At 37.8% G+C, this 72,089-nt stretch overlaps 1 protein-coding gene across 1 annotated transcript; it reads right to left on the bottom strand.

The window, feature by feature from the left end:
- Positions 1–30,633: 30,633 nt before the first annotated feature.
- On the bottom strand, positions 30,634–47,663 carry LOC132342842 (occludin/ELL domain-containing protein 1-like). Its single transcript, XM_059877502.1, has 2 exons — positions 47,603–47,663; positions 30,634–31,285 (listed from the first exon to the last, which is right to left on the bottom strand). Exons 1-2 carry the CDS (start codon positions 47,661–47,663, stop codon positions 30,933–30,935), a joined length of 414 nt encoding a protein of 137 aa, XP_059733485.1. The 3' UTR covers positions 30,634–30,932.
- Positions 47,664–72,089: the final 24,426 nt, after the last annotated feature.

The raw sequence follows: 72,089 nt of genomic DNA, 5'->3' as shown, positions 1-72,089 counted from the left end.
TCTATTAAACTTTCTTTGCTCCTAGCTTTCTCTTTTTCCCCTCTTATTTGTCCCCATCCATTTACGGGATGCCTTTCATTAGTGATTTAATGGAATTCTTTCTGAGATTTCTCCCTAAACATATAATATTTTCTAAATTTACAAGAAGTTAAGAGCATCCCTTAATTAAGTGTATATCAATTAAGAAATTCTTTGCATACACCAAAATTGCTCTACACCCAAAGATCATTTGTAACTGTGGCCCTGAAAGTGTTCTAAATATTTAATTTATAGTATCCCAATAAGATCACCAAGTTAGGGTATTGCTTTCTATTTTATTCACAAAGAGACTAAAATTAAAAATGCTTATATTATTTAAATTTAATATTGACTCACAATTATGGTATTATTCTTATATGTCTGATTAACTAGAGCTGACCTGAATTGTGAGATTAAAATCCAAAGGGAAGAAAAAGGAATAGTTTTCCTTTTCCTTTTTCTTTCCTAGATCTTGGAAGTTTCTATCAAATGTTTAAATTATATACTGGTACATTATCTGAGGGTCTGGTGTTAAGGTGTGTGGCACAGAAGCAAAAAGTCTGGAGAAAACCAGGCATCCAGTTTAGTGAGGCTCAAATAAATAATGTGGTTTTCAAGCTAAACTAAAATGTAATTTCTTCTTAAAGAAGTAACATGTAGAATAATTTTATCATGTTTTTAAAAACTTGTTTAGGAAATCCCCTGGCAGTCCAGTTTGCTGTATAGCAGAAACTAAAACAATGTTATAAAACAACTGTACTCCAATAAAAAATAACAAATAAATAAATGTTGAAAGCATTGTTATTAGTCTGTAAGACTTTTATTTTCTAATGAAAATCATGTCATTGACTTGTAATAATATGCAACAGGTATTCTAAAGTATGTAAATATATACATACAAAATAGGCTCTATGCAATAAATAGATAATAACAATAGCTATTGAGATAATCATTTGAAAATTTTTCACATGCTTTTATTGTCCCCAGTTAAATTATCTGTCATTTACTATTACCTCAGGAAGCAGAGAAAGAATATATTTACATCTTGGCATTATTTACCTCATGTGCTAGTCAGGGTTCTGTGGAGAAACAGAACCAATATGATATACATGTAAGAAGAAATCTATTGTAAGAAAAAGACTTATACAATTATGGAAACTGAGAAGCCCCATAATCTCCACTCTGTAAACTGGAGCCCCAGGAAAGCTGATTGGTGTACAATAGAGTCTGAAGGCCTGAGAACCATAGGAGGTGATGGTGTAGATTACAGTCTGAATCAGAAATCCTGAGAACCAGGAACTTGGAGAACAGTCAAAGATTAAAGTCCCTACTCAGGCAATCAGACAGGAAGAGTCAAATTCTTCCTTCCTTTGTCTCTTTGTTCCTTTTCAGGCCCTTTGTGAATTGGACTGTGTCCATTCACATTGGGGAGGGTAAACTGCTCTACTGAATTTGTGGATTAAAATGTGAATTTCATCTGAAAACATCCTCACAGACACTCTCAGAAACAATGTTTTGTCAAATATCTGGACACCCTGAGAGCCAATCAAATTGACCCCTAAAATTAACCATCCCACCTCACTTTACCAAAGTTCTCTTGGCAAGAATTCAAAGAGTGAGGGCAGATGTATTGTACAATTATTCATCTGTCGACATGCTTTTCAGTTCTATGCCTGTCTGACTTCCAGAAGATTGTTTCTCAGATTGCATAATACTTTTTTCAAAATAATTAATATCATGACAACACAAAAATAGGGTACAGGTAGTATTGTATTTCCTTATTCCCCCTGTGATATAAAATTATTTACATTATGATAGATGTGAATTATTTATGTAAAAATTTTGTAAAGTAACTTTAAAGTCATGTTTATCTCCATAATTTAGTGAATGTATGATTCTATTACTTAATGAAAAATACAATCAAATATACCCATTTTCAGGATGTTTAAATGACATATATTTCCTGATCTAAATAATTTTACAGTCCAGAGTGGTGACAGGATTATTGAAATAATCACTAATATACTTAGTTGCTGGACAAAGTACAAAATATTTTTTTCTTAATATTTATCAGTAGATACACTCTTATTCAATAAAATTGTATAAAAAGACATATTAAGTATAGAAAGAAAACTCTCACATATAACTCATAAATTAAAATGTGTGGATACATAATTATAAAAAGATTAAAATGAATATCAATAGTAAACCATGAAACATAATGAGTTTCATGCATTATTCTTGGACTACCACAAGCTCCTACTTTAGAAAGCCCTAGACAATAGTGGAAGTATGACTTTCCCATCAGAAGTGAAAACGATTACATTTGATGTGATGCATACTTTAGCAGGGATTCAAAATGATGTTTACCAAGATGTCTTTATATCCTTAAGTACTTTCATCCTTCTATGCTGTTCATTAAAAATGTATTTTGTATGACCAGAAACAATATTAAATAACCTCATAAGACTAAGTTTGTGTGGTTCAGTGGAATAATTTTAATTGCCTTAATTCAGAGATAAGTCCTATTTCCCAGGAGGGTACTTGTTTCTATTACTTGATAAAAATGATAAATCTATCAATTTGTATCATTGCAAACAGCAGTTTTATCAGATAGTGTATCAACATATTATATGTGGTGCAACAAAATCCTGGAGGCAAAACAAAGTGAAAACATTTATTTAGTAGATTTTGTTCTTGCCCTGACTTTTACATTAACATGCAACCTAAATAATCTTTTTCATCATCAAAACCCTTTGGCAAAACAGTAACTAATACTAGATACCTTCACAAAGATGGTTTTATCCATCATTTTAAAGAAAACAAGAATGAAGTCAGAGTAATATATTTGAAATATGGAACACTTGGCAGTGAAAGGAGATGCTTAGGAATGTAAGACTCTGGTATTGTTAAAAGCTATATTTGAAATCAGAGAGCATTGGGAAGATACATCTAAATATTCTATTTGAATCTTGTCTTTATAATTAAAATGTAAGTTCACATAAAAAGGAAAGAATGTAAATAAACCTAGAAAAATTTATACTTGGTCTAAGAAGAAAAAAAAACTGGAATATGGAAAAATTCAAATATAAAAGTATTCTATTATCTTTTTAAACCCTGGGTGACATCTTATGACTTTCTGAAGTGAAAGCTACACCTTGAATACCAAGAAACCAGAGAAAGGGTTGATGAATGAATCCAGTCAGACATAAGATGGAACTTGGCAGCTGACTCAGAATCAGCACAACAAGGATTCGTGGGGAAAATAAAAAACTGGAAAAACACCCCCTCCCTTACTAAATGATAGGCATTCTTACATTGTAAAAATCTATGCCTGGGTTTTTTCCTACAAGGCAGTCAACAACAGGTAAAAAATTGCAATTCCTTGCAAACATCAGTAAGCAATACACTATTATCTGTGGTCCTGATAGGGCATCACTTCAGTTCAGTTCAGTTCAGTCACTCAGTTGTGTCCAACTCTTTGTGACCCCATGAATCGCAGCACGCCACGCCTCCCTGTCCATCACCAACTCCCAGAGTTCACTCAAACTCATGTCCATCAAATCGGTGATGCCATCCAGCCATCTCATCCTCTGTCGTCCCCTTCTCCTCCTGCCCCCAGCCCTCACAGCATCAGGGTCTTTTCCAATGAGTCAACTCTTCGAATGAGGTGGCCAAAGTATTGGAGTTTCAGCTTCAGCATCAATGCTTCCAATGAACACCCAGGACTGATCTTCTTTAGGATGGACTGGTTGGATCTCCTTGTAGTCCAAGAGACTCTCAAAGAGTCTTCTCCAACACCACAGTTCAAAAGCACCAATCCTTCGGGGCTCAGCATTCTTCACAGTCCAACTCTCACATGCACACATGATCAGCAAATTGCCAACATCCGCTGGATCATCAAAAAAGCAAGAAAGTTCCAGAAAAATATCTATTTCTGCTTTATTGACTATGCCAAAGCCTTTGACTGTGTGGATCACAAGAAACCGTGGAAAATTCTGAAAGAGATGGGAATACCAGACCACCTGACATGTCTCTTGAGAAACCTATATGCAGATCAGGAAGCAACAGTTAGAAATGGACATGGAACAACAGACTGATTCCAAACAGGAAAAGGAGTAAGTCAAGGCTGTATATTGTCACCCTGCTTATTTAACTTCTATGCAGAGTACATCCTGAGAAACACTGGGCTGGAAGAAGCACATGCTGGAATCAAGATTGCCAGGAGAAATATCAATAACCTCAGATATGCAGATGACATCACACTAATGGCAGAAAGTGAAGAGGAACTAAAAAGCCTCCTGATGAAGGTGAAACAGGACAGTGAAAAAGTTGGCGTAAAGCTCAACATTCAGAAAACGAAGATCATGGCATCTGGTCCCATCACTTCATGGGAAATAGATGGGGAAACAGTGGAAACAGTGTCAGACTTTATTTTTCGGGGCTCCAAAATCACTGCAGATGGTGACTGCAGCCATGAAATTAAAAGACGCTTACTCTTTGGAAGAAAAGTTATGACCAACCTAGATAGCATATTGAAAAGCAGAGACATTACTTTGCCAACAAAGGTCCATCTAGTCAAGGCTATGGTTTTTCCTGTGGTCATGTATGGATGTGAGAGTTGGACTGTGAAGAAGGCTGAACGCCGAAGAATTGATGCTTTTGAACTGTGGTGTTGGAGAAGACTCTTGAGAGTCCCTTGGACTGCAAGGAGATCCAACCAGTCCATTCTGAAGGAGATCAGCCCTGGGATTTCTTTGGAAAGGAAGATGCTAGAGCTGAAACTTCAGTACTTGGCCACCTCATGTGAAGAGTTGACTCATTGGAAAAGACTCTGATGCTGGGAGGGATTGGGGGCAGGAGGAGAAGGGGACAACAGAGCATGAGATGGCTGGATGGCATCACGGACTCGATGGACGTGAGTCTGAGTGAACTCTGGGAGTTGGTGATGGAGAGGGAGGCATGGCTGGCTGCGATTCATGGGGTCACAAAGAGTCGGACAAGACTGAGCGACTGAACTGACTGACTGACTGACTAGACGAACCTTTGTTGACAAAGTAATGTCTCTGTTTTCAATATGCTGTCTAAGTTGGTCGAAACTTTCCTTCCAAGGAGTAAGCGTCTTTTAATTTCATGGCTGAAATCACCATCTGCCATGGTTCTGGAGCCCCCAAAAATAAAGTCAGCCACTGTTTCCACTCTTTCCCCATCTATTTGCCATGAAATGATGGGACAAATTGCCATGATCTTTGTTTTCTGAATGTTGAGCTTTAAGCCAACTTTTTCACTCTCTTTCACTTTCATCTAGAGGCTCTGTAGTTCTTCACTTTCTGCCATTAGCGTGATGTCATCTGCATATCTGAGGTTATTGATATTTCTCCTGGCAATCTTGTTTCCAGCTTGTACTTCTTCCCGTCCAGCATTTCTCAGGATGTACTCTGCATATAAGTTAAATAAGCAGGGTGACAATATACACGCATAATTGTGCTTAAAACAAGAAACTAGGCACAAGCTGATGATGCTTTTAGTTTCTTGGAATTAATACTCTAGAAAAGCTTGTCTGTGAACAACAATATACAATTTCCTAAACAAGAGGGCATTTTGTTTTTTTTTGTCTATGAAACTCATATATATTTGTATTCCCACTCTCTTATTATTCAGGGGTTTGCTGTATGTAAAGCCCATATTCAACTGAACATATTTGCACAAAGGGTAAGTGTGTGTTGTAGATGATATTCACTGAAACTGAAACTCCATCTCAGAAGAGATCTTTTTTTGTAAAGCTTTAGTTCCTGTGTCCTGACAGAGTTACAAAGTCTTCTTACAGACACTCTGTAATGACACCTCAGTGTTGCTTCTTAATGAAAATAAAATTGATATTTATAGTGGATCCTTAATAGCACTGACTAATGAGATTGCACTACTGTATTTAACAGGATTTGAAGAAACACTTTTTAACATTTGTGTTACCCTTACCAGGGGATAGAAAGCTCCTGCCAGCATGTTATGTTTTGTTCATGCTTTATTCTATCAGTGACTACCCAGAACAGTGGCTGCAAGGTTGTGGTGTTCAGATGCGTGCAGAATGAACAGAGGAATGAACTCAAGGGAAGGAATAAGTCAGCAGAGTACAGGGTATACCAATGCTCAATATTTTTAAATCATTTCAGATACCCCTGTCCTTTATCAGACTACCAGGTGTTATAGCCTGATGCTGTTTAGAGATTCTGCAGGAAGATACCATGATACAGCACAAAATGCTCTGAATGTAGTTCGGGTTTTGTCTGTCATAACAGTTCACATTTCCCTTGAAGAGGCACTTTGGTTTGTTCTTTTTTGTTGTTTTTTGTTTGTTTTGTTTTGTCATCAGCCAGGGAAACTCAGAAATTGAGTTATAGTTGGAAGGCCCATAATAGGAAGATAACTACATGAGTAAGGAACTATATGCCCATAGGTGAGACAGACTGAAACTCCCTAACTCCCTAACTCTCCTCTAGGTTCTAGGTCATGGCCACCTGAGTATTTGGGGGAAACAAAAGAAAAAAATTAAACAGGAGTGACAACAATAAAAATAAGACAAAAAATATATAAGAAGCTAACAATATATTGCAAACATGAATATTATATGTCAACTAAAAGCTCCATACCATTTTCAAGCATATTTAGTGGGAAAAATTATGTTTGTCATTAGTTACAAAAGTGATATTTGGAGATAAACCTATCTTTGACATAAATTAGGAAAGAAGAATTACAGAGGAACAATTTTCTACCAAAGACTAGTTAAACAATTTCAACCAAACCTTTGCTCCTGTGATTTTTATACCAACAGATCTGTCCTTGGAAAGGCCCGAATGTGCATTCATGCTCTCTCACTTCAGTCATGTTTGACTCTTTGCACCCCTGTGAACTGGAGCTCTCTAGGCTCCTCTGGTCCATGCGATTCTCCAGGGAATAATACTGGAGAGGGTTGGCATGCTCTACTCCAGGGGATCTTCCCTACCCATGGATTGAACCTGCCTCTCCTGCATTGCAGGTGGATTCTTTACTGCTGAGCCCCTGGGGAAGTCCCTGGAAGGCCCTAGTCCCACTAATTTCACTCATTTAACTAATAACTCTAAATGTTAGAATGGTGGTTTAAAGAACTTTGTTTACCCAATTATCAAAATCCTTTCCTTTAAATTGGGGCTTTATTCTTACAAAAGTTCTCATAAATTGGGATGATTTTTTAGTATTTTTGTAAGTTTTTTTCCTTTTCAGTAACTTCCATTCTAGACCTCCTTTCCTCAAGCCTTACAAGGCTATAGACTCATTGTTAGTTCCTAATTATAACTGCCACAATTTATTCTCATGTATTGAGAAACCTGGAACAAGATGACATTTTGCTGTATTTATGGACCTGTCACCAGACTGTGAGTCAATTGGAAAGAACTGCATGTAGAAAAGTGCTTCTGATGATACCTCCATATCCTTGTCACAATATCATGTAATAGCTGCATGGTGTGAATGGAATCACAACAGAGAAAACTGTATCTTTATATGTCCTAAAGTAGGATAAAAGCTTTTTTTTAACTTAAAAATCAATAACTCTACAGAGATTTATGGTAAATACAACAGAGGCAAGTCCTACATTCTTTCTGGCACCCTCTATGAATAGTAACAAAACCAGTTATCAAGTGAATTGTAGGTATCTGGAGATACCTAGGTATCAGGACCTAGAATAACATAGTTATTCTAATTTTTAAAATCACCAAAACTCCAGCTTTTTCCTTTCAAGCATTATCCTGAAGAAGCTAGGCACCTCAGTAAAATGAACTTCCACTTTAACTTTCACTTTCAAGACCAAACCATAATGGCTTCATTTTGAATTATTTGCCTTCTAGTTTCTATCCAAAGAAATAATGACAAATTAACAGTTAGAGAAAATTTTGTTTATTAATCACTCAATAGGTTTTCCAACACCCACCCTTAACCTGTTAACCTTGAATTGAAAAGAGATCATCTGAAAGCTACGTAGATTATATACCAGTCCATTACACTTAGAACTCTCTTCATGAAATAAAATGTGTACTTTGTCTTTGTCTTTTATGAAGGGGTACCTTAAAAATAGCCATGTAAATTTTACCCCTGATCTTTTCTAAATGAACAGTTGAAGTTACCTTCTGATAAATTGTTTAATACCCCATATATAAAGATTCATCAAAGAAATGTCTTATGACTTGTTTTGGAAAACATTGCATTTCCCTGATCTACTTTCACAAATTAATAATGAGGTGACACAGCCTATCACAGTCCCTCATGTGCTTTAGGTTTAATTTATATTCAGACCAGTAGCTAATCTTGTTCTATTTTCTAATTCATTACCTGGCTCTTGCTCTTTTTTCTTGTTTCAATGATATGTAATGCATTTGTGACTCTTGGCATAACCTACTTTCAATTGTTAGGGGAAGAAAGCAACTGATAACTCTAATGTGCCCTAAAATGCACATGATTTCAAGATAAATATGAACACTGTACATGGGTGTGCCAATAGAAGGTAAAACTACATTCCAAAATATTTTAAGACTGAGTTTTCTTGAGTTATTCAGAATTTAAATGTAGTTAAATTCATCAGTCATTTACTGAATATTTATTTTGTGGAAATTACCATGTAAGACAGCTTCATAGGAGTCCAGAAATAGAAGTCAGGAAAAGTAGCTTCTGTTTTGGCCGGATCAGACTTTCTGGCTTTGGTGGAACAAATCCTCTGAGCTTTGGGTTAATTGGCTATAGAAGGCAGAGCCCTAAGCTCCCTGTCAGTTCAAAAAATTTACTGTTGACTTGGAAACATACTTTTCATTTCTGTAAGCTTATGATCTGATTGAGACACATGTGCTAATCACTTTTACATGAAGCAAAATATAAGTTTTAATTCTGACAATAAAAATTTCAAGTAAAAGTGATTTTAGCAGACAAAACACCTGACCTATTAATTTTGACTCAGGAGTACATGGAGTAAGGGGCTTATCTACATTTTCAAAGATGTCCATGGGGTCGCAAAGAGTGAAACACAGCTGAGCTATGGAACTGAACTGAATTCAAAGACGTTTAGAATCTCAATGAAAGAATACGAAGTGGAGGGCCTTAAACGAAGAATAAACAATATGAAAATCACAAGGGAGCAAAAGCCACTTGATAGATTTGCAGGACTCAAAAAGGAAATTCACTTTTTTTAGCATTGAACACATTAAATTTCATCCCACTTCTATTAAAAATAAAATATTAAGATTAAAAAATCTAAATATATCCAGAAAGTTTTGATATTACACCTGATGTTTCTTTTCAAGTATATAATTATAATCTTCTTATAATAGCATATAAACAAATGCTTAGTTTGAATATTTGATAATTCAGAACTGCATATTTGTGACATAATAATCAGCAGTGCGTGAACCATGAACTTCCAGATGTTCAAGCTGGTTTTAGAAAAGACAGAGGAACCAGAGATAAAATTGCCAACATCCGCTGGATCATGGAAAAAGCAAGAGAGTTCCAGAAAAACATCTATTTTTTATTTATTGACTATGCCAAAGCCTTTGACTGTGTGGATCATAAGAAACTGTGGAAAATTCTTCATGAAATGGGAATACCAGACCACCTGACCTGCCTCTTGAGAAACCTATATGCAGGTCAGGAAGCAACAGTTAGAACTGGACACAGAACAACAGACTAGTTCCAAATAGGAAAAGGAGTACGTCAAGGCTGTATATTTTCACCCTGCTTATTTAACTTATATGCAGAGTACATCCTGAGAAACGCTGGGCTGGAAGAAGCACAAGCTGGAATCCAGATTGCCGGGAGAAATATCAATAACCTCAGATAAGCAGATGACACCACCCTTATGGCAGAAAGTGAAGAGGAACTCAAAAGCCTCTTGATGAAAGTGAAAGAGGAAAGTGAAAAAGTTGGCTTAAAGCTCAACATTCAGAAAATGAAGATCATGGCATCTGGTCCCATCACTTCATGGGAAATAGATGGGGAAACAGTGTCAGACTTTAATTTTATGGGCTCCAAAATCACTGCAGATGGTGATTGCAGCCATGAAATTAAAAGACGCTTACTCTTTGGAAGGAAAGTTATGACCAACCTAGATAGCATATTGAAAAGCAAAGACATTATTTTGCCAACAAAAGTCTGTCTAGTCAAGGCTATGGTTTTTCCCATAGTCATGTATGGTGTTGTACTGTGAAGAAAGCTGAGTGCCGAAGAATTGATGCTTTTGAAAAGTGGTGTTGGAGAAGACTCTTGAGAGTCCCTTGGACTGCAAGGAGATCCAACCAGTCCATTCTAAAGGAGATCAATCCTGGGATTTCTTTGGAAGGAATGATGGTAAAGCTGAAACTCCAATACTTTGGCCACCTCATGCAAAGAGTTGACACATTGGAAAAGACTCTAATGCTGGGAGGGATTGGGGACAGGAGGAGAAGGGGACGACAGAGGATGAGATGGCTGGATGGCTTCACTGACTCGATGGATGTGAGTTTGAGTGAACTCCGGGAGTTGGTGATGGACAGGGAGGCCTGGCGTGCTGTGATTCATGGGGTCGCAGATTCGGACACGACTGAGCGACTAAACTGAACTGAATCATATATGTGAAGTTTCTGGATAAGGATTATAAATACATATTATGGATTTTCTGTAGATAAGATTGTGTTTATTATTTCATGAATGTGGAGCAAAAGCTTCAGGGAAAGAAATGGATAAACAGAGTTAGCAACTGATGTTCAAAGCATCTATTACATCAGATGCATTCAACTAGCAGAAGCTATTAATTTATTTTTCAAAGTTCTGGTGGTTTAAAAGTGTCACTGTCTCTGAATTCACCCATTAAACCATTTCACATTTGAGTGTGTAAATGTACAATCTGAGTGAAAGGGAAAACTGGAAGAAATATGTACATTTAATTCAATAACTCATCCTTAATTTAATTTTATAACCAATCATTCTTTTATTAAAATGGTACTAATGTAAGACCCTAATAATGGCAAATGCATTATGTCACTAAAACAGAAATCCTGACTAAAAAGCTTCTGTCCAGCAGAAAAAAAACATCAACAAAATGAATAGGCAACCTGCATAATGGGAGAAAATATTTGTAAATCATATATCTGATAAGGGGTTGATATCCAAAATACATAAAGAACTCATACAATTCAAAAGCAAAAAGCAAACAAACAATCCAATTTAAGAAATGAGCAGAGTATTTGAATATACTTTTTTCCATGGGAGGTGTACAGATGGCCACAGGTACAAGAAAACATGCTCAACATCACTTATCATCAGGGACATGCAAATCAAAACTGCTATGAAAATTATCTCACACTGTTAGAACGGTTATTATTAAAAAAGCAGAAATAGAAAATGTTGGCAAGTATGTGGAGAAAAGGGAACCCTTGTGCACTGTTGGTGGGACAGAATGGAAGTTCTTCAAAAAAAAAACTATCATGTGATCCAGCAATTCTACTTCTGGGTATTTTATCTGAAGAAAATAAAAAAACTAACTCAAAAAGATATATGCACCCATTGCAGCATTATTTACAATAGGCAAGATATGGAAACAATGTAAGTATACATGGATGAAGAAAATATGACATATACATATGAAATATTGTATATTCAGGTGTAAAAAATGAAATCTTGTCATTTGCAATTACATAGATAGACCTTAAGGGCATTATGCCAAGTGAAATGAGACAGAGAAAGATGAGTAATATATAATCTCACTTATGTATGAAATATAAAAAACAAGTAAAATCAAGCTGAAGATATAGAGAATAGATAGTTGCCAGAGACAAGGGCTGGGAGTGGGAAAAACGGGTGAAGGGTATAAAAAGGAACAATTTTCCAGTTATAAAATAAATAAATCATGGAGATTCATTTATCTATAGCAATGTAACTGTAGTTATTAATACTGTGTTGCATATTTCAAAGTTGTTAACAAAGATCTAAAAATTTCTCATAACTGGAAAAAGCATTCTGTAACCATAAATGATGACAGATGTTAACAAGACTTATTCTGGTGATCATGTCATACTATCAAATCATTATGCTGCACACCAGAAATTAATATAATGTTGTATGTCAATGTAATTCATGTTTAGCTACAGTTGATTATTAATGCTACTGCAGCTGGCTTACACACTTAAGGGCTACCATCCTTCAATTCAATAAGAATTTCCTTGCTCCCTTTGAAAACAATAATGGCTCAAGAACTTCCTATTTTCCAGAAGTCCTCATGTGGTACCTTATTTCAAAGATAGATTCATGATGGGAATTAAAACATAGGATGACTCCCAAAAAAACCCACAATGCTTTATTACATTGAAAGCTGCATTTATTTGTTGACAGTTTTGATGAGCACTTCTTCAATGTTAATACCATTTACTTGAGCTATAAGATGAAAAAGGCAGAAACTGTGTCCACTCAAAGTTGATGATCAGTTGAGACAAAAGTGAAATTTTCATAAGATTTCATTCAGTATTTATTTAATATATCTCTGCTATTAGTACATAGTACTATGAGATTCAGTTAAAATTTGTTGAGTGAATACATAAATGACTGAATAATAATTTTTTGAGTAGATATTATGACCATGACATTGTGCTAAGCTTTGATGATATAAATGTGATTTAGCTGAGCCCTTCCTTTGAGATGTTTGCAGACTATTGAAGAGGGCAGAATCATAAGCAACAATTTGATGAATATTATAAAAAAGTTAATATAGAGGCCCTGGGCCCTCCTAGCTCAGCTTAGAAGATTGAGCAGGGAGGACATATTGGAAAAGCAGAAAAATACCATTAAGTTGAATCTTGAAAAGTAACTGGAATAATAGAGAAGTAAAGGAAACGTGATCCTAAGAGAGGAAAAGGCAGGAACAAACTCAGGTAAGCAATTCACATTATTGGAAAGCACCAGCCATCTTAGTAATATGGGAGCTTAAGGAAGGTGGCTTTCATCTCACACGCTAGTAAAGTGATGCTTAAACTTCTCCAAGCCAGGCTTCAGCAATACGTGAACTGTGAACTTCCAGATGTTCAAGCTGGATTTAGAAAAGGCAGAGGAACCAAATATTGGGATCAAATTGCCAATATCCTCTGGACTATCAAAAAGCAAGAGAGTTCCAGAAAAGCATCTATTTCTGCTTTATTGACTATGACAAAACCTTTGACTGTGTGGATCACAAGAAACTGGAAAATTCTGAAAGAGATGGGAATATCAGAACACCTGACCTGCCTCTTGAGAAATCTGTATGCAAGTCAGGAAACAACAGTTAGAACTGGACATGGAACAACAGACTGGTTCCAAACAGGAAAAGGAGTAAGTCAAGGCTGTATATTGTCACCCTGCTTATTTAACTTCTATGCAGAGTACATCGTGAGAAACGCTGGGCTGGAGGAAACACAAGCTGGAATCAAGAATGCCAGGAGAAATATCAATAACCTCAGATATTGAGATGACACCACCCTTATGGCAGAAAGTGAAGAACTAAAGAGCTTCTTGTTGAAAGTGAAAGTGGAGAGTCAAAAAGTTGGCTTAAAGCTCAACATTCAGAAAATGAAGATCGTGGCATCTAGTCCCATCTCTTCATGTCAAATTGATGGATAAACAGTGGAAACAGTGGCTGACTTTATTTTTCTGGGCTCCAAAATCACTGCAGATGGTGATTGCAGCCATGAAATTAAAAGACACTTACTCCTTGGAAGGAAAGTTATGACCAACCTAGATAGCATATTGAAAAGCAGAGACATTACTTTGTCAACAAAGGTCCATCTAGTCAAGGCTATGGTTTTTCCAGTGGTCATGTATGTATGTGAGAGTTGGACTTTAAAGAAAGCTGAGCATCGAAGAACTGATGTTTTTGTACTGTGGTGTTGGAGAAGACTCTTGAGAGTCTCTTGGACTGCAAGGAGATCCACCCAGTCCATCCTAATGGAGATCAGTGCTGGGTGTTCATTGGAAGGACTGATGCTGAAGCTGAAACTCCAATACTTTGGCCACCTGATGTGAAGAGCTGACTCGTTTGAAAAGACCCTGATGCTGGGAAAGATTGATGGAGGGAGGGGAAGAGGATGACAGAGGATGAGATGATTGGATGGCATCGCCGACTCAATGGACATGGTTTTGGGTGGACTCCTGTAGTTGGTGATGGACAGGGAGGCCTGACATGCTGTAGTTGATGGGATCGCAAAGAGTTGGACATGACTGAGCGACTGAACTGAACTGAAGGAAGGTGGATAAACTTTGGGGAGAATATAATGAGTCAGGTTTACCCAACTCTCCTGACTACAGTAAGGGACACCTTCTATTTTTGGTGATTTTAAGGAACTTATAAAATATTAGGAACATAGATAAAGCTGTTTTTAATTCCATAATCATAACGTGATAAAATAATATTTATTTAATTTTAGCATATTCAGTGCCTTATAATGTACATCTCTGTATTATATGAATGTATGTATAAAAGTACAGATGCCTATTTTTAACCTATTTTGAAACATACTGTACATAATTTGGTGGCTTCCCTGGTAGCTCAGAGGTTAAAGCATCTGCCTGCAATGCAGGAGATCTGGGTTTAATTCCTGGGCCGAGAAGATTCCTAGAGAAGGAAGTGGCAACCCACTCCAGTACTCTTGCCTGGATAACCCCATGGACAGAGGAGCCTGGTGGGCTACAGTCCTTGGGGTCACAAAGAGTCAGACATGACTGAGCCACCTCACTCACTTCTATGTAATTTGGGCATCCCTGGTGGCTCAGATGGTAAAGAATGTACCTGCAATGGAGGAGACCTGGGCTTGATCCCTGGGTAAGGAAGATCCCCTGGAGGAGGAAATGGCAGTCCACTCCAGTATACTTGCCTGGAGAATCTCATGGATAGAAGAACCTGGCAGGCTATAGTCCACAGGGTCGCAAAGAGTCAGACACAACTGATCAACTAAGCACAGCATAGCATACATTATTTAATAGCTTCTTAGCTTACAACATGAAATCTCATTTCATTTTATTAAATATTATTAAAAATAAAGTTTTAATAGCTTTCTATTATATGTGAATATACAGATTTTGATAAATTTATTTTTAAAAAATAAAATTGTTTTATAGTTCAAAATATTGAAATAATAATATCTTACAGCAGTATGTGAACAGTCAACATTAAAACTTTCTGACTTTTTATCTAGAGTCTTCTTTAAGGTCTTCAGCATGAACCATCGAGCATAAAGTTAAGGTCACAGGGCTGTTATCATAATGATCCAGTGTGAGGTAAGGGAAGCCTGTGCTCCCACCTTTAATGGCACCATTTATTTCAGAGAATATTGAGCATTCTCCAGAGCCAGAAATTGATTAAAAAAATTATACTTTGGCTTCTGGATCTGCTGAAATGATCTCACCTGTTATTTCTAAGCCTTCTGGTATGATCCGGAGATTTAATTTTTAAAATGTGTATCCTTGTCCATGAAAGATTATACTAAGGCATCAGGGAAGAATGCTGTGTGTATCAGAGAGCAGAATTTAATATTAGTTTTGTTTTGTATATGTTGGTTCTCCTAGCTATTGGTTGTCATAGCTATTGGCTGAAATATTTTAAAGTTGTATGGTAAGAAGAAATGTTTTCTAAAACCCAGTTTATTTGTTGACTAATTTCTTACTATCATTCTCCAGTTTAATATATAAATAAGGAGATATCCCATTCTATTTAATTTTACTGAAGTCTGAAGTAAGTATAAGATATGTGGAATATTTTTTTCTGCTAGCTTTTTGAGAATGGAAGAATCGGATTCTTACTATTAATATAATTTCTAACTGTGAAAACCTTACTTTAATATTGTGACCAGTTAAGCAAAACCACTTCAAAGAAAAGGAAGATGGTAGGCCCCATCCACTCTCTCTAAACTTTTGTCAGTTAACATTTGTTGTTTTAAAAATTACTCCAAAAACATAATGATTTAAATGACCAACTGCATCACTAGCTCCTGATGCTATGCGTCAACTGGGCAGTTCTTTTCTGGTACAGTTTTACTTACTCTTGAATGTGCTGTTACTCTGAAGGAGGGAAAAGATTTGATGATCTTGGCTGAGCTCTATCTCATCTCTGGAGCCTCCACCAGGCAAATGTGATGACTCTACTTTCAACATAGTTTCTCAACCGACAACAATCTAACATGGGCTGAGAATAGACGATTCACAAGCCCAGACAAACTTTGAGGGATAGGAAATAGACTCTGCCTCTTCATGGGAGGAACTGCAAAGTAACATTGGAATAAGTATTGATAACTGGGTATCATTTTTGCTTTCTGCCAGTAGCAATGAATCATGTTTATATTTTATCTTAGTATCCTAATTAATTCTTATACCATTCCTGGGTGTTTAGTGGTGTCCGACTCTTTACCACTCTTTGGACTTTAGCCCCCCAGGCTCCTCAGCCCATGGGGTTTTCCAGCCAAGAATAATAGGGCAGGTTCCCGTTTCCTTTCCAGGGGATCTTCCCAACCCAGGGATTGAACCAATGTCTCCTGTGTCTCCTATGCTGTAGGTGGATTCTTTATCCCCTGAGCCATAGGGGAAGGATAAAAATTTTTTTTAACATTTCTCTTTTTTCCAATTACCATGATCAGTGGATATGCATACAGTGGGCATTCTTCTTAATGAAAACAATTTGATAAATTTTTACAGTTAATATATTTCCCTTTTTAAAAGATATTTTCGTAAACCATTTTTAGAGTCTTTATTGAATTTGTTACAACATTGTTTCTGTTTTATGTTTTTGGCCACAAGGCAAGTGTAATCTAAGCCCCCCGAAAAGAAATTGAACCTGCACCTCCTGTACTGCGAGGCAAAGTCTTAACAACTGGACTGCCATCAAGTAACCTCTGCCATCTTCCTTTTTTAAATGATTTTTTAAATGCAGATAATTTTTAAAGTCTTTATTGAGTTTGTTACAATATTTATTTCCCTTTCAAAAGAAAGAGTGGCAACCATTTGGACCATTATTTCCTAACCAGCAGCATATATTGTATATCTTCTTTATGTAATGTACTAGGGATGATGACACATGTAACTGACCCATTGTTTCTACCTCTCAGGATAGAGACAATGACAGAGACATTATCCATAAGGAAGATAAGCAAGTTCCATACAACTAGAGGCCAGACTTGCACTCATTAAGCTTCTACCAATGATAATACTTTTACAAATGTGTCTGAAGATATTTTATTAATAGCTTTCCCCATTTCCTCTGTTCTAATTCTTGCTGTAGGTAAATCTATTTTTTCTCTGTAATATCATTTTATATCTTTTTTTTTTTTTTAATGCTATCTTTCCTATAGGGTTTCCCTGGTGGCTCAGATGGTAAAGAATCTGTCTGCAATACAGGAGACCCAGATTCAATCCCTGAGTCAGGAAGATCCCTTGGAGAAGAGAATGACAACCCACTCCAGTATTCTTTCCAGGAGAATTCCATGGACAGAGGAGCCTGGTGAGCTACAGTCCATGGAGTCACAAAGAGTCAGACACAATTGAGCAACTAACTCTTCCTATATTCCCTTAATTTATTTCCTTTATTTTTACTTATTTTTTGTATTGTCATGGCTAATTATTTTTCAAATAAAAAATAAAACATGTTTAAGAAGTAAAACAAAGAGTTATGTCTGGAAATTAAACCATGCACACTGAAAACAAGTGACATAAACTCTAAAGCTTTTGAAATATCTGTATTCAGAAGCTCCAGAAAGTATCCAGTTAACTCTCCGTTCTCAAGGATGAAGCCTGCTTTCTTCACAAAGAAAATCATTTGAACTGAATTAACATTTACTCTTCAATTTATCTTAAATGCCTACAAGTGTTGTAGCATATTTTCCCATTTTTCATAGAAATAAATATAAATTTTTGGAAATATTGGAAATATTCATAATATTCTTTCTAAAAGATTGTGTTCACATTTCCAATAATGATATCTACAGCTGAACATTTAATCCACAATTGGGTTTTTCATTCAGTGGCTTATGATAGCAAATACATCTATCGTTCTAAGTATTATTACGTTTTCCTTGGTATCACAGTATATTTCATTCAAAGGTTAAATAATCACTGGCAAAAGGACATTGGACAAATGAGATGGTGAAAATCATTTTCCTTGACATTTAGACGTAACAAGCAAAATTCAGTTTCAGTAATCATGATCCATTTAATACCATATTTAGAAGACTGATACGTAATGATTTGTCAACTGGCATTTACGAGCAGAATAAAAGTTTTCTTTCCCTTTTTTAAGGTTCAGGTTGAAGAAATAAAATTTAATTGAGATTAAAAAATAATGCAAAACAGAAAAATAATTTACTGATAATTGAGAAAAATATGTTTCCAAGGGATAATTTGGATTTTTTCCTAGGCAGCTAAGTTTTATAATAAATAAATCAACTGAACTTATTACTGTTCTTAGATACAACATATAAGTTGTTATAATTATACAGAAATTCTTGAAATTTTTACAAACAAATATTATGGTAGTTTGCTTGGAATAGAATTTATTGTTGCTTTTGTTGTGATTCAATTCTACTGAACAGAACAAGATAATAGAAGAATAGTGACAATTAAGTACTATTTCTAACTGACATTAAATAGCCATGATTTTAGAGAAATTCTTATCACATCAAAATGTTCCAAGTTATGTGTGAAAATATCTATTACATATGATGAATTGTCAAAATATGTTGGAAATGATTTTAGGTTAGGTTCACAGTGTTCATCATCAATTACTTTTTCCCTTTCATTGAGTTTAGGGCAACTTTTTAAGTCTGGTCAATTGTCTCACATATGTGTCATTGGAGATTACAGGGAAAACACAAGAAATGATAGATTTATAGAAGACTGTCAATACCACAGGAGAAATACAAAGGGAGAAATATGAAAGGATTTGTGGTTGACAAACTGATACTACAGTTACTACATTAAAAAAATTTTCCCATATAATGCTTATATTTACAATCACAAATTCCAGCAGTATATCACTCCTGGATTTATATAATTAAATCCTTCTGCTCACATATGCATTTTTAGACAACTTCCACATTTTAAGGCAATATTATCATGGACATTATTATCTCTTAGTCATAGTTTTTTTCTGTAAAATTTCTACAAAATGATCAGAATACCACAGTATTACTGCTATTACTTACCAGTATTTCATTGTTTTTTACTATTTCTTTACTTGTGTAATTCTTACTCTGACAAAGACTTACGGGATCATCAACTAATACAAAGAAATTAAAATTCTCAGAAGCAAAATTTTGATTTTTGGTGGAATTTAACTGGAGATGTAGATTTGAAAAGACAAATGTATTATTAATTTTTAGGCATTGATTTGGAAACTTGAAAGTACACAATAATTTTGCTGCTACTCTAAAAACCTCCCATCACTTTAAGGAAGCCTGATTCAAGAGCAGTGATAAGAAAGTAAGAAAAAAAATGAAAGTCACATTTGAATTGGATATATGGATAGTGTTATTCCAGACAGAAAGTCGTGTAAACAAAGGCACAGAGGCGTGAGCTTCTATGACATATCCAGAGAACAGGAATCATCAGGATGACTATAGTGCTGCAGATAATTGACAGAAGAAAAACTATTCTAAATAGGTGTTTGGAATATAAGGTAGTATTTTAAAAGTGTACTTAAACATCAAAGTTTGGAGTTTGAGCTTATTTTATATTTAATGGAAAGCACAAAAATCTTGTAAACATGGGATTCAGTTCAGTTAAGTAGCTCAGTCATGTCTGACTCTTTCCGACCCCATGGACTACAGCATGCCAGGCTTCCCTGTCCATCACCAACTTCCAGAGCTTACTCAAACTCATGTCCATCCAGTTGGTGATGACATCCAACCATCTCATCCTCAGTGGGGTTAGACAAACATAATTCAGTTTAGAAAAAAATTTTAAGGGTTACCCTTATACAATACAGAAAAAATAAATTTTAAAGAGATGTAAGAGGTAAGAATGTCATTCAGGCGTTTGAAATAGTCAAAATGGAATATTATTAGAATAGAGTCATCAATAGGTCTAATCCAGAACAATGGTACTTAAATCAGTGTGCTCATCAAATATCCTAAAAAGCTTTTTAAAATATGTCTAGTTCCTACTACAAACAGACTAAGTCAATGATAAGACTCCACAGTCTGCAGTGGTAAAAGCTGCCCTTATGGTTCTAATGCAACCAACCAGACACCAGTCTTTATCCCAGCAACTGAGAACCAGTCAACTAGTAACAAAGTAATCAAACAGCAATTTTGGTCTAGGCTGATAAATTGAGAAAGATTGTGAGGCTAAATCTGGGCTTTGTTGGATAAAGAGAGTCAATCAGTGTCACCAGCTGTAAACTCAAGACCATGCACTCTCCTTCTTTTGACCTAGATTAGAACAGCAACTGTGGGAATGGAGAGAGGTTGAATCTGAGAATTTTGAGATAAAATCAGCAAGTCTTAATCAGTAATCAGAAATGGAACCTCTGAAAAAGAGAAGTCAAGGGTGACTGACTCCTTGTTTCTTGTTTACTGGCTTAGACAACTAGTTGGATGATGATAACTAAAAAACAGAATGCATGGGGCATGTCTTGAGAATATCTGCAAGCAAAAACAGAGAGTGGTGTATAAATTAAGTTTGTAGATAGAAGAAGGTGGAGGTAGGCTGCTGTGAGAAAGGATTGATGGAGGAAAGTATTGGAGGAGCTGGAAAGAAATGGGATTAAGAGACCAGTGGAAGGGTTAGCCTTGAAAAGCACACAAATATGTCATCTGACACCAAAAGGAGTTTCAGATACAAAACAATATTATGTATATACATCCAGAGATAAACAGAAAGGAAACTGGGAGATTTCTTCAGAGATTTTGGTACTGAGGTAAACAATCGCTTTACTTAGGGAGATGGTTCTCAAACTTGAGTGTGCTCCAGAATCTCTAGGAGGACTTTTAAAACACATATACCGCCCGACCCCACCCACAGAAATTTTGTTTCAGTATGTCTGGAGCAAAGTGTGGGAATGTTCATTTCTAAAATGTTCCTAGGTGAGCCTATTCTCTGCCACACTTGGAACCACTGGATTAGACTATGGGTCAATCAAAGCTTATGCTACTCCCCTCATATCTTTAGATCTTTCAAGTAGGACAAACATTTCAAAATTCACCCAAAAGATGTTCACAGACCTCCACTCTGAAGATACTGATTGCTAAAAATAATTGTTATGATAGTGATTTTGAGGAACACTAAAACAAAGGAGGATGCTAATTTTTTTTTCTCTAAAAGGCAGATAGCAAATATTTTTGACTTTATGGTCTGTGTTGCAACACTCACTTTGCCCTCAGGGAAAGTCTTAGAACGAAAGCTAACCAAGTAGGCATGGTTAGATCCATTAAATGTTTATTTACAAAACCAAGAAAGAAGCTAGTTTGACTTGTGGGATGTTGTTTTATATCCTTATGCTAGGGAATAAAAGGTTAAAAGATCTTTTAGATTCAGTTCAGTTCAGTCGCTCAGTCCTGTCCGACTTTTTGTGACCCCATGGACTGCAGCACGCCAGGCTTCCCTGTCCATCACCAACTCCCGGAGTTTACTCAAACTCATGTTCATTGAGTTGGTGATGCTATCCAACCATCTCATCCTCTGTCATCCCCTTCTCCTGCCTTCAATCTTTCCCAGAATCAGAGTCTTTTCAAATGAGTCAGTTCTTTGCATCAGGTTCCCAAAGTATTGGAGTTTCAGCTTCAGCATCAGTCCTTCCAATAAATATTCAGGACTGATCTCCTTTAGGATGGACTGGTTGGATCTCCTTGCAGTCCAAGGGACTTTCAAGAGTCTTCTCCAACATCACAGTTCAAAAGCATCCATTCTTCAGTGCTCAGCTTTCTTTATAGTCCAACTCTCACATCCACACATGACCAATGGAAAAACCATACCCTTCACTAGATGGATCTTTGTTGACAAGGTAATATCTCTGCTTTTTAATATGCTATCTAGGTTGGTCATAACTTTTCTTCCAAGGAGCAAGTATCTTTTAATTTCATGGATGCAGTCACCATCTGTAGTGATTTTGGAGCCCCCAAAAATAAAGTCTGACACTGTTTCCCCATCTATTTCCCATGAAGTGATGGGACCAGATGCCATGATCTTCGTTTTCTGAATGTTGAGCTTTAAGCCAACTTTTTCACTCTCCTCTTTCACTTTCATCAAGAGGCCTTTAGTTCTTCTTCACTTTCTGCCATAAGGGTGGTGTCATCTGCATATCTGAGGTTATTGATATTTCTCCTGGCAATCTTGATTCCAGCTTGTGCTTCATCTACCCCAGCGTTTCTCAGGATGTACTCTGCATATAAGTTAAATAAGCAGGGTGACAATATACAGCCTTGACGTACTCCTTTCCCTATTTGGAATCATTCTGTTGTTTCACGTCCAGTTCTAACTATTGCTTCCTGACCTGCATACAGTTTTCTCAAGAGGCAGGTCAGGTGATCTGGTATTCCCAACTCTTTAAGAATTTTCCAGAGTTCGTTGTGGTCCACACAGTCAAAGGTTTTGGCATAATCAATAAAGTAGAAGTAGGTGTTTTTCTTGAACCCTCTTGCTTTTTCAATGATACAGCAGATGTTGGCAATTTGATTTCTGGTTCCTTTGCCTTTTTTAAATCCATCTTGAACATCTGGAATTTCATGGACTATTGAAGCCTGCCTATTCTCCAGGCCAGAATACTGAAGTGGGTAGCCTTTCTGTTCTTCAGGGGATCTTCCCAACTCAGGGATCAAACCCAGGTCTCCCATATTGCAGGCAGATTCTTTACCAGCTGAGACACAAGGGAAGCTTTTTTGGTTAGTATGTTAGGTAAATTCTCAGTATGACATTCAAGTGGACATACTACTCTAACTTATGGAAGGTGGAGATCAGATGCTAAAGTAAGCCATGAGTACAGGTTAATACAAAATGAGAATGGAAATATAATCACAATTATATTTATCTGTTTCAACAGAAAAGAAACTTAAAAGTAACAAAGTAGAACCAAAAGAATGCCAATTCTGGCAAAACATTACCCAGGAGTAGATGAGGTGTAAAAGAAAATGTGTTATTTTAGGCAAGTTTTTGAGAATCAAGGTAAGAATATTTAGGAATCATTCTCCTTATGTAATTCATTGTGAGTTCTCATAACATAAGGAATGAGTTTAGAATGGAGATTAGCAAACATGGACAAAGGACCAGTGAGAAACAAATGTGCCTTGGATTGAAATGAGAAAGATGAGAGAGTGAAAAGCATAGCTGAAAACAAGGCTGCTTCTTTGATGAGAGATTAATAATTCTGGAGTTTGTGGAATAGAGATTGAGAAACAGGCAGGATAGAGGATATTGAGAAACAACTTCGAATAGAACTCTATGAATAGAATTTGAGACACAAGCCTCAAATAATATGTTCATTGTTAGCTCTCTTTAAGGAATTTATTAACATTAGATATACTTAATTTTGTGAGCATTGGGTAACTAATCTGAGCAAGATTATGGAAAGTGTAATCTACTACATTTTGGTAGAGAAAGTATAGCATCTCTAAATGAGAGACTAATCCAGGCAGAGAAAATCCAAACTTAATTTAGAAATTGAATATATCTAAAGTAGTTCAATTAAAGGGGCATTAATATTTTTGAGGAGCTGACACTGAGCATCTTTAATTTACTAACAAGATGTGACTATAGGATACCAACTAATAAGCATCTAGATGCTTATTAAGGGAGTATGCCTAAAATAAAATGGTTTATTATACATTTAAAAATTTTATTTTGACTATAATAGCATTTACTCCACATTATATAGTTTTGTAATTATGAACATGCCAGTTTTATTGTATAAGCATAACTTAAAAAATTATTATTTTAGAGATTTTGCTTCCCAGACTAGACAATTCATTGGCTGCTAATTGACTACAATGTCAGGAAGATTCCCTGGAGAAGGAAATGGCTACCTTCTCCAATATTCTTGCCTGAAGAATTCCATGGACAGAGAAGCCTGGTGGGCTACAGTCCATTGGGTCACAAAGAGCTGGATACTACTGAGTGACCTAACACTTTCACTTCTCTTTTCCTTTCTTTTTCCAGTCACCTGAAAAATAGCAAAACGAAATAATAAAGTTATTAGTCTTTTCTGAGAGAATTTAATTATCAAGTTAAGAACTACCTTAAACCTTCAAGTTGTGATAGATAACAAAACTCTATTATACCAGCTAACTTTTCTGCATACTTTACTGTCAGAATATCTATTGCTATAGAACAAATGTTATACCTAAAAGACTTTTTATCCATGTATTGTTATTTTGTTTGAATAATAAAGTACACTTGAGTTGGCTGGTTAATTATTACAATTGAGATGTATCTAAGGATAATAAATATAATAATATCAAATAAATTGCATTCAGGGTTATGTGTGAGATTATGTTTATATATACTCATAATTTGTTAGTTTGATTTTATTCATTTTAACCAAAAAGAAATCAATAGAGCTGTTGTTTTATTTTTGCCTTAGTTTTATGGACCAGTAATGATCAATTACATTTAATACATTCTTTGTAATACAGATTACATTGTTTGAAATGAACAAAAATCACTCAATTCCATAATATCCTATTGGCAATCTATTACAGATAAGTTTAGGAATGAAAATAATACTATGAAAGACATATCTTTGCTTACCTGTCACCATCTGGTTTCCTTCATTTTGTCTGTTTTTATTCCTCTCTTCTTTCATTGTGCCATTTTTCTTGATTTTCTTCCTTATTTTTGGTATGCTTCTGCTACTGCTAAGTCGCTTCAGTTGTGTCTGACTCTGTGTGACCCCACAGACAGCAGCCCACCAGGCTCCCCCATTCCTGGGATTCTCCAGGCAAGAACACTGGTTTGGATTATAATAATCAGTAATAAAACCCTGAAGTGGTGTGGCATTGTTATAATATTTTTATGGAAATCAATTATGAACTCAGACACACAGAAGTAACACAGAAAGTAAGTTTGACTGCTCTTTTGTTTGTCAGGGTAGCTGAGTTAAGTTAAAGCAACCTTAGCTTGTTTGCTAAAAATTATCATTGCTCTCAGTGGAGCTAGAAATACAATTAATTTAAGATATGGAAAGCTGTGTTTCCAGAGACTATATAAGCTCTCCTAATACCCTGAATATTGAAAACATACACATTCATCCATATCAGAAGATTTCTCCCTCTCTGTTTATTAGTATACTAATAAGATACTATGATATTGAGAATTTTACAGTAGCTTTGCAAAGGTCATGTATGTACAATGAGTATACCTCAAGTTGCTATCATATCCTTTAGTCATCTAAGCAGACAGATACAATTTCTGTTCATTTTTCTAATCTTTCTTTTAACTATTCAAAATTTACTTTTGCATTAGCATTCTGGCACTTGAGGGAAGGAGAAGAGAATACAAATAATGGTTCACTAGCATTTCACAGAGAAGCCTAAATATTTAGAGACAAAAAAACATTTCTTCAAGAGTAATTCATGATTTTATAAGAAAAAGATGCAGCTCCATTGTCAACGTTTTTATCTTCTTTTTAGAACAGTAATAAATATTTAAGCAATATATTTAAATATTTTATGTTGTGTTATTGGTATATTGTGTCAAGTATTATATAACCAACAGCATATACAGCCAAGACTCCTGAATGGCATAAGAAAGGAACCTACCAATTGTTTCACTGCCTGGTTGAAATAACATAGAACAAGAGGCATGCACAAAGCAGAGGTGTGTGTGGGGGGTGGATCTTGACAATATAAAATGAGGAATAATATATTTGCTCCATGCTTTCCTCACGACTTCTCTCCTCCTTCCTTGTGGTCCTTCTTCTTCCCTCTAAATGATTAAGTCCATGTCTTTGGTGATGGAAATAGAGGGCACAGTTAAGTATATCAGGTTAAGCTGAGTTGGAAAACATCCAAGACAGCCAGAGATAACAGATCAGGAGCATAAATCCTAGACAGTCAGAAGACACAGCATAGTGAGGTATGACAGAACCGGCATCAGTAACAATGCTCCATGCCAGTTGAAGCTTAAGGAAGTCTTCTAGCTTTTTCCAATAACTCCCTTTCATCCTCAGTCTTCCCAGACCAGAGATTGACTCAGGTGAAATTTGACCATCCCCTGAGGACTCTTCTTCCTGAGGTTCCTTTGTGGCTCAGATGGTAAAGAGTCTGCCCACAATGGAGGAAACCTGGTTTCCATCCCTGGGTTGGGAAGATCACCTGGAGAAGGAAATGGCAACCCACTCCAATACACTTGCCTGGAAAATCCCATGGATGGAGAAGCCTGGCTGGCTACAGTCCATGGGGTTACAAAAAGTCAGACACGACTGAGCGATTTCATTTTCACTCTGAGGACACTAGGATTCTGGTTCAGTCTTTTCCAAGAGAAAGATTCTCAAATACTCATGATGTATCAAGATTGGGCAGTAAGTTGATAATAGTCCCTGTACACTAATCAATGTAACTTACATTCCAAAATTACACCTCTCTTATTTTTATACATAAGATGAAAAACTAATTTTATTTTGAGGCTTATGGAGTCTGACTCCATTACCCTCTCCTATTCCATTTCTATTGATCTATTCTTGATGATTACCAAACTTTTAGACAGATCCCTCATATATTAATAACTTTAGAAAATAGATTTTGTTTTTCCACTCCTGTGAATCTATTGTGTCATTCACATTATGCCTACCATCCCCACACACGATCCATCCCTCTCCATGAGTGAGAAGTTGCTTCAGCTTATTTTCAATTACTTTTCTTAAATGTGCTACTCTAGAGCCAAACCTAGAATTTGTTACTAGTGAAAACTATACCACCTATGAAATTATAGTTTTAAAACCCACCTGACTATGACTAACTTTTCTAGTTCATTGACTCAGTTAGTTCCACTGATGAATTTCTTCTCCCATTCATGTCCCTGACCTTACCACTTTTATATACCACCCATTAGTCTCTCCTTGGATTTACTTTCCTCTTAAAATAGCCTTGATTTTGCGTTATATCATACCTACTTTTGCAAATTCTTTTAATTCCTTGACTCTCTCTCCTTCCATTTTAACTGTACTAAACATATATCATTGTATACTTCTATACTCACATAAACATAATTGAACTTCCCTGAAGAAAATTATAGAATAACTATGTCTAATTTTATTTTTCTAAGTCACATTTGCTGAGCTGACTTAGATTTATATAAAATATGTAATTACATAAAGTAAAATTCAGGAGTATTATTCTATGATTTTAACAAGCACATATGTATGTGGGCAACTACCCCAGAATCGAGATATGGAAAATTCCCTGTTGTTCCTTTGTTGTCAATCATCTTCTTTCACCACCATCTCTTGGCAAGCAACTGAGAGAGAGAGTATACCAACTGGCAATAGTCTGTGTGTGTATATATATATATACACACACACACACACACATATATATCTGACCCATGAACTGCAGAAAACAGCCCAGGAAGCCAGACCCTTGTGGCTGCAAGTCCAGAACAGCCAAGACTCATCAATAATTACTAGACTCCCCAATTTTTGCCTTTTCATTCAATTTAGGGCTGAGCAGAGAAAGTCACACTTGTTCCTGTAATGAATCACATAGAATTCCAACTAGTAGTTAGCCTTCCTCTGGCTCCTGAATGCCAAAACCTCCAATCAAGGCATACCTGAATCCACCTCTTCCCACTGCACATATGTCCAACTTCTCCTCCTGTAATGCGGGAGACCGGAGTTCCATCCCTGGATTGGGAAGATCCCCTGGAGGAGGAAATGGCAACCAACTCCAGCATTCTTCCCTAGAGAATTCCATGGACAGAGGAGCCTGGCGGGCTATGGTCCATGGGACCATAGAGTTGGACACGATTGAGTAGCTAACACGCACATGCATATGTCCTCAGTTTGTCTGACTTTTTGTGACCCCATGGACTGTAGCCCACCAGGGTACTTACCCTAGAGAAATAGAAAATTAGTTCCCATAAAATTTTGAACACATATGTTCATGTCAGTTTAATTCACAGTGGCTGAAAAAGGAAAACAAGCTAAATGTCGTTTATCTGTGATAACTCTGTATGATGTATTCAGCTCAGTTCAGTTACTCAGTCATGTCCGACTCTTTGCCACCCCATGAATCACAGCACGCCAACCTCCCTGTCCATCACCAACACCCGGAGTTCACTCAAACTCATGTCCATCAAGTCGGTGATGCCATCCAGCCATCTCATCCTCTGTCTTCCCCTTCTCCTCCTGCCCCCAATCCCTCCCAGCATCAGAGTCTTTTCCAATGAGTCAACTCTTCACATGAGGTGGCCAAAGTATTGGAGTTTCAGCTTCAGCATCAGTCCTTCCAATGAACACCCAGGACTGATCTCCTTTAGGATGGACTTGTTGGATCTCCCTGCAGTCCAACTTATGATGTATTACTACTCAGCAATAAAAGAAACAACAATTAGTACAGCTATTGATGTGATATCTTGTATAAATCTCAAAGACATCATATTGGATTAAGGGGAATGAGAGGAGAGGCCAATCTTGATGAGTTACATACAATATGGTTCCACTTTGTAATAATTCAAAGGTATCTGCTGTGAAAGATTAGTAGTAAACTAGTGATATCTGAGTAAGTCAGTATATCATAGTATTGTACTACTGTCAATCTCCTGGTTTTGATTATAAGTGATGATTTTGTATATTTTCATTAATGGAGGCTAGATGGTTAGAATTTTCCGTACTTTCTATGTCTTCAACTCATTACTTATGTCTTCAATTATATAAAAATCAAAAGTTTTTTAAAAATATTATTGTATTGTTTAGATATTTATCATTCTCAATTTGTCCCCTATTTATAGTGTCAGGCAGTTCAGTCACTCAGTCGTGTCTGACTCTTTGGGACCCCATGGATGCAGCATGCCAGGCCTCCCTGTCCATCACTAACTCTCGGAGTTTATTCAAATTCATGTCCATTGAGTTGGTGATGCCATCCAACCATCTCATCCTCTTCCATCACCTTCTCCTCCCACCTTCAATCATTTCTAGCATCAGCATTTTTAAAATGAGTCAGCTTTTCACATCAGGTGGCCAGAGTACTAGAGTTTCAGGTTCAGCATCAGTCCTTCCAATGAATATTCAAAGCTGATTTCCTTTAAGATGGACTGGTTGGATATCCTTGCAGTCCAAGGGACTCTCAAGAGTCTTCTCCACCACCACAGTTCAAAAGCATCCATTCTTTGGCGCTCAGCTTTCTTTATAGTCCAACTTGCACATCCATAAATGACCACTGGAAAAACCATAGCCTTGATGACATGGACCTTTGTTGGCAAAGTAATCTCTCTGCTTTTTAATGTGCTGTCTAGGTTGGTCATGACTTTTCTTCCAAGAAGAAAGCGTCTTTTGGTTTCATGGATGCAGTCACCATCTGCAGTGATTTTGGATACCCAAAAAATAAAGTCTCTCACTGTTTCCACTGTTTCCCTATCTATTTTCCATGAAGTGGTGAGACCAGTGCCACAATTTTAGTTTTCTGCAATTTGAGCTTTAAGCCAACTTTTTCACACTCCTCTTTCACTTTCATCAAGAGGCCTTTAGTTCTTCTTCACTTTCTGCCATAAGGGTGGTGTCATCTGCATATCTGAGGTTATTCATATTTCTCTCATCAATCTTGATTCCAGCTTGTGATTCATCCATCCCAGTGTTTCTCTTTATGTACTCTGCATATAAGTTAAATAAGCAGGGTGACAATATACAGCCTTGACATAATCCTTTCCCTATTTGGAATCAATCTGTTGTCCCATGTCCAGTTCTAACTATTGCTTCCTGACATGCATACAAATTCTGAAGAAGCAGGTTAGGTGGTCTGATATTCCCATCTCTTTCATAATTTTCCACAGTTTGTTGTGATCCACACAGTCAAATAATTTGAAAAAGTCAATAAAGCAAAAATAGATGTTTCTCTGGAACTCTCTTGCTTTTTTGATAATCCAGCAGATGTTGGCAATTTTACTCTGGTTCCTCTGCCTTTTCTGAATCCAGTTTAAACATCTGGAAGTTTGTGATTCATGTATTGTTGAAGGCTGGCTTGGAGAATTTTGAGCATTACTTTACTAGCATGTGAGATGGGTGCAATTGTGTGGTAGTTTGAGCATTCTTTGGCATTGCCTTTCTTTTGGATTGGAATGCAAATTGACCTTTTCCAGTCCTGTGGCCACTGCTGAGTTTTCCAAATTTGCTGGCATATTGAGAGCAGCACTTTCACAGCACCACCTTTTAGGATTTGAAATAACTCAACTGGAATTCCATCACCTCCACTAGCTTTGTTCGCAGTGATGCTTCCTAAGGCCCACTTGACTTCACATTCCAGGATGTCTGGCTCTAGGTAAGTGATCACACCATCGTGATTATCCGGGTTGTGAAGATGTTTTTCGTACAGTTCTTCTGTGAGGTCTTGCCACCTCTTCTTAATATCTTCTGCTTCTGTTAAGTCCATACCATTTCTGTCCTTTATTGAGCCCATCTTTGTTTGTTTTTTTGTGTTTTTTTTTTTTTTTTTTTACTTAATAAATGTTTATTCCACTGGAATGGAGAGCAGGACCCACTTCCAGGGGATGGACTGGGATGTAGGGTCTCCATGGAAGTCCTGCAGGAGGTTCTGGGAAGCCTTGCTGGAAGAGGGGCCATCAGATCTAGGCCTCAAAGGCAAAGGCATTTAAAATCAGGCATGGCTACCCCAGGCTGGGCAACAGTAACAGCAAAGATCAGGAGGGAAGAAGAGAAGGAAGGGCAGCGTAGGGCCCCCCACTTCGTTGGTTCCCTCTATTCGCCAGGACACTCAGAAGTACACAGAGCCCTCGCTCTCTCCTTGGTCGTCAAATTTCTGGATCTGTGTCTTGAGGTGCCTTAGTTTGCCCTTCAGGTAATGGCAGCGAGCCTGCTTGTCCAAGAAGCTGGGGTCCATCTGCTTCTTCTCAAATTCCCTCCAGACACGGGCAGCAACATGGGCCTCCTTCTGGCTTCGGGGTCTGGGCAGTGAGTTCAGCAGGGCCTCCAGCTGCTGGAGCTTTGCCTGTGCAGAGCCCACCTCCTGCTGGAGCTCCAAGAACTCTGGGTACTGGTCCTGAAACACCGCAGCATAGCGGCTCCGATCCTTTGCAGTGCTCACTGGTGGGTACTTAAGCTCATAGTCTTTGCATGAAAGATTCCCTTGGTATCTTTAATTTCCTTGAAGAGATCACTAGTCTTTCCCATTCTATTGCCTTTCTCTATTTTTTGCACTAATCATTGAGGAAGGCTTTCTTATCTCTCCTTGCTATCCTTTGGAACTCTGCATTCAAATGGGTATATTTTTCTTTTTCTCCTTTGCCTCTTGCTTCTTTTCTTTTCTCAGCTATTTGTAAGGCCTCCCCAGACAGCCATTTTGCTTTTTTGCATTTCTTTTTCTTCAGGATGATCTTGATCCCTGTCTCCTGTACATGTCATGAACCTCTGTCCATAGTTCATCAGGCACATTGTCTATCAGATCTAGTCCCTTAAATCTGTTTCTCACTTCCACTGTATAATCAGAAAGGATTTGATTTATGTCATACCTGAATGGACTTAGTGCGGGCGGCTGCAACTGGTGCACTTAGAGTGACCGAGAGGAGCTACCCCCCGTCCGAGGTCAGGGGCAGAAGCCAGGAGGACCCCATGCCTGAGGGGTGGTGGCCAAGAGGAGTTAACCCACGTCCGAGTTCAGGGGCAGCAGCTGAGAGTGCCAGGCTGTGACAGCACAGGAACGGCAGAGAGGAGCTACCCCAGTCCGAGGTCAGGGGCGGTGGCCGGAAGGAGCTACCCCACGTCCAAGGTCAGGGGCGGCAGCCGAGAGGATCTACCCCGCGTCCAAGGTCAGGGGTGGAGAAAGGGAGGAGCTACCCCATGCCCAAGGCCAGGGGCGGCGACCGGAAGGAGCTACACCACGCCCGAGGCCATGGGTGGAGGCCAGGAGGAACTATCCCAGGGCCGAGGCCAGGAGCAGCCGCAGAGAGGAGCAACCTCAAGTCCTAGGAGTGGGGGCTGTACGGGCACCGGAGGGCCTAGAGGAGCTATTCCACATTCAAGGTCAGGAGGGGCGGTGGTGAGGAGATATCCCTCGTCCAAAGTAAGGAGTAGTAGCTGTGCTTTGCTGGAGCAGCTGTGAAGAGATACCCCATGTGCAAGGTAAGAGAAACCCAAATAAGAAGGTGGGTGTTGCAAGAGGGCATCACAGGGCAGACACACTGAAACCATACTCACAGAAAACTAGTCAAGCTAATCACACTAGGACCACAGGCTTGTCTAACTCAATGAAACTAAGTCATGCCCATGTGGCCACCCAAGACAGGTGGGTCATGATGGAGAGATCTGACAGAATGTGGTCAACTGCAGAAGGGAATGGCAAACCACTTTAGTATTCTTGCCTTGAGAATCCCATGAATAGTATGAAAAGGCAAAATGATAGGATACTGAAAGAGGAACTACTCAGGTCAGTAAGTGCCCAATATGCTACTGGAGATCAGTGGAGAAATAACTCCAGAAAGAATGAAGGGATGGAGCCAAAACAAAAACAATACCCAGCTGTGGATTTGACTGGTGATAGACACAAGGTCCGATGCTGTAAAGAGCAATATTGAATAGGAACCTGGAATGTCAGGTCCATGAATCAAAGCAAATTGGAAGTGGTCAAATAGGAGATGGCAAGAGTGAACGTCAACATTCTAGGAATCAGCGAACTAAATTGGACTGAAATGGGTGAATTTAACTCAGACGACCATTATATCTACTACTGCGAACAGGAATCCCTCAGAAGAAATGGAGTAGCCATCATGGTCAACAAAAGAGTCCATAATGTAGTATTTGGATGCAATCTCAAAAATGACAGAATGATCTCTGTTCATTTCAAAGGCAAACCATTCAATATCACAGTAATCCAAGTCTATGCCCCAACCAGTAACACTGAAGAAGCTGAAGTTGAACGGTTCTATGAAGACCTACAATACCTTTTAGAACTAACACCCAAAAAAGATGTCCTTTTCATTATAGGGGACTGGAATGCAAAACTAGGAAGTCAAGAAACACCTAGAGTAACAGGCAAATTTGGCCTTGGAATATGAAATGAAGCAGGGCAAAAACTAATAGAGTTTTGCCAAGAAAACTCACTGGTCATAGCAAACACTCTCTTCCAACAACACAAGAGAAGACTCTACAAATGGAGATCACCAGATGGTCAACACCAAAATCAGATTGATTATATTCTTTGCAGCCAAAGATGGAGAAGCTCTATACAGTCAACAAAAACAAGACTCGGAGCTGACTGTGGCTCAGACAATGAACTCCTTATTGGCAAATTCAGACTGAAATTGAAGAAAGTAGGGAAAACCAGTAAACCATTCAGGTATGACCTAAATCAAATCCCTTATGATTAAACAGCGGAAGTGAGAAATAGATTTAAGGACCTAAACCTGATAGATAGAGTGCCTGATGATCTATGGACGGAGGTTTGTGACATTGTACAGGAGACAGGGATCAAGACCATCCACATGGAAAAGGAAGGCAAAAAAGCAAAATGGCTGTCTGGGGAGGCCTTACAAATAGCTGTGAAAAGAAGAGAAGCAAAAAGCAAAGGAGAAAAGGAAAGATATAAGCATCTGAATGCAGAGTTCCAAAGAATAGCAAGAAGACATAAGAAAGTCTTCCTCAGTGATCAATGCAAAGAAATAGAGGAAAACAACAGAATGGGAAAGCCTAGAGAATTCTTCAAGAAAATTAGAGCTACCAAGGGAACATTTCATGCAAAGATGAGCTCAATAAAGGACACATGGTATGGACCTAACAGAAGCAGAAGATATTAAGAAGAGATGGCAAGAATACACAGAAGAACTGTACAAAAAAGACCTTCACGACCCAGATAATCAAGATGGTGTGATTACTCTCCTAGAGCCCGACATCTTGGAATGTGAAGTCAAGTGGGCCTTAGAAAGCATTACTACGAACAAAGCTAGTGGAGGTGATGGAATTCCAGGTGAGCTATTTCAAATCCTGAAAGATGACGCTGTAAAAGTGCTGTACTCAATATGCCAACAAATTTGGAAAACTCAGCAGTGTCCACAGGACTGGAAAAGGTCAGTTTTCATTCCAATCCCAAAGAAAGGCAATGCCAAAGAATGCTCAAACTACCGCACAATTGCACTCATCTCACACGCGAGTAAGGTAATGCTCAAAATTCTCCAAGCCAGGCTTCAGCAATACGTGAACTGTGAACTTGAGGATGTTCAAGATGGTTTTAGGAAAGGCAGAGGAACCAGAGATCAAATTGCCAACATCCATTAGATCATGGAAAAAGCAAAAGAGTTCCAGAAAAACATATATTTCTGCTTTATTGACTATGCCAAAGCCTTTGACTGTGTGGTTCACAATAAACTGTGGAAAATTCTGAAAGAGATGGGAATACCAGACCACCTGACCTGCCTCTTGAGAAATCTGTATGCAGGTCAGGAAGCAATAGTTAGAACTGGACATGGAACAACAGAATGGTTCCAAATAGGAAAAGGAGTACGTCAAGGCTGTATATTGTCACCCTGCTTATTTAACTTATATGCAGAGTACATCATGAGAAACGCTGGACTGGAAGAAACACAAGCTGGAATCAAGATTGCCGGGAGAAATATCAATAACTTCAGATATGCAGATGACATCACGCTAATGGCAGAAAGTGAAGAGGAACTAAAAAGCCTCTTGATCAAAGTGAAAGTAGAGAATGAAAAAGTTGGCCTAAAGCTCAACATTCAGAAAACGAAGATCATGGCATCTGGTCCCATCACTTCATGGGAAATAGATGGGGAAACAGTGGAAACAGTGTCAGACTTTATTTTTGGGGGCTCCAAAATCAATGCAGATGGTGACTGCAGCCATGAAATTAATAGAAGCTTACTCCTTGGAAGAAAAGTTGTAACCAACCTAGATAGCATATTGAAAGGCAGAGACATTACTTTGCCAACTAAGGTCCATCTAGTCAAGGCTATGGTTTTTCCTGTGGTCATGTATGGATGTGAGAGTTGGACTGTGAAGAAGGCTGAGCACCGAAGAATTGATGCTTTTGAACTGTGGTATTGGAGAAGACTCTTGAGAGTCCCTTGGATTGCAAGGAGATCCAACCAGTCCATTGTGAAGGAGATCGGCCCTAGGATTTCTTTGGAGGGAATGATGCTAAAGCTGAAACTCCAGTACTTGGCCACCTCATGAGACGAGTTGACTCATTGGAAAAGACTCTGATGCTGGGAGGGATTGGGGACAGGAGGAGAAGGGGACGACAGAGGATGAGATGGATGGATGGCATCACGGACTCAATGGACATGAGTCTGAGTGTACTCCGGGAGTTGGTGATGGACAGGGAGGGCTGGCGTGCTGCGATTCATGGGGTCACAAAGAGTCGGACATGACTGAGTGACTGAACTGAACCTAATGGTCTAGTGGTTTCCCCTACTTTCTTCAATTTCAGTCTGAATTTGGCATTACAGAGTTCATGATTTGAGCCACAGTTAGCTCTTGGTCTTGTTTTTGCTGACTGTATAGAGCTTCTCCATCTTTGGCTGCAAAGAATATAATCAATCTGATTGGTGTTGACCATCTGGTGATGTCTATGTGTAGTGTCTTCTCTTGCATTGTTGGAAGAAGGTGTTTGCTATGCCCAATATTTTCTCTTGGCAGAAGTCTATTAGCCTTTGCCCTGCTTCATTCTGTACTCCAAGGCCAAATTTGCTTGTTACTCCAGGTATCTCTTGACTTCCTCCTTTTGCATTCCAGTCCCCTATGATGAAAAAGACTTTTATTTTGGATGTTCGTTGTAGACGGTCTTGTAGGTCCTCATAGAACTGTTCAAGTTAGTTCATCTCTTCAGCATTACTGATTGGGGCATACACTTATATTACAGTGATATTGAACAGTTTGCTTTGGAAACAGAGATCTTTCTGCAATTTTTGTGATTGCACCCAAGTACTGCATTCCAGAGTCTTTTGTTGACTATAATGTCTACTCCATTTCTCCTATGGAATCTTGCCCACAGTAGTGGATATAATGGTCATCTGATTTAAATTCACTGATTCCAGTTCATTTTAGTTCAATTATTCCTAAAATGTTGACGTTTACTCTTGCCGTCTCCTGTTTGACCACTTCCAATTTGCCTTGATTCATGGACCTCACATTCCAGGTTCCTATGCAATATTGCTCTTTACAGCATAGGACCTTACTTCCATCACCATCACATCACCAACTGGGTGTTGCTTTTGCTTTGGCCCCATCTCTTCATTCTTTCTGGAGTTATTTCTCCACTGATCTCCAGTAGCATGTTAGGCACCTACCGACCTGGAGAGTTCATCTTTCAGTGTCCTATCTTTTTTCCTTTTCATACTGTGCATGTGTTCTCAGGGCAAGTATACTGAAGTGGTTTGCCATTCCCTTCTCCAGTGGTGAGCGGCGGCTCTGCAGCTCTGGAGCTGCCAAGAAGAAATACCCCATGTGCAAGGTCAGGAGCAGTGGCTGTGCTTTGCTGGAGCAGCCAATAAGAGATATCCTACATCCAAGGTCAGAGAAACCCCAGTAAGACCCCATTCCCAACAGAGATGCTCAGAGGGCTCAAACAAAGCTTTTATGCACCAGGACCCAAGGACCCCACAGAGACTGAGACAGAACTGTGTTTGAGCATCTCCTGTGGAGGTATAGGTCAGCAGTGGGTTACCACAGGGAAAGAGGCTCTGGATGCAGAAGGCTTGGGTATGGCATAAGCCCCCACTGTAGAGCTGCCAGAACTTACACAGGACTGGGAAATAGACTCTTGGAAGGCACAAACAGAACCTTGTGCACCAGGACCCAGGTGAAAGGAGCAGTGACCCCACAAGAGACTGACCCAGACTTGCCCTTCAGTGTCCAGGAGTCTCCGGTGGAGGTGTGGGACGGTGGTGGCCTGCTGCAGGGTTGGGGGCACTGAGTGTAGCAGTATGTGCATGGGATCTTTTGAAGGAGGTCACCATTATCTTCATTACTTCCACCATAGTTTGGCCTCAGGTAAATAGCAGGGAGGGAATACAGCTCCACCCATCAACAGAAAATTGGATTAAAGATTTACTGAGCATGGCCCCATCCATCAGAACAAGACCCATTTTCCCCCTCAGTCAGTCTCTCCCATCAGGAAGCTTCCATAAGCCTCTTATCCTTCTCCATCGGAGGGCCAACTGACTGAAAACCATAACCACAGAAAACTAACCAATCTAACCACATGGACCACAGCATTGTCTAATTCAATGAAACTGTGAGCCATGCCATGTAGGGCCACCCAAGACGGGTCACGGTGGAAAGTTCTGACCCAGCCGTCTTGGGTGGCCCCACATGGCATGGCTCATAGTTTCATTGAGTTAGACAAGTTATCTAAGAAAGGATTCATAAATGTTTGCTTTCTTAAGTTTCTCCATGCTTGAAAAGGTCTTTCACCTTACTTTATATCAGATAGCAAATTTGGCTAAGCATAATATTTTGTTCTTGTTTAGTCACCAAGTCATGTCTTACTCTTTTGTAGTTCACCAGTCTCCTCTGTCCATAGGACTTCCCAGGCAAGAATTCTGGAGGGGATTGTCATTTCCTTCTCCAGGGGATCTTCCTGACCCAAGGATTGAACCCTTGTCTCCAGCATTGGCAGGCAGATTCTTTATCACTGAGCCACCAGGGAAGCCCTAGGTTATAGTATATTTGCCATAGAGAACAATTAATATTTAGTTGTCTTCTATTATTGAGCATGGCCTCGGAAAGATCTGAGAATGAGATGGGATGGATTTTCCCCCTTAGAACCATTTATTTTTCTTCACCAAGATTTTAAAAATTAATGTTATTAAATGTAGTACTGCTTCTTTTATTTTGTATTCTAACTGTCAGAATACCAAATTTCCTTTTACTTTATTGCCTGTATCTTTAAGGTTTCTCCAATTATTTTAGTTTCTCTGGTATCTTTGTTTATCAAAAATCCGTTTTCTGTAATAATTGCTTCTATTCTGTAACTCGTTGTTTTTAATTTATTTATTAATTCCAAAATGGAATGATTTCGGTCCTCAATATGTTTCAACATGTTTGAAAGCTCTCATGGAGTCTCATTTTGAGTGCCTCCTTAACTGGATTCTTGTTCTTTTAATTTAGCGTGAAAGAACTCAGTGAAATGTGTTTTTGTGTGTTTAGTTATATTTCCAACTTGTGTGGAATCGTTCTTGGTTTCATTTTAGTCAGTGATCTTTTCATAGAACTAAGACATCTATTGCTGTCTTTGGTAGACAAGGTCCAGGCCTTTCTCTAAGCTGCTGCTCAGCTGTGGGAGCACTGTTACCAGAGAGTTTCCACTTGTCAGTGGCTTCAGGATCTGACTCAGCTACAGAGAGCTGTCTCATTAGAGAACACACTCTCTGCATGGAGGCCACCATCAGTAGCTGAGAGGAGTAGGAGAGTAAATGGATGGCTATTTGTGTACCATATGGGGGACAGGTCTAATGGACAAAATGTACTTCAGATACCCACACTGAAGGGATTATTTGCGAGATGCATCAGGGTTCAATTTCTCTGTTTTCCCGGTCCTAATTCCTCTTCCTTCCTTTCATATCTTACACCTCAAAAACCATCTTGGCATTTGCTTCCATGTACTCAACTTGTGACAGTAATTTTGGTTCATTTTTTAAATTTATCTCCACTAGTTTACTAACATAATTATATAATTTTATTAATTCAGTATTTATTGCTTACATAATATCAGTCATGAAAATAAACATTAAGCTATGTAAGATGGTAAATTCGTTTTTTTTTTAGCTGCATCAGGTGTGTGTTATCTTCATTTTACCTGCTTAATTTCCTATGTGCTAACCACTAATTCAGTCCAGACACTAAAGTATAATTATCCATCTCCATTTTAAACATGTTCAAATAAAAGAAATAATTATGATTTTTCTAAAATATGATCTATACTTTTGTCTGGGTAATAATTTGAGTATAAAATTTTAGGTTGGAAACTGCATATTTCAGAACTTAGAAAGAATTTCTTCTTTTCTTCTAACCCCTGTAGGGACAGCTGAGAAATGAATTCCATTCAGATCTATAATCCTGTACATATTCCAATTTGTTTTTTCTTTCAGGAAGATTTAAGCATCTTTCTATTTTTTGAAGAAATTTCACAATAATGTACTTTTGTATGAATGGGCCTTTTTAACTTATTATGTAGGGCATGCAGTAGAAGCTTTCACTTTTTAAACAATTAGCTCATTAATGCTTTCCTTCTTCTAGTATTCCTTTTGTAAACTCCTTTTATTTATCTCCATGACCCATCTTTAATTCCTTTGTTTCTTCTACTTTTAGATGTTTTATAACCTTGTGTTTTCTGAGAATTTTTCCCAAATTTACCGTTTGATCTGCTAAAGTACTTTTTATTTCTACTGTCATGTTTTAGATTTCCAAGAGTATTGTTATATCTGAGTGTTATTTTTATAGTACTATAAATCTATGATACATTGCCTTCTATCTCCTAAGAGATATTGATTATAGTTGCTTTGAGGTTTTTCTCCTGATCTTGGCCTTATTTTTATTGTCTCTGAAATAATTTTTATTTCATTGTTATAATTTCTATATTTCATAAATGCTTTCCTTAATTGTGTTTTGATCCTATTTTTTTCAATTGAAATAGAGTGAACATACAATATTACATAAGTTTCAGTGCACAACATAGTGGTTTGACATTTAAATACATTACAAAATCATCACCCCAATAGGTCTAGTAACCATCTGTACCAATACAAAGTCATTACCATATTACAGACATATTTCTTATGCTATATATTTTATCTCTGTGATTTATTTATTTTGTAGCTGGAATTTTAAACCTCTCAATACACTTCATTCCAGTGAAGGATCCCCAGGCCGGGGAGCCCAATGTGAGGCTTGGACTTCTAGCTTCTTGGGGGAGGACCTCTGCAATTGTTGTCCTTTCCAGGTGGTGCTAGTGGTAAAGCACCTGCTTGCCAATGCAGGAGGTATAAGAGATGTGGGTTTGACCTCTGGGTCAGGAAGATCCCCTGGAGGAGGGCATGACAACCCACTGCAGTATTCTTGCCTGGTAAATCCCATGGACAGAGGAGCCTGGGAGGTTACAGTCCATAGGGTCACAAAGAGTTGGACTCAACTAAGACAATCTAGCATGCACACAGCCTATCTGCAATTGTGGTATCCCTTCAGTTTGTAGGTTGTCACCTTGAGGATGTGGGTCCTTACGAGACTGCCTCTCTGCTTTTCTGCCTATCTTGTGTGGTTCCTTCTTTATATATTTAGTTATGGAAAATCTTTCCTGCTAGTCTTCAGGTTGCTCTCATGGACAGTTGGTCTGTAAGTACTTGTAATTTTGATGTGCTTTTGGAAGGAGGAGCATTCAGGGTCTTCCAACCCTGCCATCTTGACCCTGCTCCTTGATTACTGTATTTTTATCTCAATCTCATTTTTGCATTTGTAATTAAGAAGAAGGAACTAAGAAGCTATTTGAAATTTTTCAGTTCTTGGATGGAGTTTACTGAGGGCTAGGCTTCAAAGCAAATTGATAAGATGGTGAACCATAATTTTCACTGAGTAATGACTAATTTCCCACACAGAGAAACTATAAACACTTGCATAGTGAGAGGGATGAGGATGTATCTCCATGCCAGCCTTATGGGATCTATCAAGATGCAGGGTAGTCTTACTGGTGAATATGTAAACTTTAGTATCCTGAACCTGTGCTTATAATGGCATCTCAAGCATTCTCAGGGATACAAACCTCTTCTAGTTTCTATTAGGGGGTCAGTAGTCTTCTGTTGTGAGATTTGGGATGAAATTTATTCACTTAATACTTTAAAAAAATTCTGATTATATGTCAAACATTTTTATAGGGAACTGAGAAATAATAATGAGAATAACAGACAAGACACCCACCCTAAAGGTGCTTACATTCTAGAGATTAAGAGTTTCAAAATTTTTCAATCAATTTTGAGCTATTCTTCATATTTTGGGCCCTACTGTAAACCCCCACCTCTGGATATTTCTTTCCAAGTCATGAGTCTTTTTGGAGATTCCACACTGTAAATCCATTTGCTTTTCATCAGCTTCTCTTCCTGCAGGCTTAAATATCAGCATTCTCTTATCAGCTAAGACAGGCATCATTCTTCATTTAATGTCATCTTCATGATTCTGCTGAAAATCTTGCTGAAAATACATGCTTCTGTTGTTTGATTTTTAAATTAAAATGTCTTAAAATATTATTTGAACTAGCAATGTATATACAGTCATGATTTTGACATATATATTGGATTGTTCAAAAGGTTCATTCAGATTTTTCCATACTATCTTACAAAAAAACTAGAATGAAACTTTTGGCCAACCCAATATCTAGTGAATGCTTATTTTAGCATAATTTAAACAACGTATGTAGTTTCAGTGTTTACATGGATGACATATTTTTCTGCAATTGAGTGATGATTTTTTCAAAGGGCTGATTATAAATTTTCTAGGTCTTCAATGTTGATAATTTTAAAAAGCAAGTTTTAACTTCAGTTTATGATTGTATTAGTAGAATTTCTCAGTAGAGAGATAAGTACTAAGCGGGAAAAATTAGAATTAGTTTTCAAAAGAAGAGGGTGGAGGCAATCTTACACTGTGATCTCATTTAGAATACAATTACAGAATTCATTCTTAGATTGATGATACCAGTTGCAACATTAATAACTTCACAATCAGCTAATGTAGATTTTTCTGTACATGATTTTTTTTTTCTAAAATGCATTTTCACTGTAATGTATTATTCAGAATGGACAATTTTAACTTCATGAAAAGAACAGTGACATCTGCCCTCTCAGAACTACAGTAAACCATCTTAGCTAAAGGAAAATATTTTTTTACTACTATCAGCAGATGCTTAAATTAGTAACATAGCAAATGGATAGTTATTATCATAATGGATTCTTTTCTTTTGGCATTAATTTATAAACAATAATTTTTAAATACAACTATATTATGATCAATTTCTAAGATTAACTAAATTATAAAGAAAAATCTTATGCTATAAGTATTATATTAGGCAATTGTTCAAACATTTCTTCCCTTCCCCCTCATTTCTAGAGAATGCAACAGTATCCCACACTGCAATATTAATATTTCCACCTTTAACTATTTACTAGACAGGAAGCACAAGTAACAATAGCAATATGAAAGGAGAAGGTAGAAGCAAACATGTATCGACATGTAGAAATGAGTGAACAGATTTGTAATTCATCAAGATGTATTCACTATCTCCTTTTGTACAAGATGGGCTTCCCTGGTGGTTGAGATGGTATAGAATCCACCTGCAATGTAGGAGATCTGGGTTCAATCCCTGGGTTGGGGATCCCCTGGAGGAGGACATGGCAACACACTGTAGTATTCCTGCCTGGAGAATCCCCATGGACAGAGGTGTCTGGCAGGCTACAGTCCATGGGGTTGCAAAGAGTTGGATATGACTGAGCGACTGACTAAGTACTTGTCCAAGATATTCCCAGACTACCTATCTAAACTGCAAGTTAACAACTTTCCATGAGTAGAATTTTATAGTACTTTTATAATACTTACATAATACTTTTATAATATCCATTGGTATAGTATATAATATATACTTTTATAATATATAATATTTATATAATGCTTTATAATACTTATAAAACTTTCCATGAGTTTTATACATGCTGTATAACATTTTTCTAGCTCTTTCATACAAATGAATTGGAAATCTAAGAGCTTTTTCCTAGGTTAAGTGGCAGACTTTTTTGGTAAATTTGTTAATTGAAAGGATTTTGCTAAATTCCAACAAACTAAGAAAGAAGATACATTACAGACATCAAGGAATTCACAGCTGATGTTAGAAACAGACATGAAAATAAATACAAGAAATATATTTAGGTGCTAGTATAAAAATAAGACACAAGGAAGAAATGCATTCTAACAGAGCTAGAAATTTTTAAAATAATAAGATGTTGAGGGTTAGGTCAAGTTTCTTAAAAGAAGCACAAATCCAACTTCCAGGACTAGTCATCATGTTCAAAATCTTGAATTTCTCTTAGTGCTTAGAGTTAATTTCTGAACTATTTCTTTTCACACATGTTCTATGTATCTCCGCTTCAAGTTAGGTACCAAAGAACCTAATAAACCCAACATACTTGAAGATTTTGAGTTTATATTCAGTTTCTGAAACTCAAGGGAGAGAGAACAGCCTCTATTCAGTCAGGATTCAAATCATCATTCCCTAAATTCAATTACTCTTCGCTACATCTCCCAAAAACAAAGTTAAATGATTTAATAATATGAGATGTATATAGCATAAAAATGATCATTATCAAATTGTTTTACATATCTATTTTGAAATCTCAATAGAATGTTCAGGAGACTATAATTTATTTTATAAACATTAAGAAGATTTAGTTTTTAATTATTCCAAACTGTTTTTCAGTTTATATGGAATGCTTCAATAGATGATAAAATTGAAAGAAATATTCTTAGGGGATGTAGCTAAACTATAATATTAAACCTTATTTTCTCACCTTCAGTTCAGTTCACTCGTTCAGTTGTGTCCGACTCTTTGCGACCCCATGAACTGCAGCCAGCCAGGCCTCCCTGTCCATCACCAACTCCCGGAGTACACTCAGACTCACGTCCATCGAGTCAGTGATGCCATCCAGCCATCTCATCCTCTGTCGTCCCCTTCTCCTCCTGCCCCCAATCCCTCCCAGCATCAGAGTCTTTTCCAATGAGTCAACTCGTCTCATGAGGTGGCCAAAGTACTGGAGTTTCAGCTTCAGCATCATTCCTTCCAAAGAAATCCCAGGGCTGATCTCCTTCACAATGGACTGGTTGGATCTCCTTGCAGTCCAAGGGACTCTCAAGAGTCTTCTCCAACACCACAGTTCAAAAGTATCAATTCTTCAGCATTCAGCTTTCTTAACTGTCCAACTCTCACATCCATACATGACCACAGGAAAAACCATAGCCTTGACCAGGTGGACCTTTGTTGGCAAATAATGTCTCTGCTTTTCAATATGCTATCTAGGTTGGTCATAACTTTCCTTGCAAGGAGTAAGCGTCTTTTAATTTCATGGCTGCAGTCACCATCTGCAGTGATTTTGGAGCCCAAAAAAATAAAGTCTGACACTGTTTCCACTGTTTCCCCATCTATTTCCCATGAAGTGATGGGACCAGATGCCATGATCTTCGTTTTCTGAATACTGAGCTTTAAGCCAACTTTTTCACTCTCCTCTTTGACTTTCATCAAGAGGCTTTTTAGTTCCTCTTCACTTTCTGCCATAGGGTGGTGTCATCTTAATATCTGAGGCTATTGATATTTCTCCCGGCAATCTGGATTCCAGCTTGTGTTCCCTCCAGCCCAGCGTTTCTCATGATGTACTCTGCATATAAGTTAAATAAGTAGGGTGACAATATACAGCCTTGACATACTCCTTTTCCTATTTTGAAACAGTCTGTTGTTCCATGTCCAGTTCTAACTGTTGCTTCCTGACCTGCATACAGATTTTTCAAGAGGCAGGTCAGGTGGTCTGGTACTCCCATCTCTTTCAAAATTATCCACAGTTTATTGTGATCCAAACAACTTGGAAATATTGTTTGTACTATTTCTTCATGCAAAATTTATGAAATTATTGGATTCATATAAGTGACAAATATATTTTTTAAATATACATAATTTTAAGTATACTTAATAACATGACAGAATTATCAAGTATGATGTTTTAAAGTATAAAATGTTTCTCCTTTACTTTAAGTGAAGTCATAGAAAATATGAAGTGCAGATAGAGCCAAAGTTTATTTCATATTGAAATAACTAATGAACCAAAAATAATTTTAAATATTATTGTGAGGGGGGGAAATGAAAGCACATTTAAGAGAAGTGAGAGCTAAAGATGAGGATGGAAAAACTAAGGTGATATATCTTCTATTAAATAGAGTAAAACCAAAAAATATGTCTTTTTGCAAGTGTATCTATAGTTTATATACATCATTTACACTAGGAGTTAGCTCTCTGGCTTATTCATGTATAAAATAGATCCTAAGTGATTAAATCAACTGGGCACATGGACAAATGGATTAGAAAAATGCAGGTAATATTTTATAGTTTCAGTTGGAAATCTCAAGAAGCAATTATTTTTTCCCAGTAAGTAAATTTGAACATATAGGAAGAAGCCCAGAGCTAGAGACATGTGCTATGTAGTTTAAATAACATCTTTAAGATAATAAATTATTTGCCCCTCAGTGTTTCTCCAAAAATACACATACAATCTTCTAGGAATAGTTCAAAGGCTAAGATGAAGCTATGTAGTTGGAAGTTAAAATATTGCTTGTTTCAATTTTTCACCTCTAACCTAAAAAAATAAGTTTTACATGACAATTAGTGTTTGCCACAAGTATATTAGAAGAGAAAGCCACTTATATTTTTCCAAACTGACAAAAAGATGCAAATCTTCAGATTCATAAAACTTAACAAAACCATTCATAACTAGATATATTACAGTTGTCCCCCCTTATCATCTGGGGATATGTTCTCAAAGTCTGACTGGATGCCTAAGATAATGTTTTTCCTATACATATATATCTATGATGAATTTTAATTTAAAAATTAGGCGTAGTACTATAAGGAAAGCTGAGCACCGAAGAATTGATGTTTTTGAACTATGATGTTGGAGAAGACTCTTGAGAGTTCTTTGGACTGCAAGGAGATCCAATCAGTCCATCCTAAAGGAAATCAGTCCTGAATATTCATTGGAAGGACTGTTGCTGAAGCTGAAACTCCAATACTTTGGCCACCTGATAAGAAGAACTGACTCATTTGAAAAGACCCTGATGCTAGGAGAGATTGAAAACAGGAGGAGAAGGGAATGACAGAGGATCAGATGGTTGGATGGCATCACCAACTAGATGAACATGAGTTTAAGTAAGCCCTGGGAGTTGGTGATGGACAGGGAAGCCTGGCGTGAAGCAGTCCTTGGGGTCGCAAAGAGTCAGACATGACTGAACTGAACTGAACTGAAGAGATTAATAGCAGCAATAATAAAATATAACAATGATAACAATATATTTTGATAAAAGTTATGTGAATGTGGTCTCTCTCAAAATAACTTGCACAAATTTAATGCCTTTTCCATATTGACTAAGAACTTACCATGCATAGTGGCCATAACTTTATAATCTGAGATTTGATAGCAAAAGTAGATTAGTTTTTTTAATCTTTTTTATAATTTCATGGATAGAAGATCTGTTTTTTACTGTAGACCTTAGCAACCTCAGCCTACAATTGTTTTCTTTCCTTATTAAGTTGAGAACTTTCACATTTTCACTTAAAGGAAGCACTTTACAGCTTGTCTTTGGGGTATCCAAATTGCCAGAATTACTACTCTTGTGCTTTGGGGCAAAATTATTAAGCAAATTAAATCTTACCTGAGCACAAGCTCTGTAATGAGACAGTTCACTTGATAATCTCCATGGCTACTTTGTGACTAATGGGTGGGGTAGATAACAGATGACTTACATCCTAGGTGGAATGGAGCAGAATGGTGGCGAAATTTTATCATGCTATTCAGAACACCACACAATGTAAAATTATAAATTGTTTATTTCTAGAATATCTTATTTAATATTTTCAGATGGAGGTTGGCCACAGATAACTGAAAATCCTAATAAAGGAGGACTGTGTGGTTCATGTGTGTGTACCAAGTTGCTTCAGTTGCATCTGACTCTTTGCAAAGCTATGGGCTATTCCCTGCCAAGTTCCTCTGTCCATGGAATTCTCCAGGCATGAATACGGGAGTGGGTTGCCAGGCCCTCCTCCAGGGAATCTTCCCGACCCCAAGGATCAAACCAGCACCTCTTGGGTCTCCTGCATTGGCAGGTGAGTTCTTTACCACTAGCAGCCACCAACCAGAAAAATTTTAAAAAGGTGTGTTTTTAACTAGAGCCAAAGAGGGCTTCCCTATTGGCTCAGAGGGTAAAAAATCTGCCTGCAGTGCAGGGGGCACAACAGATCTGGGTTCAATTCCTGGGTTGGGAAGATCTCCTGGAGAAGTGAATGGCTACCCACTCCAGTATTCTTGCCTAGAGAATTCCATGGACAGAGGAGCCTGGTTCATGAGGTTGCCAAGAGTTGGACATGAATGAGCAACTGAGCATGCATGCATGCCTCCATGATGTCTACAGTTTATTTTGAAATGGCCCCATCAAAACAATAAGAGTATGTATATGCATAGATGATATACACACAGACACATATATAGCAAATTTGACAAATGTTAATAATAGTTGAATCTAGGTGGTGGATAGATAGTGCTTATTTTCCTATTTCTTCAACTTTTTTGAATTCTAGAAATTTTCAATAACAAAAAATTTGGGGAACACCCTGCATGAAATGTAACTCACCTTTTGAATCCTTTTGTGGAACAGCTGAGGAGGCATTACTTTTTCTTCCTCTTCTTTTCATCTTTCACAAGAAAGATTGTACTACATATTGGGTATAGCTTATTACATAAAACATTTGCTAGATAATTATTTTCTGTGACATCAAAGTGTCATGATAAATAATGACTACCAAGTAGTTTTCAATCTCCAGATAAGTTTTGTAGAATTAATTCTTCAAAGTCAAACTGCTTTACTAAGTTTAAAGTTTTCTTAGTATTTTAAATTTCAGTTCTAAGAAGTTTCAGGCATCTTTTCCCATCTTCTTCCTTTACAGTACACTTGAAAGACTTATCAACTATTGATTTTCATTCTCTTTCAAATATAGCCATCAGGCTTCTGAAGTTGAATATATACATATTTTACCCAACTTCAGGATTTAGATGCAACAATAGTGCCTTTGCTCAATTATATATTATAAGATTTATTCATACACAGTTTAACTTTATAAATGATAAAATACAAAAAAAGACTTTTAGCACTGATGATTTGTGATAATGGATTATCATTTTCATTTCTCTTTCTCATAAATTTTATATTGAAAATATTTATTTGCAGATTACATATATCAATTTCAATGACTCCTAATAAAAATGTTCTTATAAAATTGTTTTTATGGAATTCTTCATCCTTCTAGATGAGAGATAGATAAAAATTTATTCAAACATAAATTTCCATCTGATTGGATCTATCATGCATCAATTCATCAAACTCAAAATTATGTTTTCAATATGAAATGAATGCTTTTTACTGAATATGCCCCATGTTATCAAGATTCCTTTTATTTTATAACTTTACAGATGACATGATTAGGTTCAAATAAAGTTATTTGGATTTCAGCTCTCAATTTAAAAAAGTAAAACTCTCCAGCAAAAGGGTGAGTTGCTTCATGAAATAAATGAAAGTTCCTACACCAAAAGTATTCAGAGGCCAAATAAGCTTATGCAGTAGGTTTTGTAAAAAAAAAAAAAAAATCTTCATTGAATATGTGGCACCTTTCAGAGTAAGTATCATGACATATATATTCTTCCCTACTGCTATCTGTACCCCCTACCCGCTACTCCTCTTCACCGCCACCACCTTGGCAAAAACCCACAATAACTTTCTATTACATAATACAACAAATTAGTTCAGTAAGTGAACAAAACTAGTATTTGGTTGGAAGCCAGGAGTTCTGTTTCTAGTACTGACTCACTGTATGCTTTTTATAAAGTTGATCACTATTAATTGAGAAAAGAAAGGATCCCAAAGGTCACTTATATCTTATTGTCTAACAATGTCTTGAAAGCCTGATCTCTTCCAATACTGGGCTCAGCCCAATATAAAAAGCTTTGAACAAAACAGATATGTCCTTTACCCTCACTAGGATTAAAATACATTGGGAAAAAGGAAATTAATCAGATGAAGCATGCAAAAATGTATGTGATTTAAACTTCAAACTGAAATAAAGCATATGGAGTAGAATTAAAAGATATATAGAAATAATTTTTATCATGTGTACAGTGACTGTTTCTGAAGAAGTGAATTTTAAGATGTAAGAATGAGAAGAAATCAATCAAGCTAAGATGAGATGGATGATGCCAAGCAGAGAAAACTGCATGTTTAAAGGAGCTGAGATAAAAATCAACCTGATTTTTCCAAATAACAGAAAGAAGTGTGAGAAGACTAGTAACATTGGTAATATCAGAGACAATGGCAGGACAAAGTTACTCAGGACATTATAGACCTCAGTAAGGATTAAGGATTTTATTCTAAGAGGATGAGAGCCCACTGAAGGCCTTACATTAATAATGTAAGGATTGATATGTTTATATACATATATATACACATATGTATACGTATATATTTTATTTCTCCTGCTCTGCATAGAGAATGGATAGGAGAATTGGCAAGATATAAAATGGGGAGATTAATTGGGAGGCTAAGGTAGTGACCACAGAAGAAATTATTCTGCCTTGGACTGAAGTCTTAGCAGTAGCAAAGGAGAGAAATGGAAAGATATAGTTTAGAAGTTTCATTAAAAGGATTATTAGAATAAGTATTTTGTTGGTGTGAAGGCAAGGTATGTTTCAAGAATGACTTCCAAGTCTCTGAGCCAGGATTCTTCCTACTAACTGGGGAAAAGATTGAAAAGTTCAGTTTTAGGGAAGTTAAATTTGAAATATCTGCATATCTCGCCAAGATCTGTAATTAAAGTTTAACACCTCAGTTTAAATTAAAAGATGCTTGCCCCTTGGAAGAAAAGTAGTGACTAACCTAGCGAAGTTGCTCAGTCGTGTCTGACTCTTTGTGACCCCTTGAACTGTAGCCTACCAGGCTCCTCCATCTATGAAATTTTCCAGGCAAGAGTACTGGAGTGGGTTGCCATTTCCTTCTCCAGAGGATCTTCTCAACCCAAGGATCGAACCCGGGTCTCCCAAATTGCAGGCAGATGCTTTACCATCTGAGCCACCAGGGAAGCCAGAAGTGACAAACCTAGACAGCATATTAAAAAGCAGAGATGTTACTTTGCCTACAAAGGTCTGCCTAGTCAAAGCTATGATTTTTCCAGTAGTCATGTATGGATGTAAGAGTTGAACAATAAAAGGCTGAGTGCTAAATAATTGATGCTTTTGAAATGTGGTGTTGGAGAAGACTCTTGAGAATCCCTTGGACTGCAAGGAGATCAAACCAGTCAATCCTAAAGGAAATGATTCATGAATATTCATTGGAAGGACCAATGCTGAAGCTGAAACTCCAGTACTTTGGTCACCTGATGTGAAGAGCTGATGCATTTAAAAAGACCCTGATGCTGGGAAAGATTGAAGGCAGGAGGAGAAGGAGGAGAGGATGAGATGGTTGGATGGCCTCATCAACTCAAGGGACATGAGTTTGAAGCAACTCTAAGAGATGGTGAGAGACAGGGAAGCCTGGTGTGCTGCAGTCCATGGGTTGCAAACAGTTGGACATGACAGAGTGACTGAACAACAACCTCTTCTTAGCTTTCAATAATCATATCTTACTTCACATATATAAGCTTACTTCCTTTTAGTCTTCATACATACTCTCAAATCATTCTTTTAACTGTTCTTCATAAATGTCAGGCATATATACTCCTCTTAGTGTTTTTACTTCTCTGTCATACTGATTTGAAATACTCCATATACTCCTCTTCCTCATCCAGTTCCTCACACGAATATTTGATAAGGTGTTAAACATTGTGAACTGTGTGCTCAGTTTTGTCTGACACTTTTGCAACTCCGTGGACTGTAGCCTGCCAGGCTCCACACAACCTTGGATATCTTCAGGCAAGAATACTGGAGTGAATCACCATTTCCTTCTCCAGGGGATCTTCCTGACCCAGGGATCAAACCCACATCTCCTGCATCTCCTACATGGCAGGCAGATTCTTTACCACTGAGCCACCAGGGAAGCAAATGTTAAACATTCCTTGACTCAAAAAGATGTATGTTTTCAGACTGCTGCACATTGAGGGTTCAACTTTACTAATGCTTTCCAGCAATCAAATACTGCTTTGTATATTTTGAGATAGCTACCTCTTACGTTACTAGGGTGATACTTGTGTACTTCCGGTTGGCACTTCACTAGAGAGCAGATGACTTGCGGTGAGCATTGTTTTAATGGCCACTCTCCAGACTTTCCTAATTGGTTTCTATTTGATCGTCAGCATAGCTCAGAGGTGACACTAATTCACAGATAGCCTACTTCTAGCTAGAAGCCGCTTTCCTGTGGAATCATTTTGTGCAATAATTTGCCAAGGGTTAAACACCCGAAGACTCTTCACAAATGCTTTTGATGATAAATGGACCTAAATTTTGTTTCAGGCAATGCCAAATGTGTGGCCATTTTCACAGTAAGCTTTTCATTCAGCATTAGAAATAATGTTCAAATGGGAATTTTCTCATTTTGCAGTAGTTTTCAAAAGGCCACGTTAAGCTCCTGGGAATAAACCTCTGTTGATAAGATTGTATATATTTATCATAATTTTTCAAGCAATGCAATGAATTGAAGACTGGACAAACTTTACAGTTACAGGCCTATAATGAAGTTGGTTTGAGTTATTCTACACGTATATTAAAGGGAAGGAGAAATTTTTCTAATGAATACCTATGAATTACATCATTTGCTTAGTATCTGATATTCATTAGAAGAAATTACTTGAAATTTTCTTTTCAGGTACTTTCCACATTGACCTCTATAGAAGACAGCATCTGTTTATTGAGAAATGAATATCAGTAAATCTTTCTGTTATTATGGTAATGTCAGCTCAAGTTAATTCCCTGCTGAGATGGAAAAATATGATTCAGACAATGAAAAACACATGTTTTGGAGAGACAGTTTGCCGTCAAGCTACATCAACAATTTAAATGATTAAAATGTTTCTATAAACACCCTTTTCCTTGTCAGTATAGATGAAACATGCTTGCTCCCCATTGTTTTATTTATTTTCTTATGAAAAGCTGTTAATGGTATGAAGAAAACTTATTTTACAGTGTTATAATTAAAACCATATATTGTTACCTATTGTCTTATATACAGGAGCCAGGGATCAAGACCATCCCCATGGAAAAGGAAGGCAAAAAAGGAAAATGGCTGTCTGAGGAGGCCTTTACAAATAGCTGTAAAAAGAAGAGAAGCGAAAAGCAAAGGAGAAAAGGAAAGATATAAGCATCAGAATGCAGAGTTCCAAAGAATAGCAAGAAGAGATAAGAAAGCCTTCCTCGGTGATCAATGCAAAGAAATAGAGGAAAACAACAAAATGGGAAAGACTAGAGATCTCTTCAAGAAAATTAGGGATACCAAGGGAACATTTCATGCAAAGATGGGCTCGATAAAGGGCAGAAATGGTATGGACCTAACAGAAGCAGAAGATATTAAGAAGAGGTGGCAAGAATACACAGAACTGTACAAAAAAGATCTTCACAACCAAGATAATCACAATGGTATGATCACTCACCTAGAGCCAGACACCCTGGAATATGAAGTCAAGTGGGCCTTAGAAAGCATCACTATGAACAAAGCTAGTGGAGGTGATGGAATCCCAGTGGAGCTATTTCAAATTCTGAAAGATGATGCTGTGAAAGTGCTGTACTCAATATGCCAGCAAATTTTGAAAACTAAGCAGTGGCCACAGGACTGGAAAAGGTCAGTTTTCATTCCAATCCCAAAGAAAGGCAATGCCATAGAATGCTCAAACTATTGCACAATTGCACTCATCTCACACGCTAGTAAAGTAATGCTCAAAATTCTCCAAGCAAGGCTTCAGCAATACGTGAACCGTGAACTTCCATATGTTCAAGCTGGTTTAGAAAAGGCAGAGGAACCAGAAATCAAATTGCCAGTATCCGCTGTATCATGGAAAAAGCAAGAGAGTTCCAGAAAAACATCTATTTCTGCTTTATTGACTATGCCAAAGCCTTTGACTGTGTGAATCACAAGAAACTGTGGAAAATTCTGAAAGAGATGGGAGTACCAGACCACCTGACCTGCCTCTTGAAAAATCTGTATGCAGGTCAGGAAGCAACAGTTAGAACTTGACATGGAACAACAGAGTGGTTCCAAATAGGAGTACATCAAGAAAAGGAGTATGTCAAGGCTGTATATTGTCACCCTGCTTATTTAACTTATATGCAGAGTACATCATGAGAAACGCTCAACTGGAAGAAGCACAACCTGGAATCCAGATTGCCGGGAGAAATATCAATAACCTCAGATATGCAGATGACACCACCCTTATGGCAGAAAGTGAAGAGGAACTCAAAAGCCTCTTAAGTGAAAGTGGAGAGTGAAAAAGTTGGCTTAAAGCTCAACATTCAGAAAACGAAGATCATGGAATCTGGTCCCATCACTTCATGGGAAATAGATGGGGAAACAGTGGAAACAGTGTCAGATTTTATTTTGGGGGGCTCCAAAATCACTGCAGATGGTGACTGCAGCCATGAAATTAAAAGACGCTTACTCCTTGAAAGAAAAGTTATGACCAACCTAGATAGCATATTGAAAAGCAGAGACATTACTTTGCCAACAAAGGTTCGTCTAGTCAAGGCTTATGTTTTTTCCAGTGTTCATGTATGTATGTGAGAGTTGGACTGTGAAGAAAGCTGAGCGCCGAAGAATTGATGCTTTTGAAATGTGGTGTTGGAGAAGACTCTTGAGAGTCCCTTGGACTGCAAGGAGATCCAACCAGTCCATTCTGAAGGAGATCAGCCCTGGGATTTCTTTGGAAGGAATGATGCTAAAGCTGAAACTCCAGTACTTTGGCCACCTCATGCGAAGAGTTGACTCATTGGAAAAGACTCTGATGCTGGGAGGGATTGGGGGCAGGAGGAGAAGGGGACGACAGAGGATGAGATGGCTGGATGGCATCACTGACTCCATGGACGTGGGTCTGAGTGAATTCTGGGAGTTTGTGATGGACAGGGAGGCCTGGCGTGCTGTGATTCATGCGGTCACAAAGAGTTGGGAATGACTGAGCGACTGAACTGAACTGATTGTCATATATATTGAAGGAAACTCAAAATTATTTTCATAGCTAAGCTTGTGAATGAAATTCTCTCTTAGTAGATCAGATGATAGGCCACTGTTCAGATATTTGCATACTTACTTATTTTGACTAAATAGTCTAAGAAAATCTTAATTTTAATCCTGATGTAATTTAAAAGAATTTCAGAATCCATTCCTCCTTGCAAGTGCGTTATAAAAATTAAAGTATAAGGAGCCAGTCAGGTCCTATCTGCTTACCCTGCTTAATGATTTTGCTCATATAAATTCTTCTTAAAGCAGAAAAAAAGTTAGTTGTGTGTAATGCCTCTCTGATTTCATATCTCCATCAATAGCTTTATTGTGGTGTTCCCTTTGAATTGTTCTTACAAAATGAATTATTGATGGTCTAAATGTTACATTTACATTTATTGTTCTCTAATATAACATGGAAAACTGCTGAAGTTTAAAGTGTAGTTTTTGAAACTAGTCTTTGGAAAGGAATTTTGAACTGTGAAAGGAGTTTCTTGAAATCTAGAAAAGAGGTAAAATAGGTAAGATTCATCTGTTGCAGGTTATATATTCCATGATTTTGAAGATACCATAAAGTTCTTTTAAACTATATTTTCCCATGTTGAGCATAGTCTATTTCTTAGTTAAAAGGAATAAAAGAATATGCTATACTTCATTCCAATGAGAAAATACCGTGCATCCAGAAAAAAATGTCTTTGGTAGTCATTTTTTCTGAGTTCTCCAGTCTTCTCTTTCCTCTGTTTCTCAGTCTCTGGGAATACCAAAGATATCCTAACAATTTTTTTTTTTTACTTGATAGAGAACAGAATTTTCCTATTTAAAATGTCTACATTTTTGTGACACCTCCATTTCCCAAGATTTTGGTGCATTTGTGTGCATTAATTCAGGGAAACTCAGATTCAGTTTCAGCAGTCTTGTTATGAGGACTTATTCACAAGGACTAAATTAAAATCAATGAAAAAATCATAAGTTAGAGCAAGGTCAATCCTGATATATGACATTTGCATTGCAAGAAAATGGATTTAATCAAAGAAATAAGTACAATAAACTCAACATAAAATACCTTCAGAGATTAATATTGAACTTATAGTCATGAAAAATGCAGTAGTTTCTGATGTTGGGTAACCAAAGAAAATGTCCCATTTGTTCTGCTCATTTATTGTTCCATTTATAATGAAATAGATTTGATCTTTATTATGATCCATCAATGATAGAGAAAGCTGAGTGTTGATTAGTAGATTAATATTTCCCATCATATCAAGAACACTCTGAATTGCATAGTTTCCAAAATTATAGTATGAAGTCAAATATTGTTGCTTAGAAAATCATGTGCTTTGTGTCTTGCTGCTGCTAAAACTTTTGTAAAACCTGATTCCTAAAAATCCAGAAAATCAATATTTCTCTAAAGAAACAATGGTACCTAGCAGAGAAATACAGATATGCCCATATGCTATGTGCATGACATTGACTAAAGAGTTTACTTTATTCAGTTTTGGTTTCTCATTCACAAAATGAGAATAACAGGACAGATATATCAGTTTTGTTTGGGGGCTAGGTGTTTTAGTGAATGTAAATTCCCTAAAATACTTCATGACAAAATTAACACTTATAAATGATAGATATTTTTGTATCAGGCTGAACAGATTGCAAGGAGATCCAACCAGTCCATCCTAAAGATCAGTCCTGAGTGTTCATTGGAAGGACTGATGCTGAAGCTGAAACTCCAATACTTGGCCACATGATGTGAAAAGCTGACTCATTTGTAAAGACCCTGATGCTGGGAAAGATTGAAGGTGGGAGGAGAATGGGACAACAGAGGATGAGATGGTAGGATGGCATCACCGACTCAATGAACGTGAATTTGAGTAAACTCTGGGAGTTGATGATGGACAGGGAAGCCTAGCGTACTGCAGTTCATGGTGTCACAAGGAGTCGGAGATGAATGAGTGACTGAACTGAACTGAACTGAACTGAAATCTTAAATAAATCACATAAAATTCAATAGAGTCACTTGCTTCATCTGAAGAATAATTTTCAGTGTGAGTCAGTAAATAAGAATTTAACACATACTATGAATGCAGCTTTCCAGGTGGTGCCAGTGGCTAAGAATCTTCCTGCCAATGCAGGAGACATAAGAGATGCAGTTTCAATATATGGGGTGGGAAGATCTCCTGGAGTAGGAAATGGCAACCCACTCCAGTATTCTTGCCTGGGAAATCCCGTGGACAGAGGAGCCTGGCAGGCTGCAATCCATGGCGTAGCAAAGAGTCAGACATAACTGAGAGCACACGTACACACACAGAAAGGAATGCAGCAATTTTAACGTATTGTGTCTGTGATTTAGAGAATTAGTAAAATGTGATTCACATCTGTATAAAATTTACAGAGTATGGTAAATTTTGTGATTGCCTACTCAGAATCCCTTTCACTTGAGAAAGATAAAGGCAGCTGCATGCACTACCATGAAAGTGAAAAAAGTGAAAGTTAGTCACTCAGTCGTGTCTGACTCTTTGTGACCCCATGGACTGTAGCCTACTAGGCTCCTCTGTCCATGGAATTCTCCACCCAAGAATTATGGAGTGGATCGCCATTTCCTTCTCCAATGGTTCTTCCCAACCCAGAGATCAAACCCAGGTCACCCACATGGCAGGCAGACTCTTTACCGATTGAGTCACTAGGGAAGCACTACCATGACTAGATATCAAATTTGAAGATGCCAGTTACTGAAATGTTCCAGTTTTATGACAATTTTCAATCCAGAATTGTCTACTTCATCAAATTCACTAAACACAAGCCCATCTCCTATGACTTTAGCCTCCCAATACTCTGTTTACCAAGATATCTCAAAGTCTTCATGGTAAGCAATTTTTGTTGTTGCAGCAAAAAATGCACATAACTTTGACTACTGTCCCCCAAGGTTAAGTCTGGTGGGTATCAATACACCTCTAGTTATTTATATAGCATCTGTAGAGATGGAACTTTACCATATTCAGATGAAGAAGATTCTAAGACAGGTCAAGCATTGACAGATTAAAAGTTGAGCAAGAGGGACACAAAACCCAATTTTTAGTCACTCAGTGCATCACATTTACCTAGCCATGGAGACTTGTTACAAGATGAGTGTATGACTAGACAGACTAATCAGACTACAGAACAATACACTGATATAATCTTTGTGAAAACTTAAATCCTCTCACCTGGGTATTGTGGTTTGTGTCCAATTGACATTGGAATTGCTATAGCCATTTGCCTTCTATGGGAGTAGCCACCCTAAATAAAAACAAAGAACAAAATCAAAAACAAGCAAAAACAATATAGAACCTGCAATAGAAAAAAGGGATAACCAAGAGAATCATAGAGATGGAGCAGAAACCTAGATCAAACTACCCTGGTATTTTCTCTACTTTTGGAACCTGGAAATACATATATCAATAAATCATCCTTACTGAATTTTAAGCCAGATTGGGCAGCTTTTCTATTATTTGAAGTTGATTATTCTGACTGAAACACATAACTTAAAATCCATAGACTGTTGACAGGCACTACTGGGATAGGATCTATTGGGCTTAGCCATTACTTTGGAGTGATAGCAATGAGTCAGCAGTAAATGATGATTATGACCCCAAGATCTTATGCCTGAACAATTAAGAGGTTTGTGATTCCTTTATTTAAAACAGAAGGCAAACTTTCTATATTAGTATAGAAATAAAGAGAAGAAAACATGGATGATTAAGAGATGCCAAAATATTAACGCTGCATCTTTAACTCAGAAGTGTGAGAAAGGCTATGAACATTTGTAAAAATACAAAGTGCCCATACCTACACCAAGATAATCTGTTTTAATATCTTGTGAATAAATCTCATATATCAAAATTTATTTAAAAGAAAAAAATAGAAAAGTTAGAAACAAAGAACCTGAAAAACGATTGCAATGTGGATAAAAACCTGTCAGAATACTGAAAAGATGGGCAGTTCAAAGATAACATTTACTTAGCAATTTTTATTTTCAAGGACTAGTCTAAAGGCCTCTGGAATGTGTTATTTTAATACATCACATTCTAATGTAATTAGGAGTAGCCCCATTTTTCAGATGGACATAAAAGTGCCTGCATTTTACATATCCTAATTTGTTCTAAACAAATAATCAGACATATTCATTGATGATATTAGTATGTATATGTATATATACATTATAATATTCAAATAAACTTATTTCTTATGAGTCATTTTCAGATTAAGGGCCATATTAAGACTGGAGAAGTAAAAGAATAACAAATTTGCATCAGAATGAAGTTGCTGAAGTACATTGCCAATGATCAGGTCTTACTGTGGAAGGGGAGTTTCTCAAGCTTCACCGCATCTGATAACAAAAGTGGATATAATCCAGAAACATGCTTGCTTCAGTACCTTAAAGACTTGTATGCTCTCTTTCATTTTTACCTCACAGCTTTGAGCTGTCCCTGGATGAAATCTCTCGTTGATCTGTATATTCTTCCAGATGTAGCCCCTTGACAGGGCTACATAAGCTGCAATGGCAATCCCAGTCCCAGATGTAAGAAGATTTTTTCATCCTTTAAGAGTAAAGCGGGGAAGGTTGATGCGTGTGGACATAACATCTGCCAGCTGTTCCCCTTTCCTGCCTCCTGGTACTTAGTGTTACTGGGCTGGAAGCCCAATCCTCATGTTGGCCTGGCAACATTTTGTGATGCCAGCAGTTTCTGCATGAATCCCCCCCTGGGCAGGCACCAGACACTGTGAGGAGTTGTCTGTGGATTACTTGACTGCTCTATTTAGGGATTTTTTAAATTCAGACCATAAGGAATGCTGTGTCCCTAAGCAGGTGTGACACCATGAATGAGGCTTCAGTTTGCTCCAGTCAGAATCTCCTCCCATTATTCAACTCATCAGTCTATTGGCCAAGTCAGGTGTTGGAACCCTCAGGTTTCCAAAGATAATTACAGGATTTTTTTTTTTTTTTGCTTGTTTTATCTACCAATACCTTGTCTCATTCTGTTGGACAGAGTATATACTTATTATTTTGTACCCAGCAAGCATATTTTAATCTGTTTTCTAATTCTATAAGTCTACCCTGGGATGGTTTACTATATGTAGTTCATGGTAGAAACTCAATAATAATTAGTATTATTACTATTATGAAAGAGTGCAAATGGGAGAAGAGTGTAGGCCATACTCAAGGCAGAATAATAATGTCCCCTCAGTCGTTTTTTCAAGATGTGTTCATCATCTCAATTGCTATCTCTTTCTAGACACAAATGTACATAGCCTGTAGTCAAACTCTTAAGCTGATCCTTAGAATATAAAGACTAGAATTATGAATATGTCTTGCAATATGAGATACAACTTTAAGTCTGCTGTCTGAGTATGCATTCAAAATGGTATTTATATAAAATAAATTGCATTTTCTGATTCATATTTTCACGTGTGGTGAACATAGAAGCACACTGTTCACCTCAAGCCAGTTCCCCAAATGCAGTAGCCTTCTTCCTAAAGTAGATAGATACCATGATCTTAGTACATTCAGTGGACTCTTGGGCTCCTACTATGACTTCACATTGTCAAGGTCCTCCTGGGCTTCCATGTGTTATGAGACAGATCCTGGGGCCCTTGTCCTTAATCAAACATTTCTTGTGTGCTCAGTCATGTCCTACTCTTTGTGACCACATGGACTATGGCCCACCAGGGTTCCCTGTCCATGGAATTTTCTAGGCAAGAACACTGGAGTGGGTTGCCATTCCCTCATCCAGGGGATCTTCCTGACCCAGGGATTGAACCCACATTTTCTGTCTCCTGCATTGCAGGTAGATTCTTGACCCTCTGAGCCAGCAGGGAAGCCCCAGACATTTCTTATCCATCCTCTAATCTCTAACAGTTAACTAACTTCCATTGCCAAACCTAATAACCCTACAGATATTACATGTTGGACTGTCAGTGAAAGAACCAAGTCTTTTTGTTTTGCTTTATTTTGTTGTAAGTCAGTGTGTCTGAGAAGTTAGAAATTCCAAAGGATAGTATAAAGAAGAGAAGGTAGAAACTGCATGAACATTGTGGCAATTGTCACAAAGAGATTTGAAGAGGAAAATTAAGAATGAATTAGTGACCTTAAAGAAAATACCACCAAAGAAGTGAGAGATATAAAACAGTGTCAAAAAGAATGAAACACTTTCTTTCACACCTTCTCTCTTCTTAAATATTCTATCTAAATATTATTTTGTATTTTCACATCAGCACTGTCCTTCAGATGCCTAATTTAGCTATTCCAAGTAGTTTATACAAATTCTCAAATATCTGTAGATTATCAAAATAAATGATTATTTTTTATCTACACCCTTCTGTGGGCTTATATGCAAGCCCAGAATCCTTCTATCTTGTAGCTTTATGTTCTTTCAGATCTTTGAAGCCACCTTCTATTCAGCTTGGAGGAGGTCAAGAGGTCTGACTTGGAGCATGGGAGATACACAAGGCCAATCCTGGTAGTAGAATGTATACATTACTGTTATACTTCTTTCATTAGAATTTAGCACAAGGTCATTATCTGATTACAAGGAATGCCAGAACCTGTAGCCTAGTTGTACAACCAGGAAAGAGAATCAATAAGATATATGTGAAAGAGAATAAATCAGATATATGGGCTTCCCTGGTGGCTCAGACAGAAACTGCCTACAGTGCAGGAGACCTGGGTTCAATCCCTAGGTCAGGAAGATCCCCTGGAGGAGGCAATGGCAACCCACTCCAATATTCTTGCCTGGAGAATTCCATGGACAGAGAAGCCTGGTGGGCTACACTCCATGGAGTTGCAAAGAGTTGGATATAACTGAGCGACTAACACTTTCACTTTCACCAGTAGTCTTTAACACAAATCTATTATAATGTCTCTCTTTACGGCTATTCTATTTTATCTATCTTTCTGAAATATTCAGGAATTGGGGGTTAAATTCAGTGGTAGAGTTTACACAGACACTTTTAAGAATGGCTTTCTTTCCATTTTTTAGTTATTAGTGTTGTAGCCAGCAAAGGAGTTACTTGCCAATTGAGATGGAAAGTTGTGTGTATATGAACATGTATGCACATGTTTGGCTCAAATGTATGACTGTACTTGTATACAAAAGTTCTAAGATGGTAAGAGAATTTCAGGATATGATTATTTAAAATAATTTTCTCCTTATTTAAAAAATATTTTTGTAACTTACAGTGGCCAAAATCTATGTGATAAAGAGAGAAAAGTACTAGGATTGAAATAAAAAGTGCAGAATAGCAATAATCTCACACACCTCTAATCTCACCTTAGCTAGTTATTCACTTTCTCTGATCTCCAGGTTCCAAATCTGAAAAATAAGAATAACATTCCTACAGGATGAGTGGCCCTGATTTTTCACTCTATCAATACTTCATAAAATTTCTCTTCACCAACTCAAATTCTCTGTTTCCCCCCTGTCTTAACCTAACTGGATTCCTCAGTTTTCACTGCAAAGAAATAGAGGAAAGCAATAGAAAGGGAAAGACGAGAGATCTCTTGAAAAAAATTAGAAATACCAAGGTAACATTTCATGTAAAGATCGACACAGTAAAAGACAGAAAAAAGATGGACCTAACAGAAGCAGAAGATATTAGGAAGAGGTGGCAAGAATACACAGAAGAACTATACAGAAAAACATCTTCATGACGCAGGTAACCACGATGGTGTGATCACTCACCTAGAGCCAGACATCCTGGAATGCAGTCAAGTGGGCTTTACGAAGCATCACTATGAACAAAGCTAGTGGGTGTGATGGAATTCCACTTGAGCTATTTCAAATCCTAAAAGATGATGCTGTGAAAGTTCTATACTCAGTATGCCAGTAAATATGGAAAACACAGCAGTGGACATAAGACTGGAAAATGTTGGTTTTTGTTGCAATCCGAAAGAAAGGCAAAGCCAAAGAATGCTCAAACTACCATGCAATTACACTCATCTCACATGCTAGCAAAGTAATGCTCAAAATCCTCCAAGCCAGGCATTAACAGTACTTGAATCATTAACTTCCAGATGTTCAAGCAGGATTTAGAAAAGGCAGAGAACCAGAAATCAAATTGCCAACATCAACTGGATCATCGAAAAAGCAAGAGAGGTCCAGAAAAACATCTGCTTTATTGACTACACCTAAGCCTTTGACTGTGTGGATCACAACAAACTGTGGAAAATTCTTCAAGTGATGGGAATACCAGACCACCTGGTCTCCCTCCTGAGAAATCTGTATGCAGGTCAAGAAGTAACAGTTAGAACTGGACATGGAACAACAGACTGGTTCCAAATAGGAAAAGGAGTATGTCAAGGCTGTATATTGTCACCCTGCTTATTTAACTTATATACAGAGTACATCATGAGAAGTGCTGGGCTGGAATAAGCACAAGCTGGAATCAAGATTGCCAAAAGAAATATTAATAACCTCAGATACAGAGAAGACACCACCATTATGGCAGAAAGTGAAGAAGAACTAAAGAGTCTCTTGATGAAAGTGAAAGAGCAGAATGAAAATGTAGGCTTAAAACTCAACATTCGAAAACTAAGATCATGACATCTGATCCCATCACTTTCATAGTAAATAGATGGGGAAACAATGAAAGAATTTATTTGGGGGGCTTCAAAATTACTGCAGATGATGACTGCAGCCATGAAATTAAAAGATGCTTGCTCCTTGGAAGGAAAACTATGACCAAACTAGATAGCATATTAAAAAGCAGAGAGAGACATTACTTTACAAACAAAGGTCCATCTAGTGAAAGCTATGTTTTTTCCCGTAGTTATGTATGAATGTGAGAGTCAGACTATAAAGAAAGCTGAGAGCCGAAGAATTGACACTTTTGAACTGTCGTGTTGGAGAAGACTCTTGAGAGTCCCTTGGACTGCAAGGAGATCCAACCAGTCAATCCTAAAGGAAATCCAACCAGTCCTGAATACTCATTGGAAGGATGATGCTGAACCTGAAATTCCAAATCTTTGGCCACATGATTCAAAGAACTGACTCTTTGGAAAAGACCCTGATGCTGGGAAAGATTGAAGGTGGGAGGAGAAGAGTATGACAGAGGATGATATAAACTCTGTTCATCTGACTCGATGAACACAAGTTTGAGCAAGCTCCAGTAGTTGGTGATGGATAGGGAAGCCTGGTGTGCTGCAGTCTATGGGGTCACAAAGAGTTGGACATGACTGAGTGACTGAACTGAACTGAACTAACCCAACTGCAAGAAATTTCACCAGTCACCAGTGCATATCTTATGACTGCAAAGCAAAAGACTGAGTACAGAGCAAGTGGACAAGAGACAAAGATTAAATGAAGCAAACTTTCACAATAAGGCATAGGAAATAAAAGCAGAGGCTCCAGAAGTGGGAAAGGAATGACAGATAAGACAGAAGCAATATTTTTATTAAGTTATATCATGGCTATGAAGTTAAATTTCTAAGTTTTTAGAGATAAAATAAAACTTTTAAAACAGCTTTACATTACTTTCAGTTCTGCACTGTGATTCATTACATATGATTCTGTGTAGAGTTGACCATAGGAGTTCCCAGGTTTTTAACTTGGTTTAAGTCTCTTCAAGAGTTATCACATAAGAATTAAACGCTGTTTTAAGTTATAAAGATCTTATGCAATTCCTGTTATATCCAATAGCTCAGCTATATGCAGTCTTAGATTAAGAAAATAAAGTGAAATGAAATTTGCTTTGACTACTATGCATAGGTGCTAAGTTGAAAGAGTCGTGTCCAACTCTTTGCGACCCTGTGGGTTATATAACCCACTAATCTCCTCTGTGCATTGGATTCTCCAAGTATACTGAGGTGGATTGCCATGCCCTTCTCCAAGGGATCTTCCCTACCGAGGGATCACCCACTCCAATACTCTTGCCTGGAAAATCCCATGGATGGAGGAACCTGGTAGGCTACAGTCTATGGGGTCACAAAGAGTCGGACACGACTGAGCAACTTCACTTTCTTTCTTTCTCCAAGGGATCTTCCCTAGCGAGGGATCGAAACCATGTCTCTTACATTTCCTGCATTGGCAGATGGTTTCTTCACCACTAGCACCATCTGGGAAGCCATTGGATAACCATAGTAGCAGTTAAAGTCCATAATATTTAGGAAATATTGGTTTGAAGATCACAATAAATAATATTTAAATAAATATCAATGAAATGTACATAGAAGAAACGCACAGTTACATAAACACATGTATATTCACTCTAGCCTAGGAAAGCAACAAGCGTGGGCAGCTGCAACAGCGCACAAGCGCAGGCCAGAGGAGCTACCCCACATCTGAGGTCAGGGGCAACAGCCAAGAGTGCCAGGCTGCGACGGTGCAGGAGCAGCTGAGAGGAGCTACCCCGCGACCAAGGTCAGGGGCAGCGGCAGAGAGAAACTACCCACCCCCACCCCCGGCCAACAGGGGCGGCGGCCGAAAGAAGCAACCCCACGTCCAAGGAGCAGTGGCTGTGCGGACTCAGGAGGGCCTAGAGGAGCTACTCCACGTTCAAGGTCAGGAGGGGCGGCGGTGAGGAGACACCCCTCATCCAAGGTAAGGAGCTGCGGCTTCACTTTGCTGGAGCAGCCGTGAAGAGATACCCCATGTCCAAGGTAAGAGAAACCCAAGTAAGACAGTAAGTGTTGTGAGAGGGCATCAGAGGGCAGACACACTGAAACAATAATCACAAAAAACTAATCAATCTATTCACACCAGGACCACAGCCTTGTCTAACCCAATGAAACTAAGCCATGCCCTGTGGGCCACCCAAGACAGGTGGGTCATGGTGGAGAGGTCTGACAGAATATGGTCCACTGAGAAGGGAATGGCAAACCACTTCAGTATTCTTGCCTTGAGAACCCCATGAACCGTATGAAAAGGCAAAATGATAGGATACTGAAAGAGGAACTCCCCAGGTCAGTAGGTACCCAATATGCTACTGGAGATCAGTGGAGAAATAACTCCAGAAAGAATGAAGGGATGGAGCGAAAGCAAAAACAATACCCAGTTGTGGATGTGACTGGTGATAGAAGCAAGGTCTGATGTTGTAAAGAACAATATTGTGTAGGAACCTGGAATGTTAGGTCCATGAATCAAAGCAAATTGAAAGTGGTCAAACAAGAAATGGCAAGAGTGAATGACATTCTAGGAACTGGCAAACTAAAATGGATTGGAATGGGTGATTTTAACTCCAATGACCATTATATCTACTACTGCGGGCAGGAATCTGTTAGAAGAAATGGAGTAGCCATCATGGTCAACAAAAGAGTCCATAATGCAGTACTTGGATGCAATCTCAAAAATGACAGAATGATCTCTGTTCGTTTCCAGAGAAAACCACAATATCACAGTAATCCAAGTCTATGCCCCAACCAGTAATGCTGAAGAAGCTGAAGTTGAATGGTTCTATGAAGACCTACAAGACCTTTTAGGACTAACACCAAAAAAAGATGTCCTTTTCATTAGAGGGGACTGGAATGCAAAAGCAGGAAGTTAAGAAACACCTGGAGTAACAGGCAAATTTGGCCTTGGAATATGGAATGAAGCAGGGCAAAAACTAACAGAATTTTGCCAAGAGAATGCACTGGTCATAGCAAACACCCTCTTCCAACAAAACAAACGAAGACTCTACACATGGACATCACCAGATGGTCAACACCAAAATCAGACTGATTATATTCTTTGCAGCTAAAGATGGAGAAGCTCTATACAGTCAGCAAAAACAAGACTGGGAGCTGACTGTGGCTCAGACCATGAGTTCCTTATTGCCAAATTCAGACCTAAATTGAAGAAAATAGGAAAACCACTAGACCATTCAGGTATGACCTATATCAAATCCCTTATGATTATACAGTGGAAGGTAAATATAGATTTAAGGGCCTAGATCTGATTGATAGAGTATCTGATGAACTATGGACGTAGGTTCGTGACATTGTACAGGAGACAAGGATCAAGACCATCCCCATGGAAAAGAAATGCAAAAAAGCAAAATGGCTGTCTGGGGAGGCCTTACAAATAGCTGTGAAAAGAAGAGAAGCGAAAAGCAAAGGAGGAAAGGAAAGATATAAGCATCTGAATGCAGAGTTCCAAAGAATAGCAAGAAGACATAAGAAAGCCTTCCTCAGTGATCAATGCAAAGAAATAGAGGAAAACAACAAAATGGGAAAGACTAGAGATCTATTCAAGAAAATTAGAGCTACCAAGGGAACATTTCATGCAAAGATGGGCTCCATAAAGGACAGAAATGATATGGACCTAACAGAAGCAGAAGATATTAAGAAGAGGTGGCAAGAATACACAGAAGAACTGTACAAAAAAGATCTTCACACCAAGATAATCACGATGGTATAATTACTCACCTAGAGCCAGACATCCTGGAATGTGAAGTCAAGTGGGCCTTAGAAAGCATCACTACAAACAGTAGAGGTGATGGAATTCCAGTTAACTATTTCAAATCCTGAAAGATGATGCTGTGAAAGTGCTGCACTCAATATGCCAACAAATTTGGAAAACTCAGCAGTGGCCACAGGACTGGAAAAGGTCAGTTTTCATTCCAATCCCAAAGAAAGGCAATATCAAAGAATGCTCAAACTACCGCACAATTGCACTCATCTCACACTCTAGTAAAGTAATGCTCAAAATTCTCCAAGCCAGGCTTAAGCAATATGTGAACCGTGAACTTTCAGATGTTCAAGCTGGTTTTAGAAAAGGCAGAGGAACCAGAGATTAAATTGCCAACATCCGCTGGATCATGGAAAAATCAAGAGAGTTTCAGAAAAACATGTTTCCTACTTATTAACTATGCCAAAGCCTTTGACTGTGTGGATCACAATAAACTGTGGGAAATTCTGAAAGAGATGGGAATACCAGACCACCTGACCTGCCTCTTGAGAAACCTGTATGCAGGTCAGGAAGCAACAGTTAGAACTGGACATGGAACAATAGACTGGTTCCAGACAGGAAAAGGAGTTCATCAAGGCTGTATATTGTCACCCTGCTTATTTAACTTCTATGCAAAGTACATCATGAGACACGCTAGGCTGGAAGAAGCACAAGTTGGAATCAAGATTGCCGGGAGAAATATCAATAACCTCAGATACTCAGATGACTCCACCCTTACGCAGAAATTGAAGAGGAACTAAAAAGCCTCTTGACGAAAGTGAAAGAGAAGAGTGAAAAAGTTGGCTTAAAGCTCAACATTCAGAAAACGAAGATCGTGGCATCTGGTCCCATCACTCATGGGAAATAGATGGGGAAACAGTGGAAACAGTGTCAGACTTTATTTTTTGGGCCTCCAAAATCACTGCAGATGGTGACTGCAGCCATGAAATTAAAAGACGCTTACTCCTTGGAAGGAAAGTTATGACCAACCAGACAGCATATACAAAAGCAGAGACATTACTTTGTCAACAAAGGTCTGTCTAGTTAAGGCTATGTTTTTTCCAGTAGTCATGTATGGATGCGAGAGTTGGACTGTGAAGAAGGCTGAGTGCCAAAGAATGGATGCTTTTGAACTGTGGTGTTGGAGAAGACTCCTGAGAGTCCTTTGGACTGCAAGGAGATCCAGCCAGTCCATTCTAAAGGAGATCGGCCCTGGGATTTCTTTGGAAGAAATGATGTTAAAGCTGAAACTCCAGTACTTTGGCCACCTCATGCGAAGAGTTGACTCATTCGAAAAGATTCTGATGCTGGGAGGAATTGGGGGCAGGACGAGAAGGGGACGACAGGATGAGATGTCTGGATGGCATCACAGACTCAATGAATATAAGTTTGAGTGAACTCTGGGAGATGGTGATGGACAGGGAGGCCTGTAGTGGTGTGATTCATGGGGTCGCAAAGAGTCGGACACGACTGAGTGACTGAACTGAACTGAGATCTCTCTCTCTTTTTTTAAAATTATTCACTAGTATCAGTACTAGAAAGAAGTACAGTAATATGTTAGAATTTTACTAGTATCATAATTGCCAAGTATAAATTACTTAGCAAAGGTCCATGTTAGGAAATATTTTCTCAGTGCATTCTGCAAGACTGAAGTTTTTTTTTTTTAATAACTCCTTGATTGTTGAAATAGAATCTCAAACAGTATCTTAATTAGTACATTGATGAATACTCTTTCCCATAGATCTAAATTTGGCATCTAAATCTAAATATGGCCTTAGTTATGATGAATTACATTTTTATTAGGTCTTTTAAAAACCATTCACAGACCCAGAGACTACCTAATTAAAGAGACACTAAAGAAGTTATAAAGATCTGTGAATGGATTTTTGACCTTCATTGTTCTTGTTCAGTTGCTCAGCCATGTCCCACTCTTTGCAATCCCATGAACTGCAGCATGCCAGGCTTCCCCATCATTCACCATCTACAGGAGTTTGCTCAAATTCATGTCCACTGAGACAGTGATGACATCAAACCATCTCATCCTCTGTTGTCCCCTTCTCTCACTTCCAATCCTTCTGAGCATCACGGTCTTTTCCAATGAGTCAGCTCTTTGCATCAGGTGGCCAAAGTACTGGAGCTTCACCTTCAGCATCGGTCCTCCCAATGAATATTCAGGACTGATTTCCTTTAGGGATGACTGGTTGGATCTAGTTTCAGCCCAAGGGACTCTCAAGCGTCTTCAACACCACAGTTTAAAAGCATCAATTCTTTGGTGCTCAGCTTTCTGTATAATTCAACTCTCACATCTGTACATGACTACTGGAAAAACCATAGTTTTGACTAGATGAAACTTTGTTGGCAAATGATGTCTCTGCTTTTTAGTAGGGTGTCTAGGTTGGTCTTAGCTTTTCTTCCAATGAGCAAGCGTTTTTTAATTTCATGGCTGCAGTCACCATCTACAGTGATTTTGGAGCCCAAACAAATAAAGTCTCTCACTGTTTCCATTGTTTCCCCTGTATTTGCCATGAAATGATGGGACCAGATGCCATGAACTCTGTTTTTGAATGTTGAGTTTAAGTCAGTTTTTTTCACTTTCCTCTTTCACTTTCATCAAGAGGCTCTTTAACTCTGCTTTGCTTTCTGCCATGAGGGTGGTGTCATCTGCATATCTGAGGTTATTGATATTTCTCCCAGCAAGATTTCAGCTTGTGCTTCATCCAGCCTGACATTTTGCATGATGTACTCTGCATATAAGTTAAATAAACAAGATGACAATATTACAGCCTTGATGTACCCCTTTCCTGATATGGAACCAGTTCATTGTTCCATGCAGGTTCTAACTGTTACTTGACCTGCATACAGGTTTCATAGGAGGCAGGTAAGATGGTCTGGTATTCCCATCTCTTGAATTTTCCACAGTTTGTTGTGATCCACACAGTGAAAGGTTTTAGAGTGGTCAATGAAGCAGAAGTTGATGCTTCTCTGGAACTCTCTTGCTTTTTTTGTGATAACAAATGTTGGCAATATGATCTCTTGTTCCTCTGCCTTTTCTAAATCTAGCTTGTACATATGGAAATTCTCAGTTCACGTACTATTAAAGCCTAGCTTGGAGGACTTTGGGCATTACTTTCCTAGCATGTGAAATGAGTGAAATTGTGCAATAGCTTGAACATTCTTTGGCATTGCCCTTCTTTGGGATTGGCATACAAATGGACCTTTTCTAGTCCTATGGCCACTGCTGAGTTTTCCATATTTGCTGGCATATTGAGTGTAGCACTTTAACAGCATCATCTTTTAGGATTTGAAATAGCTCAAGTGGAATTCCATCACCTCCAGTAGTTTTGTTTGTAGTGATGTTTCCTAGATCCATGTAACCTCACACTCCAAAATGTCTGTGTCTAGGTGAGTTATCACATGGTTGTGGTTATCCAGGTCATTAAGAATTTTTTCATGTAGTTCTTCTGTGTATTCTTGCCACCTCTTCTTAATATCTTCTGCTTCTGTTAAGTCTATACTGTTCTGTTCTTTATTCTTCCCATCTTTGCATGACTTTTGACCTTTAAAATATATATTAATATACATGATTTTCAAAAATCACTGGTTCTGCAAAACTTGGTGTATTAATCTCATCTCCCTTCATCTAGTCTCTTAAATTTCACTCCCATTTTATTTAACTTTTTAAAAATAAATTGCTACATGTGCCAAAATGATTGCACTGATTCAGGAGAATTGAAGTAGAGAAGATTTTATAATAAATAGCTTATCAATAAATGCAATAAATTGGTTTTCTATTTAATAATTCTTCTCAGTTGGGAGATGCTTTCGTATACTTTAATATGCAGAGTCATTAAGGGACACTGTGGTTATTATACACACCATTGTAAATAGGGTCTGTTCTCCTAAAGAAGTAATTCTCCCATTTTCTAATAATTGCAGATTTTTAAAAATTTCTAATAATTATATAATTTTAAAGAATTGCATTGCTTAAGAAAAATAATTACTGAAAACCAGATCTAAACAATTAAAAAACACAAATGTTTTCCCTAGTATAGAGAAAAAAATTGTAAAAATGGGGAGAGTTTCAAAAAATTTTAAATATATAATTTATAAATTCTTATATATATTCTTAAATATATAAATATCTAGGGGTGTTTAACTCATTATTCAGAAATTTTATATATATATATATATATATAATTATATATATATATATATATATCAGATTTAGGGATATGTACAGATGTCAAAGAAACAGTGGTTTTGTTTCCTTAGGCAACAAATGGCAAAGGAGGAACTGCCTCCTACCTCATTCTCACACTCACAGTTTTCTTCATTTGTCTCTTGGCACACCAACTTTGACTACCTTCTCCAATATCCAGTCTACTGAATTCCTTCTAGATGTACTTCCCTATTTACCAAGACTTACCTCAAATGTATATTTTAAGTACATTCTCACTGACTCCCCCAAATTTATCTTCCCTTAAAATTTTAATACAATCACTGAAAATTCTCCAACCCTAAAAACACCATCTTCAAGCATTTTAGCCATCTTTACAATAAATTAGTGTTGAAGGAAAAATTGCCTTCAGAATTGCATGGTCACCCTTTCATGAGCCAGTGGGGAAGACCTCATTGCAGCTATTCATACTGTAGACCTTCCATTGACACTCATCCCACCCCATCCTTCTCACTCTCTGATGATAACCTGAAATAATAATGTCAAGGCTTCGTGATGAGGTAGAGGGCATCCTTTACACAGTTTATCCTTACTCTTCAATGATAATTGTATCACTATTTCACTCATTCTCATCTTTTGTCCTTTTCTTTAAAAGGAAGAAAACACTAATGCTGGGCGCAATCATGTTTCATTGTCTTCTGTTTATTGCTAAGGATGAAGGAGGGATTCTCATTCTAGAGTTATGGGATTCCCTGAACACAGGACACCCAGCATGGGACAGATTAGATTAACAACAGCAGTTTTTTAGTCACATAAACTCACATGCCAGGGAAGGAGGACATCTCATGCCATACAGAACCACATGGAGTTTGCACTGGGAAACAGAGTGAAAAGCCAGAGAATATGTAAAATCAAAAGTGTGGATTGTTCTCAGTTCCTGTGGGAGATTGTGATTGGCTTGTTTGCATAATTCTGCTGGTTGTCTGTTGGTTGTTTTGGCTGTCTCAAGTCAGATTTGGAGAAGGAAAATGGTAACCAACTCCAGTATTCTTGCCTGGAGAATCCCATGGACAGAGGAGCCTGGCAGGCCATGGTCCATAGGGTCACAGAGAGTCGGACACGACTGAAGTGACTGAGCAAGCTGGTTGTCAGGGAACTGAAATTTGCTTCTCATAGATAGTAAGATCAACTGGGAACTGCACTTGATCCATTTGATAGCGAGTGGGGTAATTTGGGTAGAGATTGTTTCCATGGGAGCAGAGTGGAGAGGAGAACTTGAAGTTCAGCTATTTGAGGCCCTGCCAATACCACCTTGTGCGTGCTCAGTTGCTCAGTCATGTCTGACTCTTTGCTACCCCATGGACTG

The sequence above is a fragment of the Bos taurus genome, chromosome 2, assembly GCF_002263795.3.
Source record: "Bos taurus isolate L1 Dominette 01449 registration number 42190680 breed Hereford chromosome 2, ARS-UCD2.0, whole genome shotgun sequence".
Taxonomy (NCBI): domain Eukaryota; kingdom Metazoa; phylum Chordata; class Mammalia; order Artiodactyla; family Bovidae; genus Bos; species Bos taurus.
Note: the sequence above shows the minus strand (reverse complement) of the source record. Positions and strands in the feature narration are given on the sequence as shown.

What these genes read in the sequence shown, in the direction of transcription:
- LOC132342842 (XM_059877502.1), bottom strand. Translation starts at nt 47,663, where the DNA reads ATGAAAAGAAGAGGAAGAAAAAGTAATGCCTCCTCAGCTGTTCCACAA. An exon ending in TCCACAAAAGGATTCAAAAG is followed by an intron (nt 31,286 to 47,602) that starts GTGAGTTACATT and finishes TTTCATGCAAAG; the next exon opens with ACTATGAGCTTAAGTACCCA.